The sequence below is a fragment of the Lethenteron reissneri genome, chromosome 65 (assembly GCF_015708825.2).
Source record: "Lethenteron reissneri isolate LAM-NWPU_2019-01 chromosome 65, ASM1570882v1, whole genome shotgun sequence".
NCBI classification, from domain to species: domain Eukaryota; kingdom Metazoa; phylum Chordata; class Hyperoartia; order Petromyzontiformes; family Petromyzontidae; genus Lethenteron; species Lethenteron reissneri.
In genome coordinates, this window is record NC_083843.1 from 6217800 (window position 1) to 6281782 (window position 63983).

The 63983-nt window shown below is 49.2% G+C and overlaps 2 protein-coding genes across 2 annotated transcripts; both read left to right on the forward strand.

Annotated features, from left to right (window-relative positions):
* The first annotated feature begins 10110 nt into the window (after positions 1-10110).
* On the forward strand, positions 10111-37289 carry LOC133359450 (tumor necrosis factor receptor superfamily member 26-like). The gene is made up of 4 exons (XM_061577860.1): positions 10111-10618; positions 33448-33544; positions 33874-34002; positions 37144-37289. The coding sequence occupies exons 1-4, from the start codon at positions 10568-10570 to the stop codon at positions 37287-37289; spliced, it is 423 nt and encodes a 140-aa protein (XP_061433844.1). The 5' UTR covers positions 10111-10567.
* Positions 37290-39268: 1979 nt separating this feature from the next.
* LOC133359402 (uncharacterized) lies at positions 39269-49815 on the forward strand. Its single transcript, XM_061577812.1, has 5 exons — positions 39269-39350; positions 39489-39777; positions 42863-43138; positions 43891-44069; positions 45266-49815. The coding sequence occupies exons 1-5, from the start codon at positions 39315-39317 to the stop codon at positions 45428-45430; spliced, it is 945 nt and encodes a 314-aa protein (XP_061433796.1). The 5' UTR covers positions 39269-39314; the 3' UTR covers positions 45431-49815.
* Positions 49816-63983: the final 14168 nt, after the last annotated feature.

Below are 63983 nucleotides of genomic sequence, written 5' to 3' on the forward strand. Positions count from 1 at the left end.
GCTAAAAAGCACACCAAAAAGAAAAAAGTCACTGAAAGTGTCTTCACAGTACTCACAGTACTTATTTCTGTGTCTCTTCTTCTCTCCACGAACTTCCTACTGGAAGTCACGACCATGTGACAGCCTGGAAATAGCATTTTAAAATGGCCGCGGCTCCTGTTCGTGAACCGAAGCGGAGTTCGTGAACCGGAGCATATTTTTATGAACTTTTCTTTTCGTGAACCGAGTTGTTCGTGAACAGAAGCGTTCGTGAACCGAGGTATCACTGTATTGGGGGACACACATTCCCCCCCAATATTCAAATTTGCTAAAAATATTCCCCCCAATATATTTCTATAAAAAATGTATTGCGATGCTATGTAAATAAAAAAGAACTACAGTAAAACCTTGGATTGCGAGCATAATTCGTTCCGGAAACGTGGTTGTAATCCAAAGCACTCGTATATCAAAGCACTCGTATATCAGTTGTGATCACGTGACGCTCGGCAGACAAAACGTACTACTCGTATTGCAAGACCTCGCTCGTTTATCAAATTAATATTTATAAAAAAAAATTACTCGTCGTGCAAAACACTCGCAGACCAAGTTACTCGCAATCCAAGGTTTTACTGTATTTGCTAAACCTTGGCCACAATATCTGGACTTGTCTTCATATAAATCAATGCATAGATTTCTGTTTATATGATTGTGGTTATGGTTGTACTTTATGAATCCCTAATCTCTGCCATTACATACAATGAAATAAGAAAAAGTAAAAAAGTAAAAACAGAGCAACGTAATACAATACACTATTAGACATTATTGTAAAAAATAAATATAAAGTCCATCCCATGTGTTAGTTAATTTTTTTTTATATTTTAGGCAGGAAATGAGTTTTCAAATTTAGATATTTTTCTAGGATGGGACCCCCAGACATCCCGGAAAATTTGGTCCCCCCCAATGTTGACTCTATGGCTACGGCCTTGATCTGTGCAGAGACTAAAATTAACCAATATTTGTATTCATTTGACCAGGGGTAAGGCCCCACTGAGCTACTGTGTAGCTCTTTTATCAGAAGCGACCTGGCCATGACACGTGATAGCAGCTCAACGAATTGGCTGATATCATCATCACGTGGAAAATGTATGTCAGCAGCCAAATAACTCTAAACGCGTGGTGATGTTGGTTCTGAATGTGTATGGGAGAACCGGAGGACCCGGATAAAGATCCATACGGCCACGGGGAGAAAGAGAGAGACATGTAAACTCCAAATATACAGTAGGCGTTGTGGTAGGAATTGAACCCACGACCTCCTGTATACCAGGCGAGGCTGATGACATCTTGCCACATACTAATTTTATTCATGAATGTGTTTTTACGTTATGTGAATTGTTGACGTGAACTTAGCAATATCGTTCTTTTATGCAGTCGATGTTCGGTAAATAACGCTTCTCATTTTCATAGGCATAACTGTGGCATGCGGTCCGATTGAGTTTGGCATCCCTACTAGTAATGCATGATGTTGATTTTAAATGTTGAGGGAAAAACCCGGAGGCATTCTTAGGGTTGATATCGAACCCATACGAGACGAGGTAGTTAATTCCTGCCTAACCACCTTGGCAACAAATGAACGCATATGATTGGCAATGTTGGTTCAATACAAGCTAAACTCTGGACTGGTTTTGACATCAAGTGTCTGATAAATATAGTCAGGTGCGTTTTTTAACCATTGTGTAGGGGACTGAATAGGGAATAAAACGTTCCATGGAGCTACTAAAGATGAATAAAATACTCGCACGAAGTACCCGGCTTTGCACGGGGTAAAAATGTATTTCAAAACTTGTCTTCTCTTAAAAAACATAAATTACAGATACACAAATACTAAGCTGTTGTGAAAGCCCGGTGTTCCGTTCGTCTGTCCATTTGTCCGTCAAAAAAATTATAAAAGCCTTTCAGAAGTCCTGAATCAAAAAGTAATTAAAGGTGGGGGGTAAAGAGTTGATCTAAAATGTTTCCAAAAATTGTCAACCCCCACCCAAAATAATTTTACCGTCCCCAGGAAATTTGTATTTTGTAGACATTTTCCTACACACCCTACATACGAGTCAGCAGTATCAGGTGACTCTGGAGTAGTACCTATTGATTATACAGTAGTGTCTACTGACTCTACAATAGTATCTACTGACTATCATAGTAACTACTGACTGTATTGTAGTATATACTGACTAAAATCTAGATTTGAAGTTTTCGTGACTGCAGGGATCCATACTCTTTGGTTCTTTCGGTAAAGTCACGTAGGTATAAAATTAAATAAATTAAATCACGACGTTTCGGGCGTAACACAAGCACCCGTCATCAGGTGGGACAACCACAGCAATAAACAATTGCTGAAGTGGGCAAAAGGGGGCTGCTTGTAACAAGATATATAAGTAAGAGAGGGGGGAGGAGGAGCCCCTCCCCTCCAGTCACGTGGTTTGTTGAAACCACGTGACTTGAAACCACGTGACTGGTGGGAGGATCCGCGCTCCTCATTAGTCAGCTGTACCAGGGTTGGGGGGGGAGGTCGCGATGCTAGGGAATTCCCCCCCCCCCCCCATGCGTTACTATTGTAATAAAGATCGTGGAAGCGACTTCTGGAATCCGGTCTTTATTTGTCTTTCGTTCACAACACTCCCATCTTACTCCTTCACGCTACTGACAGACAGCTTGAGAGGGAGAGAGAGAGACACACGCGGCCACGTGGCAGCCTGGACCCCGCTCCAGCGTGGCCTCTCCTTTCCGTTCGTTCCAGATCTGACCACGTGTTGTCCGTCTCCACCAGTGGCGGCTCGTCAATAGAGGGCGCAGGGGCGCCGCCCCCATCAATATTCAAGAAATATACATATACAAAATTTATGTAAAAATACATAAATAAAATATTTTTTTCATACGATGTGCCGGCTGGTAGTAAGAAAAGCATCAGCATTTAATAAAAACTGGCTTTAATCGGTCAACTATTTTCTATGTTTTTCAATGTGTTTCATGCGGGGCGCCGGACAAATGGATGTCTATGTGAGACTTTAAATTTTCGGACAGCATGTGACCTGAAGCTGGTCTCTAATTGGTTTCTTAAAGATTCTCCTCGGGGCGCAAGTCGTTGCGTCCCTGGCCAATCAGAATTGGATACATGTTATTTTATCCAATCTGATTGGTTCTCGTCACCTGTCATTCAAATTTACGCTCTGGGCCACTACTGCGAGTGCGCAGGCGACACCACTTTGACACTTGCTAGGCTGATCAAATTTTTTGTGTAAACAATGGCAGCAGTTCATCCAAATTCTGTAATTTATTTACAAAAAAACCCTTTCACAAGGCTTTCGCTGGAAGAAATAAAAAAGATAAAGGATCTCGGACCGGACCAACCTGATTCACAAATCCAGCAGCAGGCCAGTGACAGAGGACGAAGCTACACACGAAGCTTCACCCGCGCTTGTTATGAGAAACGGAGGTGGCTGGCTGGATGTGATGTTAGCAATTCTCTTTTTTGTTTTTCCTGTCTTTTATTTCAAAGTGTCGGCACTGAAGTTTTGTGGACAACGACGGGGGTAAGAGACCTCAAACATCTCTCTGACAAATGCAAACGTCATGAAAGTAGCCGCAGCCATATTGATAATAGCATGAAACTAACGTTTTTATGTTCAAGTAGGAAACATGCTTTTTGGTACTTTGGTCTGAAATGTATATAAAAGAGAAACATTTATGTTCAAGTAGGAAACATGCTTTTTGGTACTTTGGTCTGAAATGTATATAAAAGAGAAACATTTATGTTCAAGTAGGAAACATGCTTTTTGGTACTTCTTTTGGTCTGAAATGTAAATAAAGTTCATCAAAATTTATATTCAAGTAGTCAAAATGGTTTTTGGTACTGCTTTATATTTATTTGCCCCCCTCAATAAAATAAAAAAAATGCGCCCCCCCAAAAATAAATATCACCAGCCGCCACTGGTCTCCACCCCTTTTAATACCCGGGTCATGTGGTACCTTTCCACCAATCCTGGTTAACCTCCATGGAATCTTCTAGACTCCATCGTACGTTCCCAGGACCGCACCCCTGACTCGTCCCCCCATTGGCTGTGGCTAAAGCCAGCAGATCCAATCCTCTACTTACAGATGTCACCTTCCCATTACGTCAGGGCCACGCCCCTAGACTTCCCCCCATTGGCTATGGGCCAGGACCGGTAGAGCCAATCATCGTAACGAGGTGTGATCCATCAACCACCCGGATATATTCTCACATTACACTATGATAACCCGTTCACCCCAACCGTTACCACGGCTGCAATATAATTTAAAAAATATATTAGTATTTTTTTTCTTTGTATTTTTTAAGTAGTATGTTTTTAAACTGTAATTTTTTTAAATATATTTTTTTCTATTGTTAAAATCTTATGTTTTATTCGTACTTTTCAATTTTTTACTCGTATTTTTTCCTTTTAATTATTTGTATTTTTATTTGTTATCTTTTCTCTCTCTCTGCCCCGGCCCCTACCCCCTCTCTCTATTTAAGGCCTCGGCACAGAGTCGTTATCCTTCTATTTGTTTTGGTGTGTGTCTTTGTGTGTGTCTCTCTCTGCATGTGTGTCTGCCTGTGTTGTTTCCGTGTCTGTGTTTTATCATTCATTCTTACCTGATGATGGTTGCTTGTGTTGCAACCGAAACGTCGTATTCTATTATTATTTGATAAAAAAAATATTTACTGGTATTTTTTTATATAAAAAATTGGTATTTTTAAAATTATAATCTTTTAATTTGTATGTGTTCTTATTAATATTTTTTATTTGTATTTTTTTATTTTTTGACATTTGTATTTTATTAATTTCTATTAATTAGTATTTTTTAGTTGTATGTCGAAAAATATGTATTTGTTTTTTATTTTTATTTTTTATATTTTTAAAATCGTATTTTTTTATTCCTATGTTTTGAATTAGTATTTTTCATATTTTTTACTTGTATTTTTATTAGTATTTAAAAAATTAGTTTTTTGTCCTATTTATTTATATCTTTTATATATTTTTCAATGTTATGTTATTCTTCTTCTTGGTTCTTTCGGTAAAGTCACGTAGAATGGAAATAATAAAATAATAAAAAGAAAACATAATAAAATAATTCTCACGACGTTTCGGCGCTGTCTTTCCGACAGACCTGTTCTTCACCTGAGGACGGCTGCTTACGTTGTGGCCGAAATGTCGTGAGAATAATTTTCTTGTTTTATTTTTATTATTTTATTATTTCCCTTCTACGTGACTTTACCGAAAGAACCAAGAAGATGAATCCCTGCAGTCACGAAAGCTTTAAATCGAAATGTTATGTTATTGTTTTACTTATTGTGTTTTTTTATTTCTATCTTTAAATTCGTATTTTGTATTCGTATATTTAACATTAGTATATTTTTTTACATGTAAATTTTATTCGTATTTTTTTATCTGTTTTTAATTCGTATTTTTTTCATTACAATTTTTTTTTATTTTTTTGTATAATTGTTTCAATTTGTGTTTTTTAGATTTTTCTTTTTATAGTAAACATTTTAATTTGTATATTTGTAATGGTATTTTTAGTAAACAATTTCTTAAATCTTTTTTCCATTTGACTTTTTTAACTTATATCGTTTTTAATTATATACTTTATTTCAATTGATTATGTTTTAGTTTCCATTTTATTTGTGTTTTGTAATTAGTATTTTAATTATTTAATTATAAATTAGTACATTTTGTTCAATTGTATTTTTTTATTAGTTTTTTATTCAAAAGGATTATTTAGTATTTTTCTAATTTGTATTTTTTTATTTGTAGTTAATTTCATTTGTATTTTTAAAATTAGTTTTAGTTCGCCTATATGGACGGTCCGCCCCTGGATCCGCGTAACCACGACTTCTGTAGCCGATACGGCACACACGAGGTTCGTGTGCTCAGCGCTGCATCGGTTTGTTGCCACCCTGCGGCGAATGACGGGACCTACCGACTCACTCTGCGGTAAATACGCCTCACAATCCACTCTGCATTGCAGTGCCTCGCCCGTTTTGTCGCTGTATGAATTAGGGGCCGTCCATAAATGACGTCACTCGATTTTTGACGATTTTTGACCCCCCGCCCCTTCGTCACACGGACTCACAAAAGTCAGACCCCCCCCCTCAAATATGACGTCACAAAGCTCTGCCCCCCCCCCTCCAATTTTTTTTTAAAACATGCTTCAAATCGCTTTAAACTATTGTCATTGTAGTGCAAATTTAATGTGGCGCTGCACTCTGATGTTGTAGGAGAAAACATTTATTACAAAGTCTATTTAATTAAGTAGAACGTGTTGTGTATATTTATTTAAAGTTGCGCATTTTGATGTGACGTCACATTTCTCAACCCCCCCCCCCCTCATCACACATCGTCACAAATGTCTGGCCTCTCTCCCCCTAGGTGCGTGACGTCATTTATGGATGGCCCCTTAGGTCATCAGTGATACGACACTAAAACCCACTTGGCCACATTCTAGGTAACCGCTTACAGGAAGTTCTGAAGTGTTCTCTGTATATGGCCAGGCGAACGTGATTCGTTCGTTGGAAGTGAAATTTGTTCCAATCAGTTTAACACGTAGGCTTTCGCGACCAATGTTATTCATAATCAACGTTTTTGGGTTTAGATCGCGTTTATTTATAAATGTGTCGTAACCCTCCACCACCCGACACGGCCAATCAGTAAAAAAGTGTCACGTTGACAAAGACAAATAGTTCACTGCTTTAGCCCACCGGTGTACTCAAATTGTAAATGTTGTGGCTTCAACACACCGGTGGGCTAAAGCAGTGAACTATTTGTCTTTGTCAACGTGACACTTTTCTACTAATTGGCCGTGTCGGGTGGTGGAGGGTTACGACACATTTATAAATAAACGCGATCTAAACCCAAAAACGTTGATTATTGTTCCAATCAGGCGCTTTGTGAAAATCCGCAAACGATCACCGCCAACGATATTCGACAAAGATTGGTGACAGAGACAGACAGACTCAGACACTCGTTCATACTCATCCACACATAGCCCCCAATCTCACACACACAGACATCCATATTCAAAAATCACACTTCTTACACAGACGCTCTCAGCCCCACACACACACTCACCCACTCACTCACCCACTCACCCGCTCTCAAATACACACACTCACTCATCCACATTCAAATACACACACTCAATCACTCACTCATCCACTCTTACACACACTCACTCACCCACTGTCAAAAACACACACACACTCACTCATCCACTCTAAAATACACACACTCACTCACCCACTGTCAAATATACACATCCACTCACTTATCCACCCTCACATACACACACTCACCCACTCATCCACCCTCACATGCACTCACCCACTCAATCTCTCACACATACACACCCACACTGAATCTTACACACGCTCAAACACACACATACCGATCAACGCTCGTCCAGACTGAATCTCACACACATTCATACTCACCCACACTCAATCACACACACACACAACAGCCTCACCAACCCAATCACCCACTCGCCATCTCACACACTCAAATGCACCCCACACATATCGATCCACTCGCTCGTCCACACTAAAACCTCTCTCACACACACTTCCACTCAATCGCAAGACCGACGGTCAACACGTTATCGAGAGACTGCGATGAGGAGTCTGTGACGCGGGGAGGAGAGCGTCATGACACCGGGGGGCAAAGATGCTGCTATTATTACAACTACTGGTGAATTTCGATTTAAAGCTTTCGTGACTGCAGGGATTCATCTTCTTGGTTCTTTCGGTAAAGTCATGTAGAACCAAGAAGATGAACTACTGGTGAGCACGACCGCTCCTCATTCATTCACCACCATCATCGTGGGCGTCGCGGTGGCTAGGAGATGTTAATTACCTCGCCTGGTATACAGGGATGCTCGTGGGTTCGCCTGCTGCTGTACATCTTCAGTCTGCGTCTTTCTGTCCCCTTCATGGTTGCGTGGGTTGTTCTTTCCGGGTTCCTTCGGGGTTCCCCTCCACATTTAGAAACACGCGATTAGAGTGTTTGGCTGCTGCTATACATTCCCGGGTCATAAGCCACTCCGTTGAGCTATCATTTGTACCTGTTAAAATAACAAGAATTTAGTCTTTGGGTCTCTCGGTCTCTCTGTGGATCTCTATGAGTATCCGTATCTCTATAGGTGTCTATGCATCTCTATGGGTCTATATGCGTATATATGGGTCTTTATATGTATTTCTATGCGTTTAGAGTATTTGGCTGCTATATAAATGCTCACGTGATGATGATATCAGCAACTTCGTTGAGCTACTATCATTTGTGATGGCCGGGTAAGATAAAAGTTCGTTGGAGTTGACACAGGCAGCCGTGGGTGAATTTGAGGTGGCTGTATTTTTGTTGTGTTGTTGATAAAAGTTAGTTGGAATTACTCGCACCATCTTTAGAAAAATCATCGGAATGTGACAAAATGGAAACATCATTTTTCGATTTAAAGCTTTCGTGACTGCAGGGATTTATCTTCTTGGTTCTTTCGGCAAAGTCACGTAGAATGGAAATAATAAAATAATAAAAATAAAACATAATAAAATAATATAATACGTGACGTGACTTTACCGAAAGAACCAAGAAGATGGAAACATCATGTTACCAATTCCAGTCGATGTGGTGTCGCCCCTGCATTGGGCATACCACAAGTTGTTATTTCTCCACGGCTTATGCGTTTGCTCTTCCCTTGATTACCATCTCCGCTTTCTCTCTGTGTATGCTGGCCCCAGGACACTTGTGCCTCGCCCGCTTCGCTCTGATACCAGCATGTCTGTCTACGCCCATTTGAAACCTTTAAAACAGCTTGCTTTCAGCGGTTCCCCCACACCCCCCCTTTTTAAATCCTTTATATTAAGTTCACTTGCTTGCTTGCTTGCGTGCTTGCTTGCTTGCTTACGACCGTGCAAATCTTTCGGTCGTTTTTTAACACACTTCCCGTGATCCAATCGAGCTGACATTTTGCACACAGACTCGTTGTGCGTGACAATTAATTTTTGTGAAATTTTTTTTCCAAAATTTTACACTGTTTAGGGATTTTTTTGAAAATATTTAATTACCAATTGCTTAATGCTGGCAGACAATCATCTGACCCATAGGTGACAGCCATCTCAAGCCAGAGGACGAGAGGACTCTAGCCGCCACGCATATAAAGGATTTAGAGTGAAAAACTTTGTTTTTACGGGTTAATTTTTTTCACCTGATAACGGTCGCTTCTGTTGCGATCGAAAAGTCGTAGTTTTTTGTTCATTTCATTTTTTGAACCTATCGACGTGACTTCACCGAAAGACCCACGAATATGAATTCCTGCAGTCACGAAAGCTTCAAGTCAAGATTTATTGATAAAAGTTGGTTGGTGTTGATACAGGTGGCCGTGGCTGTCATTGGGCATTGAATTGAGTGAGAAGATGGGCTACCGTCTGTGATCGGAATAAATGTTCACGTGATATTCCCGACGAGCAAGACAGACGCATTAGGAGCCGTCCATAAATGACGTCACGTGATTTTGGACGATTTTTGACCCGCCTCCCCCCTCCGTCACACGGCGTCACAAAAAGTCAGACCCCCCCCTAAAATATGACGTCACAAAGCTTTGCCTCCCCCCCTCAAAAAAAATCTATAAAACATGCTTCAAATCGCTTTAAACTATTGTCATTGTAGTGCGTATTTAATGTGGCGCTGCACTCTGATGTTGTAGGAGAAAACATTTATTAAAAAGTATATTTAATTAAGTAGAACGTGCTGTCTATATTTAATTAAAGTTGCTCCTTTTGACGTGACGTCACATTTCTCAACACCCCCCCCCCCCTCGTCACAAATCGTCACAAATGTCTGACCCCCCCCCCCCTAGGTGCGTGACGTCATTTATGAATGGCCCCTTACTACACAGACATACATACAAACACACTGGCGTGGCACACGTGCGTAGGCGGGTGACTGAATGTGGCACAGGAATGTAAAATGCGGACACCTCCTACCTCCCCCTACCTCCTGCAGGAAGCCAAACGGTATCTCACATCACAAAACACGTCCCCGATCATAGCAGAGCGTTTGTGCTGAACAGGCGCTTGTGTAGAACACTGCAGGAGCTGGCGCTGTGAAGAAACAACCACAACAACAACCACAACCACCACAACAACAACCACAACAACCACCACAACAACAACCACAACAACAACCACAACAACCACCACAACAACAACCACAACAACAACAACCACCACAACAACAACCACAACCACCACAACAACAACAACAACCACAACAACAACAACAACCGCAACAACAAGCACAACAACAACCACAACAACCACAACCGCAACAACAACCACCACAACAACAACCACAACAACAACAACAACCACCGCAACAACAACCACAACAACCACAACAACCAGGCTTGGGCGAGTGAATTAAACGTCGCGAGTTCGGCTATTTGGGTTCCAAATGTGAACTGGGCCAGAGCTGGACTTGGTGGTAGTCCGAGGGAGTTCGTGGTGAGGAGAAGGGGCAGCGTCATGATCCCCCCATGGATGAGCATTCTGGTGCGGGGCGTAATACTCCTCGTGGTGAGTTACCTCTCGTGATCATATATTACCTCATTACCCCTGTTAACTCTCATTACCCCTATTACCTCATTACCCCTGTTAGCTCTCATTACCCCTATTACCTCTAATTTCCCCTATTATTTTCATTACCCCTATTACCTCTCATTTCCCCTATTACCTATCATTACCCCTATTACCTCTCATTACCCCTATTACCTCTCATTTCCCCTATTACCTCTAATTTCTCCTATTACCTCTCATTACCCCTATTACCCCTATTAGCTCTAATTACCGCTATTATCTCTCATTTTCCTTATTACCTCATTACCCCTGAAGTATGGGAATTGACGGCAGGAACTTCTTGACGGGAACACACTTTTATTAAATCTTTACGTGTCAGAATACAACGTGTGGTCTCCCTTCTTCCGACTTCACACTCCACTAATCTCGTGTAAACTCTAGGCCTCTGGCTACACACGATACACTTCACTCGTGTAGACCCTATGCCTCTGGCTACACAATACACTCTACTCGTGTAGACCCTATGTCCCTGGCTACACACAATGCATTCGGCTCGTGTAGACCTTATGCCTATGGCTACACACACTACACTCTACTCGTGTAGACCCTATGTCCCTGGCTACACACAATGCATTCGGCTCGTGTAGACCTTATGCCTATGGCTACACACACTACACTCGCCTCTGGGTTACACAGAGTCCCGGTCCCGTTAGGACAGCGGGACTAGGTACCGCAGGGCCCTAGGTCTTCATCCCCGTCTTCATTCTTCGCTGGTTACACACTGCCCTCACGCCTGTGTGCATCCCCTTTTATAGCCCCTGCTCACGAGAGACGGAGCTGATGCGTGCGTCGACGTGAGCATCGCTCCTTAGTGAACCAATCACGACGCACTCTCTCTACGATCCGTTTTCCCCAGCGCGTGTTAACGCTCCTCCGCCAATCACACCGCGCTGCCACCCGGTCACTCCCTCTCAGCGCGTCACCGGCCCACAGCCAATCATTACCCCGTAACCCACGACCCCGCGCTGACCCCTGATCCTCCACCGTCAGCGCGCGTCACCACATACACAGCCAATCATTACTCGCTGGCATACGATCCCTCATCCTAGCGCGTATCACCTCTACATCACCCCCTCCCACATAGCTTGCAGCCGGCCCGGCTGTTAACCAACAACACAACCTAACGTCAACGCAGTAATAAAGAAACCCCACCCCCCCAGTGTGCCCCGTAACGCAACAACAACAACACAACAACAACACTTAAATAAGAAGCAATATACAGCCCGACGAACAATACAGTAAAAGCGAACACCGTAAAACGAACACGCCAAGTGTCACTCCGACTAAACGCAGTGCCGAGGCGCTCCGGCTGCCTCGACTCCTCACGTGGTAGGTCACACAAAGTAGCGCGACCTAACGCGAGTCCGTCTGGCCGGTCCGTCATATGGGACGGGACGCTGGCGACCGTCCGGTGGCTCCGGCAGCTCTAGACGGCGCGGATCTGGCCTGGAAGGACCGGCCCCGCCGCGAAGATCCGGCCGCCGGTGGTCGGCAGCTGTCAGTCCCGAGACACCTGGGAGCGGATCAGGCGGAGACATGTGAGGATCAAGCAAAGACCTTTCCCCCTTAGGGTCGTCGGTCACGTCACATGCTCGGCCCTCACGACACAAGGGGAGGCCATATGGAGGCGAGAACGGTTTCAGTCGGGAGGGGTGGACGTACCAACGGCGTTTTCCCCATTTTATCTGAACGCACTGGGGGCGTGCAACCCGCACGACCTCCACGGGTCCCCGCCACGGCTTCAACAATTTAGGTGACGTAGCCAAAGGTGCCTGAGGGCAATGCAGCCAGGCCCTGTCACCTGGTTCCCAATTGTGCACGGACACCTTCCGTGCCCGCAACCGCTCGTTTGCAATTTGGCGAGCCCGCGAATTAAGCCGTGCGGCCTCCCTTGCCTCTGTCAGCTTATGAATATTGAATTTAATATGCTCTGCCAATTTCGAATTAGTTCGTGGTGCGGGCAGACCCAGCTGCGTTTCCATGGGCGGGTCGGCTTCCCGACTGTACATCAGATAAAACGGGGAAAATCCCGTAGCTGCATGGGGGGCCATTCTATACGCGGCGAGGACCCCAGGGACCTGCAGGTCCCAATCAACATGTGCCTCACACACCTGCTGGCACAACATAGAAGTCAATGTCCTGTTAAGCCTCTCCACCATCCCGTCCGTCTGCGGGTGGTACGGGGAGGTACGCACCTTCTTGGTACCCAACAGGTCGCACACCTCTTGCAGTAATTTACTCGAAAAATTTTTCCCTTGGTCAGTCAGCAAGCGTTCGGGAGCCCCCTTGTCCAGGACGTAGCCCTGGACAAAGGCGTCCGTCACAGCCGCCGCCGACTGGTTGGCGAGTGGCCACGCCATAGGCCACCGGGTAAAATATTCGACCCCCACCAACAGGTACTTATTACCCCTAGGCGTGACCGGAAAAGGCCCCAGAATATCGAGTGCAACGAGCTCGTTAGTGCGCGAGACCTGGATGGATTGCAGCAGTGGATTAGCTGCCACGGGCGGTGGTTTCCGTCTGGCGCACTCAACACAACCCTTCAGAATATTCACCACGTCACCCCCCATTCCCGGCCAATAATAGTCACGCTGAAGCAGGGCAAGCGTTTTGTTAACTCCCAAATGCAAGAGGCGTTCGTGTGCGGCCAAGACAATTTTCCCCTTCACAGCAGAAGGCACCACAATCGCGTGCCGCCGGGACAAACTGTCCCATCTCATTAACAGGCCTTGCTTAAGTACGTAGGAGCCAGTTCGTTCATGGTCGCCTTCGGAACCCCCCGTCCTTCGGCGCAATGCTAGCAGAGAGCTGTCCGCCATTTGGAGACGGCCCCACTCAATCAGCGACAGTGAGAGCAGCGAGTCCTGACCCCCTGGGGTAGCGGGACCATCCCCAATTGGTGTGCCCGCGGTCGCAACCAATGCCCCCTCGCCTTCCGTAACTGGCGGTCTACAGCGCGCCGATCCCGATAAGCACGCACATTTGTGACAAGGCAACAATCGCGACAGAGCATCAGCATTTGTGTGTCGCGCGCACAGCGAATCGACCCATTCGAGGTCCTCCTTCGGATTAACGTTTTGCGTGGGGCTCGGATCAGCCTGCGCAACCAGCCGCTCTTCCGCAGGGACCCGTGCCGCGTGAGCTAGCACGGTGCCCTGCTGAATGACGGCCGGCCGCGACCCAGCGTTTAAACCCCTGACAACCGGATCCCTGTCAGCCCCAACCAAAGTGTGAGCCACCGACAAATCGAGACCTCCAACAGCCCTATTAGAAGGACCCAAAAGCGTGCCTTGATCCGAGGTCTCCCTCACCCATGGTTTCCGCAACCGGAGGGGAATTAACATTTGTGAACCCGGGGGCACGTGCACGGTCTGTGTTGCTAACGCTTGTATCGTAGCGCACGCCGTTCGAATTTCAGTAGGGTTCGTCAAAAATGAAATACGGCGACCCGATGGTAGTTCAATGCAACGCTGATCAATGAGAATTTTGATGGGCATTTTTGCCAAAAAATCTGTGCCCAATAGACAAGGAACCGCCAGGGAGGACGAAACGAAAACGGGTCCCGACAATTTGATATCCCCAATGCAAATAGACGCCCTAATCTGACCGATAATGCCCAACGATCCCCCATTAGCGGCGTAAAATGGCACATCCACTGGAAGCAGCGGACGACATTGTACAGGGAGAATGTTGTAAATGAGATCTGATATAATAGTCGCCGATGCCCCCGTGTCCACTAACACCCTGACCTCGACCCCATCAATAGATCCCGTAACGACGGATGAACCCGCTCTGGCAGCCACTATTCTGTGCCCCAACTCCGACCATTTAATGTCTCCCCGGACCCGGCCGAACCCCCCTCGCCGAACCAAATCCCCGAACTCTACTCGGCTCTCCCCCGCCGCAACGCGACGACCCATATGTGTCGAGTATGCGGGCCAAGCATGTGAGGTGCCGCGACTTGCCGGGGTTTGCAGGGACGACTTGGGGCCTTGGTCGTCGTCCAGCCGAGGTCCCATGGCGCGCTGACGTGGGGCGCGGCAACCGGAGGCCACGTGGCCCCGGAGGCCGCAGTTATAGCAGGTGATGACAGTCGTCGGAGATCTCGGTTGCTCCAGCTTGCGGGCCGCTCGCAGAGGCGAACGACCCCCCGATCTCCAGTCCCCCGGTCGTCCCGCGATGAACGCCTCCTCTCGTGGGCTGACGACTTGGGGCACGGTGACAACTGGGCCCGGAGTTGAGGCCACGGCAGCGTTGCAGACGACTCCCTGTTTACGTTGAAGGACCTCGTGCGCTTGTATGCTTGTGGCGACCCGTAAGGATGAAATATCGGTCTCATCGGCCGTGTTGATGGGGACCCCCAGGTCCTGCGCCAACTTGAGCAGCTGCTCCAAAACCATGGCATCTTGGCCCTCCTCGTCCATACGAGGGAACGCGGCGTCGGCGAGAGCAAGCAACGCCGTGCGGTAGGCGAGCACGGTCTCCGTGTCCGCCTTCCGTCTTGCATAAAAATGATGGCGGCACGCCGAGGGAGGACCATAGACCTTGGCCATGAGAGCCAGCACATCCTTGAGCGTGGAGCGGTCCGACCTGCGTGCGGACGTGAAGGCCGCGAGCGCGTTGTCGTCCAGCATGGCAGGCAGTGCCCGCAGTGCCGTAGCGTCGGACCAGGCGGACATCTCCTGATGCGCCAAAAATCTGCGCTGAAATTGGCTCCAATCCCCGCCTTCCGCCTTGAAGGCTGACAACGTGGGAAGGCGCTGCTGAAAGATGAAGTCGTCCTCCTCCACGTGCTTCCTCTCTGCCGCCCCGTCGGTGTGTAAGATGGCGGCCCCATCGGCGGGTGTGTGATGGCGGTCCGCCGCGCGCGTTGGTGACGTCAGCGGGCGCGCATGGAGAACCGCTGCCACGTGGTGATGGCCGTTCCCGCCAAAAGTCGGTGCAGATGAAATGGCGGGAATCGCCAAATCGTTTTGGCGGGAATCTGCAGGGCGACCCTGTAGAACGTCGGCCGCCGTCCCCGCTCCTCCCGACGAGCTGATCTCCGCCAGGATGGACGCGGCGGCGAGCAGCAGCTCCGCCAGACGGGAGTGCACTTCGCGAAGCACGGCGTCAGTCCCCCGTCGCTCGTCCGGCGCCATCGGCGGATCCTGCCCCGTGGGCAACTCCTCTTCCTCACCCCCCGATGCCAGCTGGCCCGCGTCGTCGAGGTTGTCCCCGTGGTCAATTCCGTGGGTCCGACGGCTCCTCCTTGTATCCATGCTTGGAAGACCGTTTCACTTCTGACGCCAGTTGAAGTATGGGAATTGACGGCAGGAACTTCTTGACGGGAACACACTTTTATTAAATCTTTACGTGTCAGAATACAACGTGTGGTCTCCCTTCTTCCGACTTCACACTCCACTAATCTCGTGTAAACTCTAGGCCTCTGGCTACACACGATACACTTCACTCGTGTAGACCCTATGCCTCTGGCTACACAATACACTCTACTCGTGTAGACCCTATGTCCCTGGCTACACACAATGCATTCGGCTCGTGTAGACCTTATGCCTATGGCTACACACACTACACTCTACTCGTGTAGACCCTATGTCCCTGGCTACACACAATGCATTCGGCTCGTGTAGACCTTATGCCTATGGCTACACACACTACACTCGCCTCTGGGTTACACAGAGTCCCGGTCCCGTTAGGACAGCGGGACTAGGTACCGCAGGGCCCTAGGTCTTCATCCCCGTCTTCATTCTTCGCTGGTTACACACTGCCCTCACGCCTGTGTGCATCCCCTTTTATAGCCCCTGCTCACGAGAGACGGAGCTGATGCGTGCGTCGACGTGAGCATCGCTCCTTAGTGAACCAATCACGACGCACTCTCTCTACGATCCGTTTTCCCCAGCGCGTGTTAACGCTCCTCCGCCAATCACACCGCGCTGCCACCCGGTCACTCCCTCTCAGCGCGTCACCGGCCCACAGCCAATCATTACCCCGTAACCCACGACCCCGCGCTGACCCCTGATCCTCCACCGTCAGCGCGCGTCACCACATACACAGCCAATCATTACTCGCTGGCATACGATCCCTCATCCCAGCGCGTATCACCTCTACACCCCTATTAGCTCTAATTACCGCTATTATCTCTCATTTCCCCTATTACCTCACTACCCCTATTACCTCTCATTTCCCCTATTACCTCTCATTACCCATATTACCTCTCATTTCCCCTATTACCTCTCATTACCCCTATTACCTCTCATTTCCCCTATTACCTCTCATTACCCCTATTACCTCATTTCCCCTATTACCTCTCATTTCCCCTATTACCTCTCATTACCCCTATTACCTCTCATTTCCCCTATTATTTTCATTACCCCTATTGCCTCTCATTTCCCCTATTACCTATCATTACCCCTATTACCTCTCATTACCCCTATTACCTCTCATTACCCCTATTACCCCTCATTACCCCTATTACCTCTCATTTCCCCTATTACCTCTAATTTCTCCTATTACCTCTCATTACCCCTATTACCCCTCATTACCCCTATTAGCTCTAATTACCGCTATTATCTCTCATTTCCCCTATTACCTCACTACCCCTATTACCTCTCATTTCCCCTATTACCTCTCATTACCCATATTACCTCTCATTTCCCCTATTACCTCTCATTACCCTTATTACCTCTCATTTCCCCTATTACCTCTCATTACCCCTATTACCTCATTTCCCCTATTACCTCTCATTTCCCCTATTACCTCTCATTACCCCTATTACCTCTCATTTCCCCTATTACCTCTCATTCCCCCTATTACCTCATTACCCCTATTACCTCTCATTTCCCCTATTACCTCTCATTACCCCTATTACCTCTCATTTCTCTTATTACCTCATTACCCCTATTACCTCTCATTTCCCCTATTACCTCTCATTACCCCTATTACCTCTCATTTCCCCTATTACCTCTAATTTCTCCTATTACCTCTCATTACCCCTATTACCTCTCATTACCCCTATTACGTCTCATTTCTCCTATTACCTTATTACCCCTGTTACCTCTCATTTCCCCTATTACCTCTCATTTCCCCTATTACCTCTCATTTCCCCTATTACCTCTCATTACCCCTATTACCTCTCATTTCCCCTATTACCTCTCATTAGCCCTATTACCCCTCATTACCCCTATTACCTCTCAATACTCCTATTACCCATGATTAACCCTATTACCTCATTTCCCCTATTACCTCTGTTACCTCTCATTTCCCTTATTACCTCTCATTACCCCTATTACCTCATTATCCCTATTACCTCATTACCCCTATTACCTCTAATTCCTCCTATTACCTCTCATTTCCCCTATTACCTCTCATTTCTTCCTATTACCTCATTACCCCTATTACCTCTCATTTCCCATATTACCTCTCATTTCCCCTATTACCCCTCATTACCCCCTATTACCTCTCATCACCCCTATTACCTTTCATTACCCCTATTACCTCTCATTACCCCTATTACCTCTCATTACCCCTATTACCTCTCATTACTCCTATTACCCCTCATTACCCCTATTACCTCTCATTTCCCCTATTACCTCTAATTTCTCCTATTACCTCTCATCACTCCTATTACCCATCATTAACCCTATTACCTCATTACCCCTATTACCTCTGTTACCTTTCATTTCCCCTATTACCCCTCATTTCCCCTATTACCCCTCATTTCCCCTATTACCTCTCTTTGTGGGGGGTTCGGGGAGCAGTGGTGGGGGATCCGGGAGGGGTGGACTGGGTGAGATGTAGGTGAAGTATAGTAAACTACGGCGGGAAACCACTTGACGGGTAGCACACTTTATTCACACTTGGGTTGTCACAATAACACGTGTTGTCACTACAGCTCACGCTACACGTTCCACTCGACACGTGTGGTCACTACAGCTCACGCTACACGTTCCACCCGGCTACACACACACGGGCATTCCAGCCCCGTAGCATCCGGGGGAACCTCTAGACCCACCCCAGCTTGGGTACGGATCACGACCACTGGGTCCCGCGGCCCGGCCCTCACACGGACGTCCGGCCCCCGGGTCCCAAGGTCCCGCCTCTGAGCCACACAGGGCCCCGGTCCTTACAAGGACAGCGGGACTAGGTGACTCAGGGCCCTATCTCTTCCTCCTCCGTCTTCCGTCTTCACTGGTCACCAACTTCTCCCCGAGCGCCCACGCGCACCGCCTTATATAACCCTCCGCTCCAAAGGGACAGAGCCTATGCGGACCGCGATGCGAGCACTCACCCTAGCCGACCAATCATCACGCGCTGCCACACAATCTCTCCTTGTGCCAGCGCACATAACCAATCCCCATGCGCTGCCACCCGATCCATCACTGTCAGTGCGCGTCACCGACACACAGCCAATCACCATCACATAACCCATGACCCCGCGCTGACCTACGATCCCTCACCGTCAGCGCGCGTCACCAACACACAGCCAATCACCACGCGCTACCCCACGATCCTTATTACCAGCGCGTATCACCACTACATCACCCCCTCCCACATAGCTCGCAGCCGGCCCGGCTGCTAAACAACAACAACAGCAAAAAAAAATTTAAAAAAATTCCTGCTCTTGCCCACCAGCAGTCCTCTCTTGAGGACCAGCACAGACATCGCACGTACACAGCATGTACCCATGGTCACTCTAAAAAAAAAAAACCCCAGTCGCACACCCTCCCGTGGAGAGAGCCACGCTCCCCAGCGGTAACGTTTAACTCGCCCTAACCCAGAGCGAAACAAGTCCGCGGCCCTTCCCGCTGGAGGACCCGCATAGAGAATCCCTGCTCCATGCTAGCCAGGTCACCCCGTTCGCTGGCACGTAACAAAACCTCTACTACAAATCCCGTGAGCCCCCGGCACACCAGGTTCGGTCTGCCACCGCACAACTGAACCCTGACTCCCCGAGCCATATGAGCACACGGCCCATCAGTTTGAGACATACCACGGAGGTTTCGCCTCCGGGCTGTCAGGTCAGACATCAGCCATAGGCCGATGTGACCACAACTCGTGCATCACCCAATCAACAATGGCAGGCATAAACAGATGGAATATTTGCCCCACCGAGGTTTTTCTCGCGTGCTCAAAATGGCGGCCCCCTTCGCTAAGCGCGTTCTCGCAATATCACGCGCGCACTCAAAATGGCGTCCCCTTGCGCAAAGCGCCTCGTCGCCATACCCCGCGTGCGCGCAAAATGGCGGCCCACGTGCGAACACGTCGCCAGTTTTCCCTGTGCATGCACCCCAGCCGCCCTTTGCTGGGGGTCACAAGACGCATCCGCCGTCATGTTGCAACAACCCCACCAACGATAGACGCACAGCCCCAGCTTGCTGCGCACAGCAGTCATATCGGGGAAATTTTAACCGATATTTCACCAAAACACATTGCTTACACACACCAACCTGCAAAGCAACTGTTGGGGCCGCTGGTCCCCGAAGTCCCTCCCTGCTCCGTGCCTATGGCAGGGGCTCCGCCGTGCGCCGACCCCTCGCTGCTCTGCGAGCAGCTGCTGCCGTCGCTGGGCTCATCGCCCGACGGCTCCCCTCCCTGGTCCGTCCCTCCGCGAGCTCGTGTGAGAGGCATAGCTCGCCGCACACCCTCGTTCACCTGCAGACGCTGCGTTGTCTCTCCACGGATCACGCTCTATTAAACGGGGGTCAGGGGTCGGAGGGCGAACGACTCTGCCCTCACACTGCGCGAGTCCCGGCGGCGACAGACGGAGCGGGGACCTGCGGACGCACCGACCCCTTCCCTCACACTACGAGCGCACACACCTGCACACACGCGACACCCACTCGTGCGCCGCTCTACACAGCGCTCACTCACGTGGCGAACCACGGTGTACACACGCGCACCCACACGTTCCCACTGCTCAACAAGATCACGCGAGGCCACGCTTCGCTATTAATGATTTATTATTTGCTAACTGCGAATTGATGTTAAATTAGTTTGAGTCGACGAGGCCGGCCTATTCCACTAAACCTGTACCTATCCCCTATCTATCGGCTAGTATTCTACTTCACCTCCCCACTCACTGTTTGATGCCCACGGTGGTTCGCTGCTCCCTGTGCTAACAGCGCACCTCGATGCGTCGCACGGACGTCCGGGTCGCTGGCTGGAGCTGCGGGTGGTCCTCTGGCCTGGAGAGAAGAGAGCCATTTCCCCTCTGCGCCCCTCTATTTATCCTCCCTACCTCAAAGGGGATGCTGCGCTGAACAATGGGCTCGCGCACCCCGAGCCCGCGCACGGCGGTTCCGGGCGCTGTTGATATGCTAATCAGTGAGCGACGTTGGCGGCGTACATCCTAATTAACCCCTTACCCTCCCTAACAATGGGGCCTGCGCGCTCAAGCGCAATTATCCCAACCCTCCATGACTATGCGCAACAGCCCCTGTGATCCCGCTATTCATGCTGTCCCGTGCCTCCCCTGCTTGCCCCGTCGACTCGTGGGGGTGTGTGTGGGGGGAAATGCGCCTCAACCACGGTGGCCGAATGCCCCACGCCGCGACCACACCATATTAAGGCCGGCCGCAGCGCCGCGGTGCCACGTAGCACGGGGGAGGTCATCCAATTCCCTGATCGCCGGAAACCGTGAGAATTAATCCCGATAAGGGTCTCTCGGATAAAAACCGGTCGGCCAGGCGACCTCCCCTCGGAGCTCTATGGGGGGGGGGGAAATGAGTGCGGGTGTGTTCATGTGAGGTGAGGTGAGGGGGACGCGGGGTCGGCTTCGTTGCTTGGTGGTGGCGAGGTCGGGGATTTGGTGCCTGCCGAACGGCTTCGTGGCGGCGGCATCACATAGCCCCCCGAGGTGCCAGTCCCCGTCTCGGGTTGACTGGAGCACCTCGCTTGGGCCGCGCCCACGAGGAAACGTTGCGGGGTCCGGGGGATCCGTCCGGACCTGGTGGCTGGCCTCGGGGCGGGTGGTTCCGTCCTCTGTAGCTCCTGCGGCGGTCTCCTCCTCCACTCCAGCGGCTCTCCCCGTCCCCCGGCACCTGTGGGCTGGGGCACAAACTCAGCAGCAGAAGGGTTTAGTGGCCATCGTCCGCGCCGTCTCCGGACTGGATCGGGGCGTCTCGGGGGCCCGGCGGGGCCCATGTAGTGTGCGAGGCCCCCCAACACGAGGGGTGCGGGTACTCCGGGATTTCGGGGCTTTCGGGTGATGGAGTCCTCTCTCGCCGGGGCAGCTTTCCATGGTTTTAAGCGGCGGACATTGACCACCGTCTCTCGACCCCTCTCCCCGCCATAAATTAGTACCGTCCAGGGGGATATCTGCCACACCACGGTCCAGGGTCCCCGCCAGTAGGTCGTCAGTTTCCCCACCTGCCCGGCCCCGACGCGAGGAGTGTGTAGCCACACCTTAGCGCCTGTCAGGAATAAGGGGGGAACGGCCTTAGGGGTACCTGGTATCGTGCCGGTTTCGGCCCGCACTGCTGACAGGCGCGGCAGCCCTGTACCCAGGCCGCCACGTCTTGTGCCAATTTGGGCCAGAGATACTGGCGACGCAGGGTCTCTCGAGTGCGTCGTTCCCCATCGTGGCCCCCGAGTGGGTGGTCATGCACCAGCCGTAGCAGCTGGGGTCGCACCTGGGCAGGAACACAGATGCACCCCGGCTGGGCGGCCTCGGTTAACTCCCGTACCACTCCGTTCTGCACACACAACCGGGCATACAAACCGCTCCAGGGTCCTGGTAGGGCGCTCTTTTCCTCCCGCAGTGCCGCCTCCACGGCCGCCAGATCCGGATCTCGCTGCTGGGTCTGTCTCAGCTGCTCGTCGTTCAGGCCCGGGAAGGCGCAGCCGACGTCCTCCTGGATCCATCCGATCGGGTCCCAAGCCGCGGGTCCCGCGCTTGCCGGGCGGTCGACGGGATCCTCGGTGCCACCTGTGAGGGTCTCTGTGGCGCACACTGCACTCTCTCTCGCCTGGGGGGGGGTCAGTGGCCGCGGCCTCTCGGGGGTCCATTGCCTGCCGGCAGCGTCCCCCCGTGAAACAGGGGCAGGCCTCCTCCGCCCTTGTCTCGGCGTACACCGTGGGCCGCCTCGACAAGGCGTCCGCGTTTGCATGCGTCCGGCCAGCCCGATACTCGATTTGCAGGTTGTACTCCTGCAACTGCGCCAACCAACGGGCCATCTGCCCCCGCGGCTCCTTGAATGTAAGAAGGAACTGAAGAGCATAATGGTCAGTGCGTACGCGACATCTCCTGCCGTACAAATACGGCCGGAACTGCTTACATGCGAAAATCACGGCGTACAACTCTTGGCGGGTCACGCAATAGTTCAGCTCGGCCCCACTCAGGGTCCGGCTGGCGTACGCGATGACTCGTTCCGTCCCATCCTGTACCTGTGACAACACCGCGCCCAGCCCGCTGCTGCAGGCGTCGGTGTCCAAAATAAAATCGGTGGTAAAATCGGGGAAAGCGAGGGTGGGGGCGTGGGTGAGGTGGTCTTTGAGAGTGGTGAAGGCCGTCTGGCAGGCCCCCGTCCACTGATAGGGGTGCTTAGGGGAAGTGAGTTGGGTGAGGGGGCGTGCAATCTTGCTGAATCCCTTTACAAATCGACGATAATAGGTGGCGAGCCCCAAAAATGATCTGATCTCCGTCAGATTCCTTGGCCGTGGCCACTCCACTACGGCGCGTACCTTCTCCGGATCGGTACGCACGCCTGCCTCGCTGACGCGATGCCCGAGGTACCCCACCTCGCGTTGTGCGATGTAACACTTACGTGGCTTGAGCTTGAGATGAGCCGCTCGCAGTCGCTGGAACACCTCTCGTAGCCTGGACCAATGCTCAGACAAAGATTTACTGAACACGATCACATCGTCCAAGTAAATCAGGCGCTGTTCCCATTGCAAACCCTGCATCACCAACTCCATCAGCCGCTGGAACGTCGCGGGTGCATTGGTGAGTCCGAACGGGAGTACTCGAAACTCGAATAGTCCCATCGGGGTGGTGAATGCGGTTTTCGGCCGATCCTCCTCCGCCATCTCCACCTGCCAGTACCCGGACGCGAGATCGAGGGTGGAAAAATATCGCGCTCCGGCGAGGCTGTCAAAAGTGTCGTCGATGCGGGGTATGGGGAAGGCGTCGCCGAGCGTGACTGCGTTCAGTTTACGATAATCGACGTAGAACCGGGTTGACCCATCCTTTTTCGTTACTAGTACCACCGGGGCTGACCAGGGGCTCGCCGAGGGCTGAATTATGTTATCGCGAAGCATGTCCCCAACCGCCTCTTTGATCTGGGTGCGTTCGGGTGCGCCCACTCGGTATGCAGGGAGTTTGATGGGTCGGGCTGCACCGGTGTCATTTTTGGTGCTTAATAAGGTCGGTCCGACCCACGTCCGAGTCGTGTTCGCTGAACACGTCGGCATACTCCCGCAGTAACTCGCGCAGCCGATCGGCCTCTCCCTTAGGTAAATCCGCCCATGGTACATGTAACGCGTCGAGCAGGGGAACGACTTCGGCTCGGGGAGTCAGGCCGACTCGCCAGGCCAGGTCCTGGTCACCCTCAGGACGACCGGTGTCCTCAGCCCAGAGTGCGAACACCGAGTCGTTAGAGTGGCGTGCGTGCAGGGGGTGTACGATGGCTATCGGGGTGCGCCGTCGCAGTATCGCTGGGGAACTGTGGGGGTTAAACATCCGCATAAACAATCGGTCCCCATCTGCGTTTACCAACGTGGCGGATCCCACTATCCCATACCATTTTGCCAACTCCGGGTGAGGAGTTAGCATTACCTCCCCTGATGGTCGGAGCGCGGGGTCGGTGGGGGATGTTGCCACCGGCACCAGCATCTCGGTGAGCGGCCCGATGGTGACTGCCGTCGCCAGGATAGCGGCCACAGGTGTGAAGCGGGGGCGCGTCGGTTCTCGTCCCAGGAACGGTATCCGCTCGCCGTTGCTCTCCACGGTGGCGCATCGCTGGCGGGGTTGCACGTTGAGTCCCAGCCGTTCTAGGAGGTCGGTACCTGCGATACACTCGTGACACAACGCACTCGACACGTAGAACTCCTGGGTGCACCCCTGGCTGCCTATGCGGACCTCTAAGGTGGCTCTCCCCAGCAGCCCCATTCCGGCTCCGCTCGCCGTGTGCAGCGCGCGGTCCGGTGCCTGCAGGTGACGCACGTCGACCCCGATCGCGCTGCAGTGCGCTGCGCTCACGAGCGAGGCCACCGCCCCCGTGTCCAGCAGGATTCGGGTACGCACTCCATTTACCTCCCCTTCCACCAGCGACGTGGCCCCCGTGATCCCCGCCACCAGCTCCCGTAGCCAGTCGCCAGGAGTCACCGTTTCTGTGGGCGTTGTTGCTGGAACCTGTGTGGAGATCACTCGCTCGCCATTATTCTCATTATCGTCTATTTGTATCGGGACCGCGTCGATTGCACCCCTAGTTGGTCCGCTTTCTAGGGGGCGTTGGAGTTTAACCCCCGCGTCTGCCTAGCTCGGGTGATTTCAGGACAGTCTCTCACTAGATGCCCTCGGCGGTCGCACATATAACATGCCCGGGGAGGGGGGGCGGCTCCGTAGCGGGTCCCCTGTCCGCTCCCTCTCCCTCCCCCAGTACGCAGTTGTCCCACATCGGACTCTAATTGGGCTACTCTCCCGGCCAGCCCCCCTACGGTCGAGCGTAGTTCCCCCATCTCAGACTGGAGGGTCTTCATATTTTTATTCGCTTCCTCGCGTACCTGGGTTACCCTCTCACCTACGTGGGTTACCCTCTCCCCTACTTGGGTTACCTTACCGTCCATTCAGTCTACTCGGCCAGCAATATCTCCCATGCCGGTCTGTAACCCAGCTACCCAACCCGGGGTTGTCTCGCGGGGTTTCTGGGCCTCTCTTGCCCGTCTCCCTATGGGGCTGGCGGGCTCATCCTCATCCTCCTCCTCGTCAGGGATCAGGCTCGCCACGGTGTACTCCTGTCCCGACCCTCGGAGCTGCGCGCGTTCGCTGGAGAGCTCCTCACACTCCAGCGCTTGCTCGACTAGGGTATCGAAAGGGAGGCCTGCGCTACTCTTTTTGGGCTGCCACCACGTGGTGCGAGCTAGGTACCTGAGTAGCTTGTCTGCAGCTAGCGCGTCAATGACCTCCTTCGAGAACTCTGGACGGGCGATCCGGGTTAGTGATCGCACGTCCTCAGCGTAGTCTCGGAAGTCCTCGCCAGTTTGGCGTCGGCGCGCCTCTAAGGCGGTCTTCGCCCGTATCGCGTTGCGCGTGCCGAAACGCAGGTCTAATCTACGCATTAGTTCTTCTAGTTGGGTTTGCGCGCTTTCGTGTAGTGCCTCTACAAAGTCGGCTGCCCGCCCATCTAAGTTTAACGTAAGATGTCGCAACGCCTGCGCGTCCGACCAGCCATTAAGCTCTTTAGCCCCTATGATATTACGGGAAAACGCTTTCCATGTAGGGGTCCCCTGGCCGGTGAACACATGCCTTACCTTTGCGTGGAGTAGCGCGCCACCTTCCCGTGAAGATGTGAGGGTTCGTCCCACTTCTGGCACCAAGTTGTTGGGGCCGCTGGTCCCCGAAGTCCCTCCCTGCTCCGTGCCTATGGCAGGGGCTCCGCCGTGCGCCGATCCCTCGCTGCTCTGCGAGCAGCTGCTGCCGTCGCTGGGCTCATCGCCCGACGGCTCCCCTCCCTGGTCCGTCCCTCCGCGAGCTCGTGTGAGAGGCATAGCTCGCCGCACACCCTCGTTCACCTGCAGACACTGCGTTGTCTCTCCACGGATCACGCTCTATTAAACGGGGGTCAGGGGTCGGAGGGCGAACGACTCTGCCCTCACACTGCGCGAGTCCCAGCGGCGACAGACGGAGCGGGGACCTGCGGACGCACCGACCCCTTCCCCCACACTACGAGCGCACACACCTGCACACACGCGACACCCACTCGTGCGCCGCTCTACACAGCGCTCACTCACGTGGCGAACCACGGTGTACACACGCGCACCCACACGTTCCCACTGCTCAACAAGATCACGCGAGGCCACGCTTCGCTATTAATGATTTATTATTTGCTAACTGCGAATTGATGTTAAATTAGTTTGAGTCGACGAGGCCGGCCTATTCCACTAAACCTGTACCTATCCCCTATCTATCGGCTAGTATTCTACTTCACCTCCCCACTCACTGTTTGATGCCCACGGTGGTTCGCTGCTCCCTGTGCTAACAGCGCACCTCGATGCGTCGCACGGACGTCCGGGTCGCTGGCTGGAGCTGCGGGTGGTCCTCTGGCCTGGAGAGAAGAGAGCCATTTCCCCTCTGCGCCCCTCTATTTATCCTCCCTACCTCAAAGGGGATGCTGCGCTGAACAATGGGCTCGCGCACCCCGAGCCCGCGCACGGCGGTTCCGGGCGCTGTTGATATGCTAATCAGTGAGCGACGTTGGCGGCGTACATCCTAATTAACCCCTTACCCTCCCTAACAATGGGGCCTGCGCGCTCAAGCGCAATTATCCCAACCCTCCATGACTATGCGCAACAGCCCCTGTGATCCCGCTATTCATGCTGTCCCGTGCCTCCCCTGCTTGCCCCGTCGACTCGTGGGGGTGTGTGTGGGGGGAAATGCGCCTCAACCGCGGTGGCCGAATGCCCCACGCCGCGACCACACCATATTAAGGCCGGCCGCTGCGCCGCGGTGCCACGTAGCACGGGGGAGGTCATCCAATTCCCTGATCGCCGGAAACCGTGAGAATTAATCCCGATAAGGGTCTCTCGGATAAAAACCGGTCGGCCAGGCGACCTCCCCTCGGAGCTCTATGGGGGGGGGGGAAATGAGTGCGGGTGTGTTCATGTGAGGTGAGGTGAGGGGGACGCGGGGTCGGCTCCGTTGCTTGGTGGTGGCGAGGTCGGGGATTTGGTGCCTGCCGAACGGCTTCGTGGCGGCGGCATCACACAACCCCTGGCTGCCTGCAATGAACCGAATGAGCGACGCCACTTGGCGCCAATTTACGGCCCCATCACCCTTAACATCTGAGCCACCCACTATGGCGTCATCGCGTACCCTCATCGCGCGCCCTCAACGCGCGCCCTCTCTCTCAAAAAGCGCAATTACCTATAAATATACACGCAATCTCCCAAATTTTTGGGTCCCCCTCGAATTTTTACCAATTTCCAAACAGGTACGCACAATTAATAACATTCCCAAACCCAATAGTCAACCAATGCATTGCACCCCGTAACCGTACTGAACAGTGTAACAGCACATGCAGTCAGCATATCGCGATCGCACGCGTACATTTAAGCACAATAGCAAGCAGATCTGCAGGCAACCAAGCTCCAGTATTTACATTTTAACAACAATATTATTTACGCGTGACAACAACAACAAAAAAAACCCCACTCCCCAAGTGTGCCCCGTAACACAACAACAACGCAACACAACGACACAACACAACACAACAACAACCTATGTACAAACCGACGCGCAACACAATAAAAGTTATTCCGAAAAAAAAACAGACGTGTCCAGTGTCTCTTTGACTACCGATCCCCCTTCCGCTCGCTCCTTGACCGGGGTGATAGAGCGGTCGAACGGACGGGGAACGTAGTGACGAGACGATCCGGCCGCGTCGTCTCGCACCCCCACCTCATTTATTTGGTCAAGAAAAGTTGCGCGACCTAGCGCGAGTCCGCCTGGCCGGTCCATCGTACGGGACGGGACGCTAACGACCGTCTGGTGGCTCCGGCAGCCCCGGAAGGCACGGTTCGGGCCTGGAAGGACCGGCCGTGTCGCGGGGATCCGGTCGCCGGCGGTCGGCAGCCGTCAGTGCCGAGACACCTGGGAGCGGATCAGGCGAAACCATGTGAGGATCAGGCAAAGACATTTCCCTCCCCGGGTCGTCGGTCACATCACATGCTCGGTCCGCACGACACAAAGGAAGGCCATATGGAGGCGAGAACGGTTTCAGCCGGGAGGGGTGTACGTACCAACGACGCTTTCCCCATTTTATCTGAACACACTGGGGGCGTGCAACCCGCACGACCTCCACCGGTCCCCGCCATGGCGTCAACAATTTAGGCGACGTAGCCAAAGGTGCATGAGGGCAGTGCAGCCAGGCCCTATCGCCCGGCTTCCAATCGTGCACGGACACCTTCCGTGCACGCATGCGCTCGTTGGCGATTTGCCGAGACCTCGAATTAAACCGTGCGGCCTCCCGTGCCTCGGCGAGTTTTGCAACGTTAAATTTAATATGGTCGGCCAATTTGGAATTAGGCCGTGGCACGGAAAGTCCCAGCTGAGTCTCCATGGGCGGATCGGCCTCCCGACCGTACATCAGATAAAATGGGGAAAACCCCGTAGCTGCATGGGGGGCCAATCTATATGCGGCGAGGACCCCCGGGACCTGCAAGTCCCAGTCAACCTGCGCCTCGCACACCTGCTGGCACAACAAGGAAGTTAAAGTCCTGTGGAGTCGCTCCACCATCCCGTCAGTCTGTGGGTGGTACGGGGAGGTACGCACCTTTTTAGTACCCAAAAGGTCACACACCTCCTGCAGCAATTTACACGAAAAATTCTTTCCCTGGTCGGTCAGCAAGCATTCGGGAGCCCCCTTGTCCAGGACGTAGCCCTGGACAAAGTCGTCCGCCACGGCCGCCGCCGACTGGTTGGCGAGTGGCCACGCCATAGGCCATCAGGTAAAGCATTCCACACCAACCAACAGGTACTTGTTACCCCTAGGCGTGACAGGAAAAGGCCCCAAAATATCCAGCGCAACGAGCTCGTTAGTGCGCGAGACCTGAATAGACTGCAGCGGTGGATTCGACGCAACGGGCGGTGATTTCCGCTCGGCGCAATCCACACACCCCTTCAGTATATTGACCACATCGCTCCCCATCCCCGGCCAATAATAGTCACGCTGGAGCAGAGCAAGCGTTTTGTTAACTCCCAAATGCAAGAGGCGTTCGTGTGCGGCCAGGACAACTTTGCCCCGCATAGCGGAAGGCACAACGAGTGCGTGCCGGGACATATTGTCCCATCTCATTAGCAGGCCCTGCTTGAGCAGCCAGGAGCCAGTTCGCTTCCGACCCTCCTCGGGACCCCCCACCCTGCGACGCAACGCGAGCAGGGAGCTGTCAGCCATTTGGAGTCGGCCCCACTCAATTAGAGACAGTGAGAGTAGCGAGTCCCCTCCCGCAGGGGTAGCGGGAACGTCACCCATCGGCGCATTCGCGGTCGCGGCCAACGCACCCCTGGTTACAGCACCTGGCGGTTTACAGCGCGCCGACCCCATTAAGCACGCACATTCGGGACGAGGCGACAAGCCCGACAGCCCTAGTTGATGGACCCAAAAGCACGCCTTGTCCCGCAGTCTCCCCACCCAATGGCTTCCGCAATCGGAGGGGTATCGACATCTGCGAACCCGGGGGCACGTGCACCGTCTGTGTCGCTAGCGCTTGGATCGTAGCGCACGCCGTCCGTATTTCAGTAGGGTTCGATAAAAATGAAATACGGCGACCCGATGGCAGCTCAATACAACGTTGATCCACGAGAATTTGAATGGGCATCTTAGCCAAAAAATCTGTGCCCAACAGACAAGGAACCGCTAGGGAAGAGGAGACGAAAACAGGTCCCGCCAATTTAATATCCCCTATGCAAATGGTCGCCCGAATCTGACCGATAATACCCAACGAGCCCCCATTTGCCGCGTAAAATGGCACGTCCACCGGAAGCAGAGGTCGACATTGGACGGGGAGAATGTTATAAATGAGATCGGAAATTATAGTCGCCGACGCTCCCGTGTCCACCAACACCCTGACCTCGACCCCGTCTACGAATCCCGTAACGACCGACAAACCGGCCGACGCAGCCACTATTCTGTGGCCCAACTCGGACCATTCAATGTCCCCCCGGCCCCGTACGAACCCCCCTCTCCCAACCGAATCCCCGACCCCCAATCGCACATCCTCCGCCGCAAAGCGACGGCCCATGTGTGTCGTGTATATAGGCCGAGCATGTGAAGTGCCGCAACTTGCCGGGGGTAGTTGGGACGACTTGGGGCCGTGGTCGTCATCCAGCCGAGGTCCCGTGGCGCGCTGACGTGGAGCGCGGCACCCGGACGCCACGTGGCCCCGAAGGCCGCAGTTGTAGCATGTGATGAGGGACGTCGGAGGTCTCGGTTGCTCCAGCTTGCGGGTCGATCGCAGAGGCGAGCGACCCCCCAACCTCCAATCCCCCGGTCGTGCAGCCGCGAACGCCTCCTCCCGTGGGCGAACGACCTGGGGCTCGGTGACCACCGGGCCCGGAGCTGAGACCCCGGCAGCAGTGCAGACGACCACTCGTTTCCGCTGCAGGACCTCGTGCACTTGAATACTCGTTGCAACACGCAACGAACATATATCCACTTCGTCGGCTGTGTTGATGGGGACCCCCAGGTCCTGTGCTAACTTGAGCAGTTGTTCCAAAACCATAGCGTCCTGCCCCTCCTCGTCCATACGAGGGAACGCGGCATCGGCGAGGGCCAGCAACGCCGTGTGGTAGGCGAGCGCGGTCTCCGTGTCCGCCTTCCGTCGGCCGTAAAATAGGTGGCGGCAGGCCGAAGGTGGTCCGTAAACTTTGGCCATGAGGCCCAGCGCAGCCTTGAGCGTGGAGCGGGCCGATCTCGGTGCGGACCCGAAGGCCGCGAGCGCGTCGTCGTCCAACATGGCAGGCAGTGCCCGCAGCGCCGTAGCGTCGGACCAGGCCGACATCTCTTGATGCGCCAGGAACCTCCGTTGGAATGCGCTCCTAGTCCCCGCCTTCCGCCTTGAAGGCTGTCAACGTGGGAAGGCGCTGCTGGAAGATGATGTCGTCCTCTGTCACGTGGCTCTCCCCCGCCGCCCCGTCGGTCTGCAAAATGGCGGCCCCTATGGCAGGTGGAAGATGGCAGCCCATAGCGCGCGCCGATGACGTAGGCAGCCGCGCTTGGAGGACCCCCGCTACGTGGTGCTCGCCATTCCCACCAAAAGATGTCCGCTCGGTAGAAATGGCGGGAACTGCAAAGTCATTTTGGCGGGAATCAGCGAGGCGAGTCTTTTGAATGTCCGCCGACGTCCCCGCTCCTCCCGACGTGGTGATCTCCGCCAGGATGGACGCCGCAGCGAGTAGCAGCTCCGCCAGGCGGGAGTGCGCCTCGCGGAGTCCGGCATCAGCCCCCAGCCGCTCGTCCGGTGGCCATGAGGGGTCCTGTGGCGCAGGCATCTCCTCCTCTTCTCCCCCTGATGCCTGCTGGCCCGAGTCGTCGTGGTTATCCTCGCGGTCAATCTCGTGAGTCCGATGAGTCTTGCTGGTATCCATGCCTGGAAGACTTTCACTCCTGACGCCAGTTGAAGTATAGTAAACTACGGCGGGAAACCACTTGACGGGTAGCACACTTTATTCACACTTGGGTTGTCACAATAACACGTGTTGTCACTACAGCTCACGCTACACGTTCCACTCGACACGTGTGGTAACTACTGCTCACGCTACACGTTCCACTCGACACGTGTGGTCACTACAGCTCACGCTACACGTTCCACCCGGCTACACACACACGGGCATTCCAGCCCCGTAGCATCCGGGGGAACCTCTAGACCCACCCCAGCTTGGGTACGGATCACGACCACTGGTTCCCGCGGCCCGGCCCTCACACGGACGTCCGGCCCCCGGGTCCCAAGGTCCCGCCTCTGAGCCACACAGGGCCCCGGTCCTTACAAGGACAGCGGGACTAGGTGACTCAGGGCCCTATCTCTTCCTCCTCCGTCTTCCGTCTTCACTGGTCACCAACTTCTCCCCGAGCGCCCGCGCGCACCGCCTTATATAACCCTCCGCTCCAAAGGGACGGAGCCTATGCGGACCGCGATGTGAGCACTCACCCTAGCCGACCAATCATCACGCGCTGCCACACGATCTCTCCTTGTGCCAGCGCACATAACCAATCCCCACGCGCTGCCACCCGATCCATCACTGTCAGCGCGCGTCACCAACACACAGCCAATCACCATCACATAACCCATGACCCCGCGCTGACCTACGATCCCTCACCGTCAGCGCGCGTCACCAACACACAGCCAATCACCACGCGCTACGCCACGATCCTTACTACCAGCGTGTATCACCACTACATAGGTATGCTGTTGCTGCTTCTGCGATAACAATACAAGATTGCACAAGACCGAAACAGCAAACACAGGGTCCTTAACTTCCTCATTGCAGCCTGCACAGGTAATGACGATGCCATCGTAAAGGCGATATTGGGGTTCGTGTGGATAAGCTTAGCCTTTTGTAAATAGCTGGGATAAGTCAACCTATGACTGGGAATTTAACTCGCAAACTGAAAATGTGGCAATCAGATGTCTGAAGTCGACGGGCGTGGTTTGCCAGGACTGATCTTTCCATTGGAATGTTGTTTTTTCCCATTAATCATCAAATCATCCAGGCAGGGTGAGGATTGGTTCAACAAACAAGGTGTGTGTCTTGTCTGAAGACAATTCTCTGACCAATTTTTACACGAGTTAGTGAACACCAGGTTCAGACAGGTTGAGAATTGGGTTCAATATACAAGGTGTGTCTTCGTGTCTGAAGACAATTTAACGACCAATTTACCCGAGTTAGTGAACACCAGGTATGGATTCGGGACAAAATACCAATACTCACAAACTCATCACGGAAACAACAGCAGCACAGCCTTTCTGAAAGCACCGGAACTATCACAGCTGACAGAGTCGCGACGTTTGGCGACGCCACCCGAAATGACTCCATTCTGCGTGGATGTTCTCTGCAGGTGGGTTATGCACTGCAGGAGCTGTCAGCCACCACAGAGTGTGGACATGGATTCTACAAATCACCACAAGGAAAATGCTGCGAGCTGTGCCGTGCAGGTAGAGCGACGCAAAGACACGGAGACCCCCAATCCCTGCGCCTCTGTGGAGTGACAAATTGTGGTGACCGGTTGCTTCCTTTCCCCACCAAGTCACAGCTCGGCTCCTGTGGAAAGGAAACTAAACGGAATTAAAATTTCCCCGTGAACTTGCCACAATTTGGATGTAAATGATGGTTACTGAATGAAATAAATGTGTTTTCAGTCGAGCCATTGTGCTCTTAATCACACCTAACACACGTTGACAGTCAGTGCAGCTCGATCTCACCAACTTGTGATCATGTGTTTTGCAACAACTCCATTGCTTGCTCACACCTCTTTGCCTTTCAGGGATGTACAAAGCGATGGACTGCATAGCTGATGGAATGAGCGCCTTGTGTGAGCAGTGCCCTAGAGGCAGATTCATGGACAGAGACAGCCAGGAGGAGGAGTGCACGCAATGCAGCATCTGTGGACCAGGTAGATGACAGCACAGCAAGTGGGTTGCTACTGTATATGTGAATTATGTTTGACATTTGTATTTTTTTAATGCGTGGCAGGGTTTGCCTGCATACTCCCCTTTCAACCAGCATAAAAAAACACGGACAAAACTTGATGAGGAATTGACCAAATATTCCAAGCAAGACAATCCCACCTCAAATTATATTCCAATTGTTGTAATCAGAATCTTGAAAAAAGAGCTGGGGTCATAGTCTTGATTGGACGAAACACCATTCGCCACCTTCTAATGAAATTAGGTGGAGGCAATGCCGCAGTGAAAAGCGCAGCCAGATGGTCAGAAAGGCGAGGATCAACGGGCTGCACATCTAAAACGCCAATCCCACAGGGAATTACAAGATGGAGGGTGTGACCATGGCTGTGAGTGGGTATATTCACATGGTGGGTGAGACCAAAGAAATAAAATATAGCCAAGATGTCCCCAGGCAAGGAGCAATTCCGAGAATCGACACGGATATTGACGTCACCCAGAATAAGCATCCTTGTCATAGGTTGGGAACAGCACTGTGATGAGCTCGGCAAACTCGTGAAGGAGCAGAATGGTTGACTTTGGAGGATGATATCCCGGTGCCAGAAGCACGGCACGGATACTTCTCCACTCAAAAACAAAACACTCAAACGCTTGGAAAGCAAGGATGGTCACAGGCTGTAGATTGGCAAATTTGCAGTAAATAATTATATAGTATAGGGTATAGTAGTGTAGTACATAGCGTAATGTATATTATTGTAGTGTGTAGTGCAGTGTATAGTGTAGTGTGTAGTACTCAAGTGTAGTATATAGACGTGTATAATTTAGTATATAGAGTAGTGTATAGCGTAATGTATAGTATTGTAGTGTATAGTGCAGTGTATAGTGTAGTGTGTAGTACTGAAGTGTAGTATATAGAAGTGTATAATTTAGTATATAGTGTAGTGTATAGCGTGGTTTATAATCGTGTAGTGTATAGTGGAGTGCATCATCATCATCAAGATCCATGGGCAGATACCCCCATACATTTCGTCATTTGTTTCCACTTTCCATTGTCTTGTACCAATCTGCTCAAGTAGTGGCCACATCGTTCTGGCACCAATTTCTTGCAATGTCGTCGTCAAGCCATTACTCTGTTAGATCTTCCTCTCTTTCCGGTTCCTTCCATTTTTCAAAAAAACAACAACACTTTTAATTATCCTGTTGTTGTCCATCCTACATATTATTATGGGTTCAGTAATAATGTCCTGCCCATGACAATTACTCAGAATGTGCCCAATCTCCTGAGATCTCAGAAGCGAGACAGGGTTGAGCCTGGACATTGCTGTGATTGGTAATCACCGTGCATATAAACTGTCAAAATCTTGCTTTGTATTCAACATTCCCCCAATTTTCTGCAAAAAAAGAACAAATAAATCGGCACATTTACCCACGTTACAACTTGATTTATTTTATTTCTTGGGTGTTGGAGGGTTATAGTTTATAAAATCTACGTACATAATCTACCCCAAATCCAATTAATCTTCTTCGTGAAAGCCTACGTATGAAAACAAAATATGCTATAGCCTGGTGCGGCACTACATTATAGGCAGTGCAGCGAAAACCATTGCTGTAATGTACTATGCACCCACATCTATGCTCCTTTGGTCGAAAAATGTGTTAAATAATGTGAGAGCCAGAGGACATCCCTGTCGCACCCCAAAGTGAACAGGGAATGGCTCCGCCTCCCGGCCACGTAGTTTTACCCGGGCCCACTCGCCATCATGAAGGTCCTTAATGATCGTGAGCAGAGGGTCAGGGACTGAAAGCACGAAGAACAACCCACAGCCCAGGCCTACTGATGGTATCATAGGATATGACCAGGTCAATAAAGCAGAGATGTAGGTCTTGTTGGAATTTCCTACACCTCTGCTGTAGCAAACAGACAGAAAATATGGCATCTGTGCAGGACCGCCCTTTCCTGATACCACATTGGGGCTCCGCAAGCCTCTCTTCAGCGTGCCTGGCAAGGCGATGTTGAATTATTCTTGCCAGGACCTTTCACGTCACACTGAGGAGTGAGATGCCCCTGTAGTTGTTACAGTCTCTGCGGTCTTCCCTCTTAAAGAGGGGGACCACAAGGGCATCCTTCCAATCTTGCGGAACCTGTCCAGTGTTCCAGACTGTTGTTATGATGTCATGTAGGGTAGTCTGTTAACAAATGCCACCCTCCCTCAGCATTTCGCTTGGGAGATCATCTCTGCCCGGTGCCTTTCCTGGTCTCAGACTCTGGATCGCCTTTTGCACTTCCTCAACAGATGGCACCTTAGCCAGCCACTCACATGGGGTGACTTCTTTCTCCAATATTTGAGGCACCACAGCCTCAGCAGGGTAATCCCCACTTTGTCCCACGATGTTTTCCATGTAGAGGGATTTCCCCTCCCCCAGGACTTCACATAAATGCTCAGCAAATCTGCAAACCTGTTCCTGGGGGTTGGGGATTGGATCACCGTTTTTCCCCTAATGATGGTAATAGGAGAGACACACACACACAGTGAGACACATATAGAGAGAGACACACAGAGAGAGAGAGAGACACACACAGAGAGAGACACAGAGAGAGACACACAGAGACACACACAGACACACAGAGGGAGAGACAACACAGACACAAAAAGAGACACAAGAGAGAGACATATAGGGAGACACACAGAGAGAGACACACACACAACAACATCACAGCCAGTTATAGTCTGCTAAAAAACGAGAGCCACCGCCACATCGAGGGAAAGGGGCAACGTTGGCATTGTTAGTGAGACATTTATCCCGTTAATGTAAAGACAATTAACTTGGTAATTTAAATTGGTAGTGTAACTCAAAGAGTCGGAAATAACTCCTGACAATGGCAGGTAGGATGTAAACATCAACAACCAGTTAAGGCTCTCTCCCGCCTGAAGACGATTGCTTGTGCGGCGATCGCAACGTCGTGATCTATTATTTTTTCTACCTACGTGACTTTACCGAAAGAACCGAAGAGTATGGATTCCTGGAGTCACGAAAGCTTCAAATCAAGATTGAAAAATGTATGTTGAACTTTTTTCACACCGTACGTATTCAACCATCTGCGTTGAGACTGATTAACTTTCTCATTGCAGGCGAGGAGGTGGCTGTGAACTGCTCCGTGGCCCAGGACACGGTGTGTCGGTGCATGGAGGGCCTCCAAAGAGACGGCAACTCGGGAATTTGCCTGCCAGAGGAGTCACACCCAGGTAGTAGTAGGATTACAAAGACGCTCAAGTGAACCACAATACTGTACGCTGTTTGCTTTCTCAGCTGACAGTGGGAGAAATTGACAGCCTGGCAACTGAAACAGCAGAAGCTGTCTGCAGTAGAAGCACAAATTGAAACTCAACCTTATGTCTATTGCATGCATGTGTAGACGAGTAGTGGATGACGTCATGTCACTCGGGGAGAGAGAAGGGATGACGTCAGGTTACGCGGGGATATAAGGGGGTACCCGTGACGATAGAGGGGTCGTCGCGAGGGGCCAGGAACGAAGAGAGTTGAGAGAGTGGGGACCCGGGTAAAGAAAATTAGCACCAGGCTAGGGTGGCTACTTCACCCGGCCGACTATGAACCCTCAGTCGGTGCTTAAGGCAGAGCACGAATAGCTTGGGTGGCGCTAGGGACCTCCCAGTACCGTTTCCCCTGGGGAGATTCTACGTGCTCACCTGTTAGGCGTAAGCCCTAATAAAGTTCCTGGCATTAGCCCTTAATACATCTTAGCATCCGCCCCTACGAAGAACTGCGTCTGCGTCGTCTGTTACACCTCAACACATGGTCAAGCACAGCCATTTGTGATGTTATCAATTCACTACCCTGTGCAATACTGAACACCTAATATTTGTTGTATCTACACTCAAGTTTTAGACTGGAGTCCCCTTGCCTCCAAATCTGCACACTGGGTAGTAGCACTTTTACTTATCATTTCAGAGGTTTGTGGTTTAAACCAAACGGCTACCCTAGTTAATTCTACTGGTGCATTCAACAAAATAAAATGCGCCATCTGCTTCACTGTGAATTATCGAGGTCTGGTAACCTTATTTGAAAATAGAATGCCATGTGTACTGGCATCGCGGTTCAAATGTGAAAATTACCTGCAAAATTATTTTTTGGGGGAAGGTAAATCGTAAAAAAAATAACATAACCCGCAACTGTGAAAATGCTGCATTTTTTTAAAAAGCGCCTTCACAATATTTTTGTGCTTAAAGAGCAGTGATTAGACGGTTTGATTTTTATAGAGGTTGTGTTAATGCAACGTACTCGATACCCATGCATTGCAATGTATCACATAGACCTGACAAGTGGGCGGAGAGGGGTCTGCTGTTCACAGCTTGTTGTTCTTTTTCCTCCATAAATTTTTCATACGCCACGTCAATCGTGTTGGCAGCAGCCCTCATCTTCGTCCTGACTGCACTCGTGTTGCTCATAGTTTACTTCAACATGAAGCAGAAGGGGTTGACTTTTAAAAGTATGTTGAAGCGATCCGGTAAGTGGTAATGTTCTGTGCTTAATCCAAAGATCCCATCCTGGTATTGGGGCTGAAATTATACATGTGGCAAAATGTATTTTACTCATTATATGTGAATTAAGATGTGTGGAGAAATCACGTCTTGGCACAAGCCGCCTCTGAATGCTTTCTGCAGACACCACTGCACAGAATAATGAAAATGAGTTGCATCCCTTTTGAAAGCTTGGCTTCGGTGTCATTTGAAATAGTCCCGAGGAGAGTGTTTCTGCTGGTGACAGTCACCTCTGCCATGCCTCCACTCATCCAACAATATTTCATACTCGCGTAAAGTCGTGTTGGACAGGACGCTCAATTGAAGCGTCATCGTTACTTAGATGTGTGCTTACCGCTCTTGTCACAAAAAGAGTAAGTGGAAAATGATCGTGGTCCCGAGGGCATCGAGATAGGAGTTGGACTGATTCAAAACGATCGCAAAACTGTCTGTTCATGGTCTTTCGCCGGAGGTGATGACATCTTCATCTTGGCTATGAAATTCTGCAACTTTACATTCCAGTTAATACCTGTCCAATTTTAAAATTATAGGAAACATTTATAGGTTCTCCTTGACTCTAATATCACCATGTTTAGTATTCTGTGTCGAATAATAGAACAGTTTTTAGTTTTGGACCGATAAGAAAATGATACAACCGCATCGACTGTGCTATGAATCAGTGATTAACTTATTTCATCGGATTTATTTCAGACACTTCTCATGCAAATAATGAGAATGATGAAAATCTACGGCTGGTTCTTGTCATGCAAAATGAACACGAGGTGACACGTGAAGTTCAGGTAAACTCAACGCAGCATGGTTACATGATGACCCTACTCTACAATGTTTCAGTGTGTAAGCGTGTATACCAGTACACTGAAGACTTCATCCCACATACACATAAATAATTGTAACCGTGTCTTCTCCACACGCTACAGAAGAGCAATGATAGCAGCGATACAATGCAACTCATCCAAGAGAACAAAGAAAATCTCAAGGCCTGGATCGGAGTGGATCCCTCGCCCTTCCTGGAGCATCTCAACAGCCTCAATTTGATCCCTCGGCACGTTCACCAAGCGGCCGTCATCAAGGGTGGAGAGGAGAGTGTTGAGCTCGTACTGGACCACTGCATCAGCCAGGGAGAGGCGGGCTGTGAGAAGCTGTGGGATGCCCTCTACTTTGTGAGGAAGCAATACGTGCAGCTGTGGAAGTGGATTCAGAAACACGGTACGACCCACGTAAACACACCAGTGTATTGATATTGAATGCCTTTTGTTAGAAAAACCATGCATATCTTCTGTAAGGCTTTCCAACACGAGTTCGTCCTCGGGAAAGTAATTAGCCACATTTCGATTTAAAGCTTTCGTGACTGCAGGGATTCATATTCTTGGTTCTTTCGGTAAAGTCACGTAGAAGGGAAGTAATAAAATAATAAAAATAAAACATAATAAAATAAGTCTCACGACGTTTCGGCCACAACGCAAGCAGCCGTCCTCAGGTGAAGAATGAAACACCACCAAGCTTGGAGCGTATATTTAAGCTGGGTTGGAGGGGGGGAGGTGGGAAGAAGAGTGCCTAGACAAAATAATTTGCATATCAAGAGGAATTTAGCATATGGAAAATGCGTAGGAGGTGGGCGGGGGGGTTTCAAATTAATATTATGCCCGTGCATTATGCAGGATTAGCAGCATCAAAGGGAGGGGGAAGGGGGTAGCATTAACAAAGGAAAGGAATGTTAATAGTATGTAGCTGCAGTTGCTAAACAACCACGTAAAAAACTAAAGTATAAACTACATAAACAACTAAAGTATAAACTACATAGCATCATCAGTATACTTACTATACTCTACAATAAGCTGAGTTACTAACAGTAAGTAATACATTACAATTGTACGTCGTAAAAATTATATAATATGCTTCCATCTAAACTTTGTTCTCTTACATCACACGAGTCTACACCGTACTATATACTGCCATAGATAAACCCAACATTAAATTATATACTGTATTGCTATAAACCACCCTATACCTTATTCATTTTAATATAACACTATGTATTATTCTACCCACCCTAATGTGTATCACACTGCTATATGTTTACTATACAATTACGATACTATATATTACTTTGTACATTGTATTAAGCATATAAATGTTATACTATTTGTTATTATACACTGTACCATTGACCGTCGTGTCAATGGGTGAGTCGTGGGGGGGGAAACTTGCAGCGGAGCAAAGAATCCATTCCTTGCGGAGAATACAATGCCAGGGAGTGGAACGCGGTCTGAAAGTCACCGTAAACGTGAACACAATCAGTTAAGATCCGAAATGATTTATTACATCCTTCCAATGTTTGCTAAGCCAGAATCCATCTTCTCGGTTGAAATTGTCTCTGTGTTTGTATATGTGGATCGCCTCATGAACGAATCTCTCATGATAGCCAGATGGCTTGCAGAGAACCTCTGTCTTGGAGAAGTCAATGTCTTGTGAGCCCACTGAGTTGTAACAGTGGTCTGCCACGGCTGAGGTGTTTGTCCTACCGTGTTTCAGGTCTGATTTATGTTCACGGATGCGGTCCGAGACATGTCGTTTGGTTTCTCCAATGTAACTGCTACCACAGAGGCAACCTAGTTTGTAGACGCCAGGGTACTGTATGTCTGGAACCACATCTTTTACACACGGGACCAGATCACGGATTTTATGTACTGTGTTGAATCGGACCTGGATCTTGTGTATAATCAGGATTTTGGAGATCTTTTTTGTGACCCCAGCAATGTAGGGTAAGGTGATGGTTTTGAAAGGCTCCTCAACAGGATCCTTCTTGATGGTTGGAGTGATGGCTTTGCGGATTGTGTAGTCGGAGTAACGACATGTCTCGGACCGCATCCGTGAACATAAATCAGACCTGAAACACGGTAGGACAAACACCTCAGCCGTGGCAGACCACTGTTACAACTCAGTGGGCTCACAAGACATTGACTTCTCCAAGACAGAGGTTCTCTGCAAGCCATCTGGCTATCATGAGAGATTCGTTCATGAGGCGATCCACATATACAAACACAGAGACAATTTCAACCGAGAAGATGGATTCTGGCTTAGCAAACATTGGAAGGACGTAATAAATCATTTCGGATCTTAACTGATTGTGTTCACGTTTACAGGTGACTTTCAGACCGCGTTCCACTCACTGGCATTGTATTCTCCGCAGGGAATGGATTCTTTGCTCCGCTGCAAGTTTCCCCCCACGACTCACCCATTGACACGACGGTCAATGGTACAGTGTATAATAACAAATAGTATAACATTTATATGCTTAATACAATGTACAAAGTAATATATAGTATCGTAATTGTATAGTAAACATATAGCAGTGTGATACACATTAGGGTGGGTAGAATAATACATAGTGTTATATTAAAATGAATAAGGTATAGGGTGGTTTATAGCAATATAGTATATAATTTATTGTTGGGTTTGTCTATGGCAATATATAGTACGGTGTAGACTCGTGTGATGTAAGAGAACAACGTTTAGATGGAAGCATATTATATAATTTTTACGACGTAGAATTGTAATGTATTACTTACTGTTAGTAACTCAGCTTATTGTAGAGTATAGTAAGTATACTGATGATGCTATGTAGTTTATACTTTAGTTGTTTATGTAGTTTATACTTTAGTTTTTTACGTGGTTGTTTAGCAACTGCAGCTACATACTATTAACATTCCTTTCCTTTGTTAATGCTACCCTCCTTCCCCCTCCCTTTGATGCTGCTAATCCTGCATAATGCACGGGCATAATATTAATTTGAAACCCCCCCGCCCACCTCCTACGCATTTTCCATATGCTAAATTCCTCTTGATATGCAAATTATTTTGTCTAGGCACTCTTCTTCCCACCTCCCCCCCTCCAACCCAGCTTAAATATACGCTCCAAGCTTGGTGGTGTTTCATTCTTCACCTGAGGACGGCTGCTTGCGTTGTGGCCGAAACGTCGTGATAATTATTTTATTATGTTTTATTTGTATTATTTTATTACTTCCCTTCTACGTGACTTTACCGAAAGAACCAAGAAGATAATTAGCCACAATGACGCTAATGTTTAAAGCCGCACAGGAATGATGTCATGCTGTGTGTGACTGAACGACTTCACGTTACACTTGACTGTTTAAGTACCAATATGAACCTACATATGTTATACGTTGTACCTTGATTCCAGAAGCAAAATCGAGGCCTAATTTGATAGCAAATCAATTAAATCTGTGTAAAACGATACTTGTGAAATTCATATGAACCTCTGTTGACTGCAGGCGAGGCATTGAGGGCCATTCGAGATAAGGAGTCCGATCTGAAGCTGTGGATTGCCAGAGACCCCAAGCATATTTTGCTGCAGCTGATGAGTCGTGGACGGATCCCAAACGAGCTCTTCACCAAGGCCAAGGGCATCCGGGATGGTGCAGAGTGCGCAGAGCTGCTGCTCAACTACTTCATAGAGAGAGGGAACGACGACTGCCTCAAGCTGCTCATTGCTCTGCAGGCTGTGCAGGACGAGTATTCTGGACTCAAGAAGTGGCTGGGAGGCCTTGGTAACAAAACAATAAATTAATAATAAACATTTAATTTCAGACAATCCAAATTTGTCGTATTAACCGGCCATAATTTATTATCGTGACATGTCCTGCGCATGTGCACTTAATTAACAAAAAATGTTTTATAACCCATGCACTGTCGTTTTGTTTTTCTACACAATTGGAAACCGTGCACTTGTCCATGCTTTGTTGCACCCTCTTGCAATGCAGTGTCCACGTGTTTGATCCGTATATCATAGCAGGTAATGTGCGCTGATTAAAACTTTCTTCTTCAGGCTCATTGGTTACGTTACATTTAATTGAAAATAGGGTTTTTCCCTTTTTTTCTGGCAACAAAACTGAAACCTTTTTTTACAAGAAATTATGTCTGCATTAACCACAATACTTGTGGTCAAAATGCAAACAAAAACACACTGATAATATATGCATTGTCCTTGAAACTGATTGGTCCATACCAGAGACACCTTTCTTTTGAGCCTAGTCTCAATTGGTGCTAGACCAGACGATGCCACAAGTATTGTGGTTAATGCAGACATGATTCATTGTAAAAAGGTTTTAGTTTTGTTGCCAGAAAAAGGAGAAAACCCCTATTCTCATATTTTGGTACTGGCAAAGGATGTCTAATGATGTAGTTACATTTCATTATTTGGTTAAATTTTCCAAAAGCATTCCAACCTGCTCTCATCCACCTTTGAATGCTGGAACGGTGCCAATTGCTGCTGCGTTTCTCCCGTTTTGTGGTGCCGCAGACTTCCTCCGGAGACTCTCCAACAAGTCCCCCGTGGTTCTGAACAAGTACAACGACTTTGTCCTCCGGGACAAAATCCGCTTCAAGACGAGGGAGCTGCTCATGGCACTGCGCGACGACCTGACGCCTCTGCTCTCCCAACTGCAGATCAGGAACATACTCACCGACAACTGTGTGCGGGTATGTCCACTAAGATCATCGTCATCATAATCACGTATCACATAATAAATAAGTACGTTTGGTATTTGGCCCGGGATTGGTTGACATTGAGCAATCTCAATAAGGTCCATGTCGATGTTAGGGTTAGACAAGCTGAAATAAGTGCAGAGAGTACGAACAGATATACGAAGCACAATTTCACAGAGCACTACACATAGGTCGTTGCACCCATTGGTAGTGGCACACGTGATCTTATAATTATAACGTTTCTAAGACGACCATTACCATATTTTCCCGCATATAATCCGTGGGGTATACCACTTTTTACAAACACCGACAACACTGTGCGGGTATGTCCGCTAAGATCATCATGATAATCACGTATCACATAATAAATAAGTACCTTTGTTATTTGGCCAGTGTTTTGGCTCAAATGATACCACGAAAGCACGACGGATATACTTTCTATGCTGTACAAAGCATTTCCATCATGAATCTGCTGCGGGATTGGTGGACAGTGAGCATTCGCAATGAGTTCCATGTCGATCTGCCTTAGACAAGCTGAAATAAGTGCCGAGAGCACAGACGAAGAACCACAATTTAACGGAGCATTAAACATAATTCTAGATGTGAAGCTTTCGTGACTGCAAGGATTCATACTCTTAGGTTTTTTCGGTAAAGTCACGTAGGTAAAAATAAATAATTAAAATAAAATAATAGAAATAATAATAGAAATACAAATTATAAATCACGACGTGACCAAAAAGATCTCCAAAATTCTAAACAAACATAAGATCCAAGTCCGATTCAGTACAGTACATAAAATCCGTGATCTAATTCCATCTGTGAAGGATGCTGGGTGGGTGGTAGAAAGAGATGGAAGGAATGCTGAGGTGAATACTTTTATTGTTGGATTTGTCTCCCAAGTTTTAGGGAACCCTTCAATGAATGTGGCCAGTATTCGATAGGGGTAAGTCCCGAATAGGAATACAACCTTATCTGGAAGTGTTGCTCATGTTGGATCATCTTTACAAGAGTTATCGATTGTGGTGCATAGTCGCACACCAAGTCACACTTTGTCATAAACGCTGCTTTACAACGGAAATACAATGGTTCTGGAGTGTTGTAGGCAAGTGGCTCTGAAGAATCGCCATCGCTATAGAAACGTCCTTCCGCTAATAAGCATTGCATCTTGTGCTCGTGTGTTCACCCTGCAGGCCGTGAAAGAAATGCAAGCTCGGCAAGGCAGCGAGAAGGCGACACAGCACATGGTGGAGTTGGTGATGGCGAGGGGACGACCCAGGGTGAAGCAATTCTGGGAGGCGCTTTGGGACCTCAGGGAAAGTTACCCAGACCTGGAGAACGTCTTTGAGAAGTTTTAATGGATGGAACCGGAAAGAGAGGGAAAACTGACAGCGACTTTGACTTGACATCACGAAATTGGCGCCAGAAAGATGTGGCCACTACGTGAGCATATTGACACAACAACACAGGGAGAGGAAAGTGGAAACAAATGACGAAACGTGCAGTGAACCACCACCTATGAATATGGGGATATCTGCCCTATGGATCGTGATGATGAATGGATATGGGGTGGGGGGAGTAGTTGTGGTCCAGTGGTTAGTGCACTGACCATATCACGGTGGCTAGGATATGTTAATTACCCCGCCTCGTATACAGGACAGGAGGTCGTGGCTTCGATCGCGACCCAGACGCTTGCTGTTTATTTGGAGTTTGCAACATCTCTCTCCCCGTGGTCACATGGATTTTTATCCAAGTCCTCCGCTTTTTCCTTCCACATGAAGAATCAATGTGATGCGTTAATGGTATTTGGCTGCTTTAAAATTCCACGTGACACTTCGTTGAGCTTTCATTTCGGATAGCCATGTCGCTTCTGAAAAATAGCTACTATATAGCTCATTGGGCCTTTACTTGTAAAATAACAAAAAAATGTTGATCATTTATGAACATAACTCATCTGTCTGCTTCTTCCTTGGCACCACTCCACTTTGCAATTCCCTCCCATCGTGTCTTGTTTCCCCCAAGTTTTTGTAACAACCCTTGCCCAATTCAAGAAAGGTATTGTCCATTGACAGCCATGCAGAGGAATGTGCATGGTTGTCGTGTGGGGTGTTTAGTGAACGAGACCGGATTAATCGGTCCTATTCATTAAGATTACTATCATTCATCTTTGGTTCATTTAAGTTATGGTCGGCTTATTTTAACTTTGTTTTATTATTTAATAAATAGCATCACGATATAATTTTAAAAATATATTTAATCACAGGCCAAGCAAGATGTATTCACTTGCTTTAGATCGCTGCCACTTCCAGAGCAGACCACTTTGCCAGGCTTCCTCACTGCCAGGCCAGGGATGCCTGATATGGCCATGGTCGCCATTTTAAAAAAATGGCCACGAGTTATCAGCCCCGAAAAACATTCGTAGAAGATTACAATTCTTGCTCGATTAGTCATCATTATTGATGTCATCACTTTGCTCTATTCGTCATCGTCAGTGATGTCATCACCTTGCTCTATATTCATATTCATCGGTGATGACATCACCTTACTGGATTCATCATAGAGTAAGGCGATGAGGTGAGATGACGGTCACCCCCGACAATGCAGGCTATCTGCCTACCATCAATGCTCCAGCGACACAAATGTCTACTGTCAACAAGGTTCTTAACCAGTCACTGAGCGTCATGAAGTACTTAAGCCTGACACAAATAGTTTGCCTATTTGACCAAGCCGTGTATGCCAAGGCTGTCGACATCACATGGAGACACTGTGACAAGTTCCATGATATCATCGTCAGGCTTGGGGTATTCCACACCATCTGCACACTGCTGGCAAGAATAGGAAAGCGTTTCTAAGATGCTGGACTCCGAGATCTCTGCATTGAGTCTGGCATGATCGCAGAAGGCTCCATTGCTGGTGTTATGGATTACCGCAAGCACAACAGAGCAGTGCGACTTCACAAGGTCCTATATGAGGCTTTAATGTGACTGACATGGAATGGTTTCCTGTCCTGGTTGGAAGCAACTGACATTAGCGACATGTTCCACCGGTATGACACACTGAGGAACATTGACAACCTTGGGAAAGAAGTCTCACAAGCCGCTTTGAACGAGGTCCTCGAGAACAGCTCATGTACACGCATCACGGAACTGTTTGAAGTCTACCGTGAGTTCCTCAGAGGTGGAAACGGCAGCCTCTCGACCTTCTGGATGCCGTATTTGGACATGGTTGAAATATTGTTGGGGCTCATCCTAGCATCCAGAGAGGGAGACTGGATGCTACACTTGGCAAGCATCCGAGCAATGATCCCATGGGGCTTCGCTTATGCGAGAATTAATATTGCACGCTACCTCCCCTACTACTACTACGACTAGATGTCTCAGCTACCCATCACACCCAGATGTGTACACAAAATTAATGGAAGGAGGCTTCTCAGTTCAACTGAACTCCACCAATACTTTTGGCCGAATCCCTGTTGACCAAGCTATAGAAGAAACGGTGAACAAAGACACCCAGACAGCTGGAGGGACAAAGGGATTCAGCTTGAAGCCAGGAGCCGTGACTAAATATTACCTAACAGCTGAGTACAGAAGCATGTACCTCAGACAGCTGAGAGACCTGACAGGTCAAGGCAGGTCCAAACTGTCCCATCCAGATCTATAGTGTCCAAGGATCAAGAGAGATGAAACAGATGTCTAGTCTCTCATTGACCTCATGGAGAATAGCTGGATCAATCTTATGTCCCCTGATGAGACAGATCTGGTTAGCCTCTCCACTGGCACCATGGCTCTACCTGATGTGACCAGGGATTTCTTGAGAGCTCTTGAGATAGGAGAAGACGCCTACCAGGTATTCAATCAACCAAGGTTAGATGAGGACCCACAATCTGTGAAGTTCCACGACAAGATGACCAAGCAAAGTCTGAAGACATTCTCCAAAATCAGTACAAAAACGGCACGTGGAAAGAAAGCACAGGATGTTGCTCTGAAGGCAGATAGAAACCTGTTCAGCCACATGAACCTGGTGGCTGAAAGCAGGAAGGTGAATATGAAGGATGTCCTTGCCCACCCACTGGGCCCACTGCCACGGGCACTGGCAAATGCTGATGGTCCCTACGAAAAACAAACAAGGCTGCACTTGCCAGAGAGCTTGAAAAGAATGTGTCTCCTGCAGAAGGCATCCCAACCCCATCTACTTCCATCATTGATGGGATGAGCCTGGTCCAAAAAATGAATGGCAACAACAAACCTTTGCACAGGTGGCAGAGCCAGCCTTGACCCAGGTCCTCCACGAGGGGCACAGATTTAGAGGATTTATGTGTTTTACATCTACCGACAGACTTCGATCAAATATGCTGAACGACTGAACCGGAGTGCAGACACCACTCTCCAGTACAAGAACCTTGCAGGAGGACACCACGTCCAGCAGTGGAGAAAATTCCTGTGCAGTCCCTCCAACAAGACCAGTCCCATCAAGTTTATGGTGGAAGAGTGGAAACTTCCACGATACAGAGATGCTGTATGGCAAGGTGTTGTACATGACCTGTGAGGAAACCTGCTACAAGTTGACAGAATATGAGTGTGAGGAAGAAGCAGAGCTGCACTCTACGCATGAAAGAAGCTGACACCTGTCTGCTGCTGCATGCATTGCATGCAGCTTAATGTGGTCTCAAAGACAGTATTATCACAGCTGAGGACACTGATGTCATGGTTCTTTGTCTTGACTTCTAGAAGGACATCACCTGTCCCATCTGCCAGAAGTGTGGGAGACAGAACCGCACATGGTTTGTGGATATCAGCAAATTGGCAAGGTCACTTGGAGACAGTATCTGTGACAGCCTAATTGGCTCACACGTCTTCACAGGCTGCGATAGTCAGTGCATTCGCCGGTCGAGGGAAGCTGAATGCCCTGAAGATGGTGAGAAAGGACACTTCCTGCCAATATACTTTTAGTCGACGGGGGCAGTCATGGAATGTGAGTGTTGAGCTGTTCCAGAAATTGAGCAGTTCACCTGTCGCATTTATGTTGCTAACAGCAGCACTGGTGAGGTGAACGAACTGTGCTACCAGCTCTTCTGCACCAAAAGGGTAGAAGTCGCGTCCAGCCAGCTGCCACCATGTAGTCTTGTGGAGGCTGTCCCTTCATGCATGTTCAACGAGCCAACTATCAGGCAGCAATCTGGAAGTGCTGCCTGCAGGCTAACCCTGTGGTGCAAAGCACTACCGAGTATGGATGGACAGACGATGATGGCAAGCTGGCCATTTACTGGATGTGCTCCCCACTTGCACTAGATGTGGTCTTGGAACTGCTAGCATGCAAGTGTGTGCGTTCATGCAAAATTCCAAGCTGCACGTGCCTGTCGAATGGACTGACATGTGCAGGTTACCCACCTGCAGTAACCAAAACTGCAGGATGATCCAGAACCTGACTTTGAACTCGGGGAGTCAGATGACAAGATAGACGAGCAGTTTGATGAGTGACACAAGGTGGTGATTTTGATGGTATTACTGTGGTAGTAGTAGTATACATTGATGCACAGTGTGGTGATTCTGGACTTGGTTACCCCTGTTAGCACCATCTAACTACTCACAGAGATTGATAACAATAATGTAACCTTCACATATACCCATCACTAATGATATATATGGGATTACATGTATCATTGACTAAGTATATAAGAATGTAAATGTTTATAATATCCAAGTAGATCCTTACCTCACTATTGTATTCCTTATTATCCTGTGTTTTAATTGTGTATTTAAGCCAATAAAGACCCGTTTGTGACCTAACTGGCTTTGGTCTATGTAGTTTTTCAGTAATAATGCCCGTCTCATCGTTCCGGACACCTTTCATAGGGTATGGGTATAAAAGGCATGGTAACTACAACTAAGTTGCCACTCCGCAAAGGTTATCATATCAGAATGTGTCCCACACACATGGAGGATTACAAAAATAATTACTAGACTTTGCCACCTCAGGTGGTACCAATAAGTGATTGTTTTGGTCTGGGCCCATGGACTATCTGGGCTCTGACCAACGTTAGCCAGCTTCCAAAGCCCTGATTCACTGACCCGTAGAGTTCAAACTGTGCCATTTGTAAGGCAGGCGCATGAAGGTTACAGCCCAATGACTTCCCTTGGTTGAAGTTCCACTGCAGTGGCCGTCTCATTGTTACATTGCCTTCCTGTCTACCCCTTTTTTGTGCCCCTACCTTATTACAGACCAATTCAGACCTTATTGGTCACCCCGTGCCCTTAAAAGTCAACGTTGATCCTACAAAGTCCCATCACAAGGGAGAAACAAAAACAAATAGACTTAGGACATTGTTGCAACGTATTGAAACGGCTGTACGCCGCATGGACCCTGAAAAATAAATTTCCCTGTACAAGAATACGGGTAAACCATATGGGTTGACAGCTATGACATTGCGTTCAACGGTCCCGTGTTAAAATGCAGCGTTAAGTCGTGACGATGTTATCCAGGTCACTTCAGGGAGCTTCCCCTGGGTTGTGGAGCGAAATGCCGGATATCGTGCACGGACAACAACAACAACTCAGCCGTGGAACCTGAAAACACATCGGAGGAGCTTTACAGTACAACCTGCAAAAAACCTACGCAGCGCAGTATTTCAGAATAGTATTTTTTGTTAGGATAGAAGCAACACAGAATAAGAGTGTATGCTGCAATACAGACAGCTATTTCGGGAGTGTTTGCAAGTTTATATTTATTGAAATACTAATACTTTTTTTACACGATAGATATTCAGTCACCGTGGCCAAATAAGCTAGTTATAATAGAAGACATTCTAGACAGAATCTCAAGGCTTCGCTACTAGGCAAGTTAAGATGGATTGATTCCTAAACAATTTTTTTAAACTACAAAAAATATTTTGTTTCATTTTACCAGGTAAAGCCCCACTGAGCTATGTATCTCTTTTCCAGAAGCGACCTGGCTATCACATTTGATAGCTCAACGAAGTGGCTTATCACATGGGAATTTAGAGCAGCCAAATGCACGTTGATTCTAAATGTGGAGGGAAAAAACGGAGGACCCGGAGAAAATACACGCCACCATGTGGAGAGACACGTAAACTCCGAATATATATGCGTCAGGGACGGGATCGAACCCAACACATCCTGTATACCAGGCGAGGTAGTTAACAACTTGCCACCGTGGCGCCCTTAAAACAACAAAAAATAGATTCCCACGCTTACTATACACGTATCTAAATTGTCTAAATCACAATTCATTAACTGTGCATATGATTCGTAAATGCCACATTTAGGCTTATTGAGAAAATACAGAGATGACAAAAAATAATCAATGGAGAAGAAACGCATGCATACGTATAGGACACAGGAACACTTTTCAGTTTGCATCTAGCTTCAAAAGTACTCAGGATAGTGATGATGACGATGTTGGTAGTGCTTGTGCCAGGCGTATTGTCCATAGGCTGGTATTTTTGGCACTCCTGTCGTGCCACAGTCACGGGGCAACTCCGCAAGCGCCGCGACTCCCCCTGCCCTCCACCCTGAGCACGCACACACGCCACACACACACACGTAGTGTCCTGGCGGGGGATTGCCTGGCACAACGGGTTTTCATCCGAAGGGCCCCTAGGTGGGAAGTCACGCGGTTTCCCGGTGCCAGGAGATTAGCCGACCCTCCCGGGACAAATCGCATAGTGGCGCCCCTAAATTGGATTAAACTTGAATGATAATTCTAGATTTGAAGCTTTCGTGACTGCGAGGATTCATACTCTTAGATTTTTTTCGGTAAAGTCATGTAGGTAAAAAATAAAAAATTTAATAAAAATTTATAAAAGTAAAATAAAAATCACGACGTTTCGGAGGCAACAAAAGCTTCCGTCTTCAGGTGGAACCGTCACAGCACGCTTGCTGTATCAAGTAAAAGAAAAATTCCAAGAGACCCGGCCTTGTATATATACTGGTCGAGGGGGGAGGAGCCAGGGTAGGCCCCTGGATAAGAGTTTATTTTATTATGATAAGGTTGGTGCGGCTGAAGCTGCTGCTAGTCTACATAACAAATGACTGAGCCTTTGTTATGTAGACTGGTTGAGAGGGGGAGGTGCCAGAATGGGCATACAAAGGTTCACCTGGCCAGCCACAATGAATCATGCACAACATCGTGGAGAGGGCTGGGGTGAAATATTAAGCGAGGAGAGCAGACGATTAGGGAGGGGGACTGGCTAGTGTGTATTTGCTAGCCGGACGCCATCCCAGATTAAACCGGCTGAGTCAGGGATGAATGAGTACGGGTGCAGAGACAATGGGCCGAAAAATAACGTAATGTAATGCTCCAGGTAAGGGCAGAAAACGTTTGAAAATCACAGGTAGGCGCACGAATGGCTGCGCAGGGAAACGTAACCCCAGATGGATTTTTTTTTCCGAGGGGCATAAAAAGGGGAGCTAGAAACGGTTCAGGGTGCGGGGTAGCGTATGACCGCCCGTTGGCACGCGCGTGTTCACGTAGCCGCTGTAGCGCTAGTCTTTGTGCGGACGCGGAGTTGGATATAATTGCCCGCAGGTGCACACGCGTATTCGCGCAGCTGATGTAGCGCTAGTCTTTGTGCGGGAGCGGATTAGGATATAACCGCCTGCAGGCGCGCGTGCGTATTCGTGTAGCCGCTTAGTGTCAGTCTTAGTGTGGGGACATATTATAATCTGATCGCCGGCAGGAGCACGCCGCATTAGCCTTAGTGGTAGTGTGTGCGCGGGCATGTGTGGTTTAACCCTGTACGGTGGTAAGCCAGTCGCTCAGCCATGTCTCTCCGAGAGGGCACTAGCGCGGGAGGGATGATCACCCGATCGGCGGGGGTCCGGCGGAAGCTGAGCGGCGGAGGGGGCGAACATAGCGCCCCACCTGCCCGGCAAGGGCGGTGGGGCAGACGTCGGCCCCCACACTCCCGACCCTGATGCCTGCTCTACATTTGGAGTTTGCGTGTCTCTCCCAGGGAAGTCCTGGTAGTTGGGAATTCTGACAACGTGCCTAACCCAACAGGGTGCTGATGTTGAGTTGATCACTATAATTATGATGGCATTCATAACGCACCCGATTTTTCAGGCAAAGACAACAACTCAGAGGCACAGAGCCACGCTCAGGGCTGCTCGAAAGCCCCTTGAAAGTCAGAGTGTATTTGATGTTGCAGATGTGCAAAGGGATTAGAGAGTTTCACACTGAGGGGGTGACGGCAGAGAACCAACGTGAGGCTGTAACAGTGTAGTGAGTGTATAGTGTAGTGTATAGTAGTGTATAGTGTAGAGTAGTGTATAGTGTAGAGTAGAATAGTGTATAGTAGTGTATAGTGTAGTGTATAGGAGCGTATAGTGAAGTGTATAATAGTGTAGATTATAGTTTTTTGTATAGTAGTGTAATGTATAGTAGTGTATGGTGTAGTGTATTGTATTGTAGTGTAGAGTAGTGTAATGTATAGTAACATGAGGCTGTGACAGTTCGAGACCTTTGCTGTCCGAAGCAGATTTTGAGTGACGCTGCCGTGATAGGGTTCGACCATGAGCCTTCAGTGCAAGGCGACAGCAGTTCATGGCTGCTTCCAGAAAACTTTGCAGTCCGATTACAATCGTACCCGGATCATCTTTATGCGAGTTATCACCGTGACCCAGTGGTACACCCACGTACGTACGCCACAACTATTGCGCGGACGCTGTCAAACCTAGCCGGAGAACAGTAAAGACCCAAGAGAGAACGCAAATGAGACTGCAAATGAGAGATGTAAAGAGGGAATTGATTCTCGAATTACTGTGGCAATGCCACAGTCATCATGGGCAAAGTCACATACAAAAACTAAATTTCAGGCCCTATTTAATGATGGTAGCTATACCAAAATTAAAAGAGATCCCACCAACCGCCTCGTTACGAAAAACAACAATATCATCACTGATTCAACATCTTTGATCAAACCAAGCGGTTTTCCTTAAAACCCTCTGCTGCTAGACCACCCAGACTGTATGGCTTACCAAAAATCCATAAAGAGAGTACACCCCTTCGTTCTATTGTCTCCACTATTGACTCACCCGCCTACAAACTGGCTCGATTTCTGTCTGAGACCATACAGCCATTCACTGGTAAGGCCACCTCAGCTGTACTTAACTCAGCTCACTTGATATCGTTAATTAAGGACATCTCACTATCTCCAGAGCCGCATGGCTCACAGGGCTATACCTAATAATGATAATTCAGGTGATTTGCTTGTTAGTTTCAGTGTGTTATCTTTGTTTACCAAAGTTCCTGTGCTTGACGCCATTGCAATCATTGAAGATTTAGTCCAACAAGAACTGAATGCTGATGTACCGACCCTGGTGAGACACTGCCTCGCCAACACTTACTTCACCTGGAATGGAACATTCTACAAACAAGTTGAAAGTACCCCAATGGGTTTTCCCTTATCTCCAGTTGTAGCCAATGTTTTAATGGAAAACTTTGAGACAGATGCCATCCAGGCATCCACTCTATGTCCGTCCTTGTGGAAGAGGTACGGAGATGACACGTTTATCATCTTGCCACATGGCCGACCAGCTCTGAACCAATTTTTCAACCACATCAATTCCATACACCCAGCCATCAAATTCACCATAGAGGTGGAAAAGGATGACAAGTTACCATTCTTGGATGTTTTAATTGAAAAGAGACCAAATGGCTCAATGGGACACTCTGTCTACAGGAACGCCACCCATACGGATGCCTACCTAAAACCTGACTTCCACCACCATCCATCCCAGAAGAATTCCCTCATAAAAAACTCTACACCATAGAGCTTATTGTATTTCCGACCGCCATCACCTAGCCAGTGAACTGGAACACGTACACCAAGCTCTCAAGATGAATGGATATTCAGACCACACAATCCATAAAGCTATCACCCCAGCCGTTGGGAAAGAACCATCTGAGGACCTAATCAAAAACATCACCTTGGCATACATAGCAGGGGTCACTAAAAAGATTTACAAAATCATGAGCAAACACAAGATCCAGGTTAGATTTCACACAGTACATACAATTCGTCATCTGATCCCATCTGTGAAGGATGTGATCCCTAACATGCAATAACTCGGCGTCTACAAACTAAGCTGTGTCTGTGGCAGTAGTTACATTGGGGAAACTAAGCAACATGTCTCGAACCGTGTTCGTGAACATTAGGCAGATCTGAAACACAGTATACCTCGGCCGTGGCTGATCATTGTTTTAATGCGGTGGGCTCACACGAAATTGATTTCTCTAAGACGAAGGTACTTTGCAAGCCCACTGGCTATCAACAAAGATTCGATCATGAAGCCATCCATATATATAGACACAGACACAATTTCAACTAAGAAGATGGGTACAAACTGAGCAATCATTGGAAGGACGTTATTAACCAGTTTAATTCATAACTGGCTGTGATGTTTCATCCTACCTTCCGATGTTAGTAGTTATTTTCGACTCTCTGGTTTAACATTAACAGGTTAAATGTCTCACACTAACACAGCCACCGTCGATCGTGTCCTCGATGTGGCAGTGGCTCTGTGATCTTACATTGACATGCTAATCTCTCACAATACAATGGCCACCCCACAGCTTCGTTTCTGAGTTACATTCACTAACACAGCCACCGTTAGCTGTTAGTAAATGGTGGCTTGCCATCCTTTTCCACCTCCATGTGGCGATGGCTCTTTCCTAGCTCTCTCCGAGCTTACATTTACAAGCATCTCTAAACCTTTGTAAACAGCTCTTTCATTGGGGTAGACCTACTGCCGGTTACGGAGACCTCTCCTACATTAACATTAGCTGCCCCGCCCATCTCTAAATCTTTATAAACAGCCTGCCTCAGCAGCTTTCTCCCTGTTTTTTCACCTGAAGACGATTGCTTGTGTTGCGATCGAAAAGTCGTAATATTATTTGTATTTATTATAATTTTTTCTATGTACGTGGCTTTAACGAAAGACCAAAAGAATATGAATTCCTGCAGTCACAAAAGCTTTTAGTCAAAGTAAACATAGTTTAGAAAATAGTTTAGTTTGTGGAGTTTTACCTCTTAAACCCTGTTAAATATGACGGATGTTTCCACTGTCTATGGGAATATGGGGTCCGATATACGACGAGCCTATTTACACCCACGGGGATTCCAGGAATGCATTGTAATGTCGTAAAAGCGGGGACCACCTGTACTGTATTTGTTTTTAAATCAACCGTTTATACTTATTATTCTGCATGCGTGTACGCGTTGACATATCTTAGTTGTGTTGAAAAGTGTTATTTTTGTTCGCATTTTTTTGGTCAGAAGGTATTTGCTGAGGTAAAGGCATCTTAAGCGGTTACATGATCCTTATGGCAGTCACACGGGGTTCCAAATAATACAAAATGGCCGAGGCAATTACATATTTTATTTCTGGGACACTATTTTTTCCAGGGGTGTACTTAACTCCGTGACTGGGGTACCAATCAATCCGAAATCAGTGCTACTCCGTGATGTCGAAACGCCAAACATCGGCATTAAAAATCCGTTATAGAAAAATTCAACTTTGAATAGTGCATCGTGCACAGCTCGTCGAGATGAGTCGATTGCCGCATCGCCGACCATCAACAGACTAAGATTTACTGTATCACGGACATTACGCGAGAGCCGGGGTACTATGGTACTATGGTACCCCGGGGTGCCGCCATAAGGTTCATATGATGGGACCTTAATGGAAAATACGTTTCATATGTAAAATACGATGGTTTCACTTTTAACTGTTCAGGGTTTTCAAGAATGCAAATCAAACGTGCATTGAGGTATACGCCACGCACATTGTTAATACCTGACAGTGGCATCGGGTGGGTGGTGGGAGAGATTTTGGCGTAAAGCTACCAACGCGTGGCAGAACCCAAAATTATCTGCCGAGGTAATGGCCACAAAAAAGTAATATTAAAAAAAATTAAACACGCTGTAATGAAATGTACCGTACAAGTAATGGCAGAACTCCACGACTCCATGAAGTGGCCCCGAGGCTTTCCACAACGTAAGGGACTGTGGCCAATTACAGCCAACGTGAGTTGAGCGTGGACAATTAGACCCAAGCCGAAACATTGGGAAAAGTATTTATTTATTTATTTTCAATGATAGAATATGGTATTGTCATCAGTATGACATACATATGTAATGCGGGCGTAAATGGGCGGGGCGGATATGACGATCCGAGAGGGAGGAGTCAGGGTGACGTGGGGGAGAAGTTATAGCGGGGAGACAGGAAGCTATCTGGGTCAGTCGGGGGAGTGAAGGGTGGTGAACACGTTGGGTGGTCGCCGTGCCTCAGCCTGGTGGCTGAGGGGCTCATGACGGCGCCAGCCAGCGGGGTGGAAGAGAGAGTGGAGGATTGAGGTAGGAAATGGCGAGATAGCCACAGAGGCCACGAAGGGCTGAGGTAGGAAATGGCGAGATAGCCATAGAGGCCACGAAGGGCTGACATTGGGAGGTGGCGAGATCACCACGCACGGAGGAACAGGGAGCAGAGATGGAGCTGCTGGGGGAGCAGCCATAGGGCTGTACCAAGAGCCTGCAGCGGAGCTGCAGGAGCGTGGAAGGCTACGGGAGCGAAGGCAGATGTGGGGCTGCCAGGGAGAGAGTCTCAGGAGGAGTGCCGTGTGGGAAGGAGAACGCGAACCCCAAATAAAGGACACGGAGTCAGCGAGAAGCGTCTGAGTCCTTTTATTACACTGGAGTCAGAAGTGAAACGGCATCTCAAAACAACTGAGAGAAAGAAGAAAAAAAAATATTCCTGCTACATCATCCGACGACGACGACCTTCCTCAGACAGTGGACCTGCCTGCGATGGAAGAGGAGATCCGTTCTGGAACGAGTACGGGTCCGGGTGAGCAAGGTGTCGCCGCGTCGGTGGACCTGTCTGTGCCGGAGGATGCCAACTTACGATGGAGACAGATGGTGATGCAGATGGGGACCTTGAAAATCGTGCTGGCGCGACTGTGTGAGTTCACCACGCCGAGGACGACGTCGGGGAGGCCCGGTGGTGATCCGCAGGCCTCTGCCTTTCCTGCGCTGCCAGCGCCATTGCCACGTGGCACGAAGACGCCATCTTGGGCGTGGCAGGGGAGAAACGGCGGGAAGCCGCCATCTTGTCTTCACCGCGGCGGGAGGACGCCGCCATCTTCAACATCGCGGCGGAGAGGCAGCCTTGCGCTGCCATCTGGAGGTGCCGCGGGGTGAGCAGCCTGCTGTGAGCTGCTGTTTTTCGAGGGGGTGCTGCGAGGAGAAGACGCCGATGCTGCAGCTGCTGGGGCGGGAGCTTCCCGTCCTGGTTCGGGTGCGTGACAACGGAGCCGTCAAGTCGCCGAACGAGTTCTGCGAGGCGTCTCAAGTTGCCACCCTGCCGTCCTCTTCTTGCTGCAGCCCCGGGCGAGTCATAACGATACGCACCCGGCCTTAACACACACCTCACTCATCTTTCGAGGGCCGGGGGGGGGGCTATTTTGGTTTTCTCTTATGACTCGATTGTGCGGAGCGCGGTTCGGACTGTCTGTATGTGTGTGTAATAACGATGAACGCGCTATCTGCTTGTTGCTTGGTGTCAATATAAGTGTGTGCGTGTGTTGAGAATGGACGGAGAGTCTGCTGTATTTGCTGAGTGTCAAATTGTGTGTGTCCGCTGCTGCGTGGAGTTGTTATCTTGATGGTGAAGTTAATTATTAACTTGGGAGCGTCGGGTATCTGGCGCTGTATTAATTGTGGGTTACCTTGTGCGATGGGCTTAATTGGGAAAAAAATATATATTTTTTTTGGTGTATTGTGCTGCGAGGTGCTGTGTGCGATGCGATTGTTGCAAGAGAGAGAATAATTGTGTTGTTGCTGCAAAGTTACGATAGGATTAATGGTGTGTTGGTTGCCTGCAGATCTGCTTGCTATTGTGCTTAAATGTACGCGTGTGATCGCGATATGCTGATTGCATGTGCTGTTATACCGTTCTGTATGGTTATGGGGTGCGATGCAGTGGTTGACTATTGGAATTGAGATTGTTATTATATTGTGCGTACCTGTTGGAAATTGGTAACAAATTCGAGGGGGACCCAAATATTTGGTTGTATGGTTGTTGTGCACACGAGATTGCGTGTATATTATAGAGGGGGACCATAAAATTTGGTTGTATGGGTGTTGTGCACACGAGATTGCGTGTATATTATAGGGGTAATTGAGCTTTTTGAAAATGAGGGTGCGCGATGACGCCGTTGTGGGTGTCTCAAAGGTTAATGCTAATGGGACCGTAAATTGGCGCCAAGTGGCGTCGCGTATTCGGTTGATCGCATGCAGCCACGAGTTGCTTGGCGAGTTGGGTTGTGTAACCAATGTGGTTGGTAAAATATTGGTTAAAAATTCCACGATATGACAGCTGTGCGCAGCAAGCTGGGGCTGTGCGTCTATCGTTGGTGGGGTTGTTATAACGTGACGGGGGATGCGTCTTGTGACCCCCAGTTAAGGGAAGCTGGGGTGCACGAATGGAGAAAACTGGCCACGTGTTCGCACGTTGGGCCGCCATTTTGCGCGCACGCGGGGTATGGTGACGATGCGCTTTGCGGAAAGGGCCGCCATTTTGAGTGCGCGCGAGATATTGCGCGAACGCGCTGGGCGAAGGGGGACGCCATTTTGAGCGCGCGGGAAAAACCGCGGTGGGGCAAATATTCCATCTGTTATGCCTGCCATTGTTGAGTGGGTGATGCACGAGTTGTGGTCACTTCGGCCTATGGCTGATGGCTGACCTGACAGCCCGGAGGCGAAACCTCCGTGGTATGTCTTAAACTAATGGGCCATGTGCTCATATGGCTCGGGGAGTCATGGTTCAGTTGTGCGGGGGCAGACTGAACCTGGTGTGCCGGGGGCTCACGGGATCTGGGTTAGGGTGTTATTGTCTCTATAAGAGAACATTGCCCCGTGGGGGGAGTACAGGGGGTCTGGCATTGCTGGGGGATGAACCTTCCCTGGGCTATAAAGCATTGGACTATACGAGGCTGGTGTGTGTCCATCTCTGATGGGATAGTAAGGGAGGAGCATGGCCGAGTGCTGATCTTCCCCGAAATGGCACTAGCCGAGAGTATGGTAAATGGATGTTGCTGTGGGTTGACGACCACGGTGAGGGTTACGGCGAGTTAAACGTCACCGCTGGGGAGCGTGGCTCTCTCCACGCGAGGGTGTGCGATTAGGTGTTTTGTTGGGTTGCTGAGAGTGACCGTGGGTACATGCTGTGTACGTGCGATGTCTGTGCTGGTCCTCAAGGGAGGACTGCTGGTGGGTAAGAGCAGGAAATTTTGTTGTTGTCACGTGTAAATAATATTGTTGTTAAAATGTAAATACTGGGGCATCCATTGCGTTATTTTAGGTATTTATGGGGAGTTTTTTTTAAGCGGGCTGGATTTACATCATCTCCACTACCCTGAGGCCGGGTGGCTGTCGTGTACGACATGCGGATGTGCGTTGTTGTGCTGTGCCTCAGGGGATTGGATTCTCCTTCTCGTCACAGATTCTTCAGCTCCCGTCGCACTGGGTGTTACCTGGTGTGCTAGCTGGATGAGGACTTGAAGGAGCAATTGAGCGCCGTTCGTCATTCTGCTCTACCACTTGCTCTTTGATGTTGGACTTGAGCCGAGCGGATGGAACTGCAACATGGACACGCACTAAAACATCACATTTCTGGATTGTGCGCGTTGGCCGTTCTTGCGTGTCAGTTGCCGTTGTTGTTCATTGTGCCATTCTTATTCTTGTTGTTGTTGTTGTGCGGAGGACAGGCCGGTGTTCTGTTCCAGTTCCTGATACCTCCCCTTTCGTTGCTTGTGTTGTTGTTGTTATAATCTCCGTTGTGTCTGGGGGACTCCTGATTGTGATGCCTTCGCCCGCATTATTTTGTTCTGTTTCAGCCGAGGACGGCTGGGATTTTCTCTACGGGGGAGGGTAGTGTAATGCGGGCGTAAATGGGCGGGGCGGATATGACGATCCGAGAGGGAGGAGTCAGGGTGACGTGGGGGAGAAGTTATAGCGGGGAGACAGGAAGCTATCTGGGTCAGTCGGGGGAGTGAAGGGTGGTGAACACGTTGGGTGGTCGCCGTGCCTCAGCCTGGTGGCTGAGGGGCTCATGACGGCGCCAGCCAGCGGGGTGGAAGAGAGAGTGGAGGATTGAGGTAGGAAATGGCGAGATAGCCACAGAGGCCACGAAGGGCTGAGGTAGGAAATGGCGAGATAGCCATAGAGGCCACGAAGGGCTGACATTGGGAGGTGGCGAGATCGCCACGCACGGAGGAACAGGGAGCAGAGATGGAGCTGCTGGGGGAGCAGCCATAGGGCTGTACCAAGAGCCTGCAGCGGAGCTGCAGGAGCGTGGAAGGCTACGGGAGCGAAGGCAGATGTGGGGCTGCCAGGGAGAGAGTCTCAGGAGGAGTGCCGTGTGGGAAGGAGAACGCGAACCCCAAATAAAGGACACGGAGTCAGCGAGAAGCGTCTGAGTCCTTTTATTACACATATACCAAGTTTGCAGTCGATACGCCATGGGGAAGTGGGTTAAAATTGAGTTACAAGATTTGAGGATACGACAACAGACAGAGTTGACGATACAACACACAGAGTGAGTTAAATAAAAGCGCATGTAAAAAAACAACAACATTTTTAAAACCATGTCAGTGCATTGACACACGAAGCCCATTGTATAAGTAGGAGCTGCCAATACGCAGCCTTCGGTGCTTTGTGTTACATGATGTTTGGACCAGACCTGAATAAACATAACGTTATTTTGTTCCACCGCATGTTCCTCGTTACGTCTTTTCACACATACATACACACACATACATACACACACACATACATACACACACACATACATACACACACATACATACACACACACATACATACACACACACATACATACACACACACATACATACACACACACATACATACACACACACATACATACACACACACATACATACACACACACATACATACACACACACATACATACACACAGCAAAGACAAAAATCCCCCGTATAGCCGAAACAGACTTTCGGGGTCAAGTGCTGTTAGCGAGCAGCACCTATCAAGGCCGCAACTGTGGCACACGAGGGGGTCGGTGGCCAGCACCCCACGCCCGACCACATTTGTCTCCCCAGTAGATATGTTTACAAACCGTACCAAGTACTCTTTTGAGGCTGAGTCGACTTAGGGGAGGCCCATAACCGGTTCAGATAATATTAACAGGTGTTGGTGGCCGTGAGCGGGAAGCGTACTGGAATCACTGGACTCACACACACACATGCATGTCTGTTTTTGAAGACAAAGATCCCAAAGAAATTAAAAGACAAAGACCAGAAAGGGTTAATATCATCAATATACATTAAAATCGATCATGTTAATCTGATAATGTGCCGTACATATGATTGGTTGGGTTATTCACAGGTAATTAACATACATAATGTATGTGCATTGTGTTGATCTAATAGTATGCACAGAATATGCAGTACCTATTATTGGCTGCTCACAGTTAATCAACATTCAATGGCATGCTTATTATTTAATCTTGCGATTAAGTGGAAGTGTGTGAGAGAGGCTTTAATGTGGACGAGTGAGTGGATCGATATGTTTGGGGCTCATTTGAGTGTGTGAGATATCGAGTTGGTGATTGGGTTGGTGAGATTGTTGTGTGTGTGTGTGATTGAGTGTGGGTGAGTATGAGTGTGGGTGAGATTCAGTCTGGACGAGCGTCGATTGGTGTGTGTGTTTGAGCATGTGTGTAGGATTCAGTGTGGGTATGTCTGTATGAAATATTGAGTCCACTTGCCGATGACTGGTACCAGCGGTGTCAAGATCGGCCTCAGTGGAGGAGGCTCGTGAAGAACGCTACTGGGCAGTGCCAGGCTAGGTGCACCTTGAGGCTACTGGGCAGTTGGAGGCAGTCGCCCTCCAACAACAACGGAGGGCGGAGGAGCGACGCTCACAACAACAAGCGGAGCGCCGGGTGGCTAAAGCACAGCAAGTTGGCACAGTAGGGGGCACAGGTGGTGCATCAGCCAGTCATCTCGGTCATCTCGGTCAGTCGACCCGTGGCACCTGCTGGGTCTGCCCCGTGACCTCCTGCCAGCGGGCGTTCGACACTTCATTATTTTAAAATCCGATGAAAAAAATACGAATAAAATGCTAAATTTAGACAAAAAAACCCCGTAAAAATTGAAGTAAAAAAGTATTAAAAAACATATATACTAATATAAATAAATACAATAATTACATACAAATAAGAAAAGTACAGAAATAAATATATAAATAATCCAAGTAAAAAAATACCAAATAGTAAAAATACACAAATACACGTAAAAAAATTAGAAATGAATAAAATACAAAGTAAAGAAACACGATTTTTAAAAATACAAACGGTTACCTGGAATGCGGCCAGGTGAGTTCTCGTGTAGTGTCGTCACTGCTTAACTAACTCATACAGCGACATCACGGGTGAGACACTGACATGTGAGGGTTATTCACCTGTAGAGTGACTGGGTGGGTGGCTGCCGTCATTCGTGGCAGGGTGATAACAGACCGATGCAGCGCTGGGCACACGACACTGGTGTGTACCGTGTCGGCTACAGCAGTGGTGGGTATGCGGAGCCAGTCCATACAGGCGAACTACAAAATAAAAAATACAAAGAAAAAAACAAAAAAAAATGAAAAAAATTTAATACAGTAAAAAAAATATACAAGTGAAATGTTTTCATATTAAAAAAATCCAAATGCAAAAAAAAAAATAAAAAAAATACGAATTTCTAATAAAAGAATAAAAATACTAATAAAAAAATACAAAGAAAAAAGAAAAAAAATACCAATTAATAAAATACATTACAGACTGCCAGTACGCTCACTCAGGTTAAGA

Coding starts and splice junctions, on each gene's coding strand:
- LOC133359450 (XM_061577860.1), top strand. CDS start 10,568: ATGATCCCCCCATGGATGAGCATTCTGGTGCGGGGCGTAATACTCCTC. Junction 10,619..33,447: donor GGGGCGTAATACTCCTCGTG/GTGAGTTACCTC, acceptor TGTTCTCTGCAG/GTGGGTTATGCACTGCAGGA. Junction 33,545..33,873: donor CTGCGAGCTGTGCCGTGCAG/GTAGAGCGACGC, acceptor TTTGCCTTTCAG/GGATGTACAAAGCGATGGAC.
- LOC133359402 (XM_061577812.1), top strand. CDS start 39,315: ATGCAAAATGAACACGAGGTGACACGTGAAGTTCAG. Junction 43,139..43,890: donor GAAGTGGCTGGGAGGCCTTG/GTAACAAAACAA, acceptor GTGGTGCCGCAG/ACTTCCTCCGGAGACTCTCC. Junction 44,070..45,265: donor TCACCGACAACTGTGTGCGG/GTATGTCCACTA, acceptor TTCACCCTGCAG/GCCGTGAAAGAAATGCAAGC.